The 72089-nt window shown below is 40.3% G+C and overlaps 1 protein-coding gene across 1 annotated transcript; it reads left to right on the plus strand.

Annotated features, from left to right (window-relative positions):
• The first annotated feature begins 7611 nt into the window (after window positions 1–7611).
• NOX3 (NADPH oxidase 3) lies at window positions 7612–53520 on the plus strand. Its single transcript, XM_024201600.2, has 13 exons — window positions 7612–7656; window positions 8330–8425; window positions 8620–8730; window positions 9975–10059; window positions 15742–15887; window positions 23453–23634; window positions 25494–25623; window positions 29842–29934; window positions 31400–31653; window positions 34499–34661; window positions 43223–43369; window positions 49123–49247; window positions 53394–53520. Exons 1-13 carry the CDS (start codon window positions 7612–7614, stop codon window positions 53518–53520), a joined length of 1704 nt encoding a protein of 567 aa, XP_024057368.1.
• Window positions 53521–72089: the final 18569 nt, after the last annotated feature.

The raw sequence follows: 72089 nt of genomic DNA on the forward strand, positions 1-72089 counted from the left end.
TTGCTGTGAGGGTGCAAAATGGCTTCTTGCTCCCCTCGACCTGCTATGGGACACTAATAATGACACTATGGTCACCTTCATCATCACTTGCTTCCCACCCATCCCTGTTCCTCTTTGTTTCACACCTCACAAATGGAGGTAACTTCCCCTTGCATCTGTGACTTTCTGTTTCCTGTCAAATTTTCAGCGGGCCTCCTGAAAATGCATCCACATTATTTGCAGTTACACCTGTCTGTACATTTTTCAGTTAGCTTAAAAAAAAACAGAAAATGATTGATCTGAAAAACAGCATTTTGCACACACAAATCAATAATTGGACATGCAATTACTTGGTTTTTTGCAGATGCAAATCACTTTCAATTGTATTCTCAAGTTCTCATTTGCTCACAAGCAAAGAAAAATGGGTCACTGGGCACCTCACTGCCTTATTCACTTGTGCAAAATTTCTGCTGGCATATTTTTGGAGGCCCAATGAAAATATGGCCTAAATTATTATTTCTAAATGTTTTAAATTTCATTAATTTGTTTTTAAAAACATGGGCTGAGAGGGGCGAGAGCATGGGACCATTCAGGTAGCATAAGAACCTGATCAGGCTTTACTGTTAGTGACCAATCTTGGTCAATTTTTCCAAATGACATTATCAGAACAGAAAGTCAGGTATCCTAATCATCCCTTTTTCTTCTGTCTTGTACTAGAAGCACCTCACCCTTATCTGTGCATTATCAACAAGGGCTGGGGGTCATGGCCATAGCATTTGCTTTCACATGACAAGTTCCTGCTCCTTCAAACAGCAATGAGGGTCAGTATAAATCTTCAGCCTTTGTCAAGTAAAAAATCAGTAATAATGAAGTTCTTGTGTTCTCACCCTACCCCAGGCAGCTGGCAACATATGGGGTAGGGAGAAAAGCAGCTATTCATGCACTAAGTACTGTAGTATTGCCAAATCTCATGACTCTATCATGAGTCTCTCAATAATTACATTTTTCTTGAAGCTCCAGCTCCTGGAATCAGGTAATTACCTGAGAATCTCAGCTTTCCTTTTTTTTTTTTTTTTTTTTTTTTTTTAAATTTTTATTTTTTTTTTTTTTTTTTTTTTTTTTTAAAAGTAAATTTCTAGACCTTATGGTTGCCGAGAAAGGCAGAAAACAGAACTCAAATGCACCCTAAAAGCTCAGAATCTAAACAGCAAATAAAAATAACCCCATTTTTATTAGAGATATTAAAAGGATTACTAACAAACTTTGAGGGTTTGTGTTACAGGTAGCTAACATTTTATTTGGAGGTGGGCAGTTATGTTAGAGCTCTATGGCAATATTTAGCATAACCCAACACTAATTAACTTTTTTAGACATTTGTGTGGGACAGTTCTGTGCTCTCACAGTCCCCTCTCACTGCAAGACTGCTCCTTTGAAAGGAGCTTTTCTATGGGAACATTGTGGTCCCATCAGTGATTTTTGCCCCGGATTGCCAAAGGGAAACTCCCCTTCTCTCCACATTCTACGTGCTGGTGGGAGAAGCTGCATCCCAAGATTATTGCAAAGCACCCACAAAATGAAGCAACAGCTAGCTCCGGGGTCAGTAAAGCATCTTTCAATCAGAGTTCATTCCTGATTCCTGTCTGGGTGGATCTATGTAAGAGGTGTGAGATCATTACATACGATTATAATAAACAGTTGTCATACTGAGTTTACCTAACCTGATCATTGTTTATGATAGATACAATACAATATCACAAATCATTGCTAGTATATATGAAAAATTATTGCTATTAAACAAGAAAAAATTTAGAGTGCAGTTGAGTCACATGATGGTATGGGCTCCTTTAAGAAACCTGGCATCTGGATCAGATGTACTTCAAAGCAGAATGCTGCACTGAGATGTCCTGCTTTGAAGTGCAGCTGCAGATCCAGACAAATTTTGGAGCCCAAACCATCATATGAATCTGCTGTACTTTAAAAGAAATTCTGTTTCAGATGCCAGTTTTGACTCATTTTAGAAAATTGCTGTCTGGATCAGCTGTACTTCAAAGCAGAACATCTCAGAGCAGCATTCTGCTTTGAAGTACAGCTAATCCAGGTGCTGGGTTTTCTTAAAGCACTCAAAATTGGCATCTGACCTTCCCAATATTTCTCCTCACCCTCAGCACATTTTTCTTCCCCTCTCCCTCATATTCTCTTCCTTTTGCTTCATTGAAAAACAGTGCTGTAGCCACTATCTTGTTAGTGATTGTGATAGTCCAGAAGCAATAAGGAAGGTGAATTATTGACCTTAAAAGGGTTTCTGAAGTGAACAATTAACTGTAGGTATAGTGTCTGTTGAACAGCATAATGGAACTGGTCAATCAATGTCCGTTAGGTTGTAGAGGTTTGTTAGTGAATAATCATAGTATTTTTTTATTATTTAATAAAGCTGAAAATAGACATAGCTAAATTGCAAGTATATGGGTACGTCTATACTTACCTCCGGGTCCAGCGGTAAGCAATCGATCTTCTGGGATCGATCCCGGACATGCTCGCCTTCGACGCCAGTACTCCTGCTCTGCGAGAGGAGTACGCGCAGTCGACGGGGGAGCCTGCCTGCCACATCTGGACCCGCGGTAAGTTCGAACTAAGGTACTTCGACTTCAGCTACGTTATTCACGTATCTTAGTTCGAAGTGGGGGGTTAGTGTGGACCAGCCCTATATAATAAACATTCAAAACCCACATCATAACAGTTTCATTATAATGGTTGTAGTGAGCATCAACAATAGTATAAATAGCATAACATAAACTGATAATATTAAATTGATATTAAGTACTTAAAAAGTAGTTGTTGAGCATGATAGATTCTTTTTAAACCTCACTATTGTCATCCATTGCTTCTCATGTTTTGGAAATACCAAAATGAATTGCACTCACATTTGAACAAACGGCCTCCAACATTTCATTTTTAAGAAACATGTCTATTTTGTCAGGGGCAAATTTTGCCTTTAAGGCATGAATGTGAAGAACTCTTTTGGAAACGATTCTGCTGTGGAAGACAAGAAGGGAGGAGTGGTGGGGCAGATTTTCAGAGGCTACATGGCTTCTTGCAGGGAGAGGTTGGGAGTAAGAAGGCCTATCAGGACAAGAGTGGGAATGGGGCTAGGGAATCTGTCACTATGTGAATCCTTCCCCCCTGACCTCAGAACTGTATAAGTGAGACACTCCCCCACCCCCACCCCACACACACTCTAGGACCTGCTTGTGTGTTCTACTTCTTCCCCCACCCTGTGTATGTGTTGTCTCTTTAGATTGTAAGATATGTGGGGCAGGGACCATCTATTACTCTGTGCTTCTGTAGTGCCCAGTACAATGAGGCTCCATTCTTCGTTGGCCCTTAGGCACTACTGTGATAAACATGATTAATAACAAACATGATTAAGTCATTCCTGAAGTGGGTGCTATACTGCCATTCCACAGCCTGGGTGAGAGGATTGCACTCCCTTTCCCTATGCAGATCTCTGGCCACCAGTTGAATTATTTAGATTAGGGGCAGAAGAGAGGATTTCTCCTTTGAGAAGTGCAAATAAACTTTATTGATTATTCATGCTTTGTGAAAGAAAATCAGAAAAGTGGTTCTTTCCATTGACTATAATTATGGTACTGACTAAATGTTATAATATTCAAATAAATATCCCCTAAAAGGGACCCTGAAACAGACTGGTAGTAGTCTCCTGTGAACCCACCCTTTGATTAGGCCTTGATTCTGCTCAGAGATACTGAATCCTGCTGACTCATTTTTTCTGGTGGCTTGTTAATTCCAACTTGGAATAACCCTTTGAAGATGGGTATATAGGCTGACCATTCCTCAGGAGAGAAGGCTCCACCAGGGGAGAAGACTTAGGCTGGAATTATGATAATCATACATTTCTTTGTAAATAAACCAAACCCTAAGGGTAAGCTTTGACTCTGTACAGGGTGTATGGACTGTGTTTGGAGGAGGCTGAGTAAGGGCTGGCCTACACTGGAAACATACATTGGCACAGCTCCATCTCTCAAGGGGTGAGAAAAATTCGCACCCCTGAGACATGTAGCTATGATGACCTAACCTCTGGTGTAGACAGTGCTAGGATGACAGAAAAATTATTTCTTCAACCTGGCTATTGCCTCTCAGGCAGATATATTATCTTCAGTGATGGGACAAAGTCTCCCCTCACTGTAGTGAGTGTCTACATTGAACTGTTACAGCGGCACAGCTGCAACTGTGCCACTGTACTATTTTTTAAGTGTAGACATAGCCTGAGTCACTTATTCAAATGTGTCAGTAGGAGTCATGGGATTTTTTTTGCCTCCTCTCTATACCCTCCCCCCCCAACTATAAAAGAGGTATAAAAGGAAGATATGGAAGTGGTCATAAAATGGATGATAGAGCAACAGAAAGAGCAGCAACTCATGCTACAATTTATGAAGAAGCAGCAAGAACAGCAACAAAAAACAAGAGCAGCAACAGATCCTGGAACAGCTACTTCAGAGACTTATTAATCTGTGTGGGCTGCCCAGAGTGTCAGTGAACACCATTCCTTCCTTTGCAAAGATTGGATTGGAAGATGACCAAGAGGCTTACCTGGTCATTTTTGAGATGATAATTGCTGTAGCCCATTGAAAGAAGGAGACCTGGGCTATTACACAGAGGCTGACGTACTAGAGGCCATTATGGTCATGACTGCAGACTAAAATAGAGGGGCCATCAGTGAGATAGACAGAAGAACCTTCACAGAAAAAATGTGCTGTGGAATCAAAGTGGTAGCCAAAAAACCTACTCTCCAGAACCCAGAAAGAAGCCACAAGCCCCTCCTATGATCTGTTGGGGGAGGGGGTTTGTGGGGAACGGAGAAGGAATATATATACAAAACTTTATTGATTCTGGAGTGTGATGAAGCAGAGGCATGTGGTCTTGTGGAGGCGCTCTCTCCATCCCAGATGAGTACCTTAACCACTATACTATAGCATATTCTCTTTCAGTCTCTCCTGTTGAAGCTGTTCCACAGTGTATAAATAATGCATTGTGCCAGAGAGAGTATGAAAATGACTGTACTGCGGGACTGACAAAGAACATGGGAAGACCCAGCATACAGTCCCCTGGTACCAATGGATATTTAACTCCAGGAGAGGGTTCACGGCTATGAATTCTGAGCAGACGGAGGCACCTCCCTTGAACCTGGAGTTATGCCTTTGAGTAATTGCCTTTGAGGGGCAGGTGTTCGGACACACCCCTCTCCTTGGAATTTTCTTCTGTTGGCTAGTTGACTCAGCATGCTGGATTTTGTGGATACCTAACTCTCCCCATTGCATTGCATAGGGAGCCTGCACCCCTAGCTCGGGGGGGGGTGTTCCAGTAGGTGGCAGGGCACCTAAATGCTAGGCATTGCAAGGCTGAGTCTAAGAGTTAAACCAAATTAAGGCCACTTTCATTCTGAATGAGAGTGTCCACACAGAGGTTTAATGCAGTTTAACTAATCCACTTTAAATTCACACCTTAGGGGCATGGCTACACTTGCAAGTTACAGCGCATTAAAGCAGCCCCAGGCGTCCTAACTCCCAACCCATCCACACTGGCAAGGCATTTAGAGCGCCTGGACTCTGCAGCTGAAGCACTCCTGGTAATCCACCTCTAGGAGAAGCATAACGCTTGCTGCACCTCGGCTGAAATGCCCCAGCCTCAGTGTGAATGAGGTGTTGCATTATTGAGCTTTGATCAGCCTCCAGAAACATCCCATAATCCCCTTAAGTCAAGTGGCCACTCTTGTCATTGTTTTGGAATCGGCTGTAGGAATGTGGATATGCCCTTTCAAAGCTCCGTTTCTGACAGCCGGCATGCTTATCTGGTCTGGGACAAAGCAACCATTACTGTGGAATGCTGCTTGCTGTGAGTGTGTGAGAGAGAGGCGGGGTGGGGAGGGGGGTCTGAACCTACAAGACATCATGCCGACACACTCTCAGCACCCCAAAAACCCACTCTCTCTACCCCTACATACACACAACACACTCCCTGTCACACTCCACCCCACCCCCCGCATTTGAAAAGCACGTTGCAGCCACTTGAACACTGGGATAGCTACCCCAATGCACTGCTCTTTGTGGTGTTGCAAGAGGTGCTAATGTGGCCACTCCAGTGCACTTCCAGCTGAGAGTGTAAACACTCAGCAGCATTTTCCCTGCTGCAGTTTCCAAAGGCTGGTTTAACTCCCAGCGCTCTACATGTGCAAGTGTAGCCATGCCCTTAATTAAGATTAAATTTCCTTAGTGTCCCTGTGTAGACAAGCCCTAAGTCTCCTTTATGGATCTAGCCCAGAGTCCCTGTGTGATGTTGGGCAAGTCACTTAAAGCAAACTTTACAAAAGTGGCCACTAATTATATGTTCCTAATTTTCTGGGTGCCTGACTTGAGAAACTGGAGTCTGATTTGCAGAAGTGCTGAGCACTCAGTGTTGCAACTGAAGTCATTGGGAGCTGTGATTTGAACATATAAATGCTATATAATACACCTCTATCCTGATATAACGTGACCCGATATAACACAAATTCGGATATAATGCGGTAAAGCAGTGCTCCGGGGGGGGGGGGGGGGGCTGCACACTCAGGCGGATCAAAGCAAGTTCGATATAACGCGGTTTCACCTATAACGCAGTAAGATTTTTTGGCTCCCGAGGACAGTGTTATATCGGGGTAGAGGTGTACTGAGTACACTGCAGGTCAAGCCTTAGGTATCTCAGTTTGGGCACCAAAAATTAGTGGATGCTTTTGACTTTAATCTCTCTGTGCCTCGGCTCCTCCTCATCTCACAGGGTGTTGTGAAAATAAATTTGTTAATATTTGTGAAGCAGTCAGATCCTATATTGATAAGCATCATAGAAAAGCCAATAAAGAAATTAATTTTGTATTCAGAGCAGAGTCTAAATAGGACATGGGACCGTATATTGCACAATGAGGATAAAACAAAATACTGAATAGCGTCTCACTAAATGAGCACTGTCCATCTTGTGCTCTGAATAAAGCAGGGGTCTTGTGAGAAAAAATAGTATCTGATCATGTAATTAAGGTCTGTAACATAATACATACTCACAAAGGGTCTGTATTAAGGTTGTATAGGCAACTTTTATTCTGGCATTTCCTAACTTTTGAGTGCTTGACTTTGCAACTATCAAGTTCTTTTAAGATATTTTTGTGTGTTTAAGATATATACATAATGAATACTCCCTCCTGTTTGGTATTTTAACAAGTTGCATCATGAAGAATTATGTTAATTTCTGCTGAACCTGTGGTGAAAGCCAACCCAGAATGGTAAATGAGGATAATTTAATGAAACCAGCTCTCCTTTTCTGTAAAATAACTTTTAAAAGAGGAATCGCTGGACACGGAGCAGCTTTGTATTTACACAGGTCATAAGGCATGTCAGTTTGGTGATCTGCTCTTAGCAGGAAGTCCTTAATTAGAAAATTCCTAGAGAGAACTGCAGCTCCCGGTAGGTGCTTATTAAGATCTCAAGACAAAAAGTAGTTAGTAGACAAGCTTGAGGAATGTACAGAGAACTCAGGTTATGTTATAAGGCAAGAGTGAATTGCTGTTAACATAAAAGAGTGGCAATCAAGATGGGATGCTGGATTTTCAGTGAAAGTCTGTCAGTCCTGTTATTAGTAAGTATCTCTTTAATATTAAAAAAACTAATTGGCTATATATAAGTATTTTAAGCTTGTTTAAGAGGTTTTTTTATTGTTTGCTTACAGTAAATGAACAAGTGAAATGTAAGACCTGTATAAAATATTCAACAACTTTTATAAATAGCCTTTAAAACAATTTAATGTCTTACTGTATTTTTTTAAGCATTTTACTTCTCAGATTAAGGGAACAGTAGTTTATAATTGTATTTGAAATTGTGCTCTGAATTATTTTCTGATTTTTTGGGTGAGGGTTAGGGTTAGGGTTAGGGTTAGGGTTAGGGTTAGGGTTCCCTCAACCTTCCCAACTCTTTTCACTTCTGGAAGTCTTTAGTTTTCATTGTTGTTGCCTTTTGCAAATATATACACTTCCATGCTAAATCTTATACCTAAGAACAAGTGTACTATCTGACCTTTATTATGTGATGATATGTCCTCTATTGGGGGACTGTATCCTGCATTTGCCAAAAGATAGACTCAGTCTGATAGGTATTTTCCATTTCTAACTTCTGTGATCTTCTAGAACTATGTTTCATACTGGTATTGAAATACTCCCCAGGTTCTTTTGAAAGAATACCACAAATGATTTAATATGCAGTAAAATATCCAAGGTGTCATTAATCACTTAACGGCCCCCCACTTTTTATTGTAGCTGGTGTGGCTGGGATTGAATTTATATCTGTTTATTGACACATTCCATTGGTATGAAGAAGATGATGCTTACCTTTATACACGGGTTATGCTGGGTGTAAGTATGAGTTAGACTGCTAAGCACCTTCTCAAAGGAGAATGTTGCAACATGCATATTTTATTATCAGCCTCTACTTTTGCTGATACTGAGTAGTTTTTCCAAATGAGAGACTTGCTTTTTAATATGTTTCCTTTCTTCTTTAGCCTACCCCCAAATTTGTAATATAATTTTTTATACCATTATGTGTACAGTCAACACTGGCTTGGGCGAGAGCTTCTGCGACATGCCTTAATTTTAACTGCATGTTAATCCTGCTACCAGTCAGTAGAAACCTTATTTCATTCATAAGGGGAACAAGCATTGTAAGTACAGTTTTTGAAATCCATGTATTATTTTCTCTTATTTCTATAGCTCATCAATGTTATCCAAATCAAAAATTTCAAAGGAACGTAATTGTTAGAAAAACCTGTGCATTTAGTTCTGAGTTATTATTGTTTACACTGTTATTATATGCCCATAATTAAAAGGAGACTAATCATTTGTAGCTTTAGAGGCAACACTATTTAGGGCTAGATTCTGCATAATACTGGTGATGCGAAGTGTTGTGCGTATAAGCACAAAGTAAAATGTGACGGTGTAGACAAAAAGTATAGGGGAATTCAACTTGCATTAATAGAGAACATTGCTGTGTATCCATCACGTTACTCCTGTCTAGTGGCAAGATGAAGGCCAAAGTGAGGAACATACAGGTGGAGCCTCATGATTCCAATGAAAGTTGAGATTTTCACATACTCACGTGATTCCAGGAGGCAAGGCTCTAAGGAAAAACCCAAACATTTCTAGACTTGCAATAAAATCACAGGAGTTGGCAATACTGTAATAATGTGCACACTCTTTATGCACTACATAAGAACTTACACCATCAAGACCTTACTCAATAATTGGTTTCCACTGGATTTCTGCCATTAAACCCCCAAGTGTACTCAGGGCCGGCTCCAGGCACCAGCAAAACAAGCTGGTGCTTGGGGCAGCACATTTTTAGGGGCAGCATGGCCGGCGCCAGAATGCCGCCCCTAAAAATGTGCCCCGGCTGCCCTAGCTCACCTCCGCTGCTGCTGCCGCTCACGTGCCACGGCGCGTGAAACAGCTGTTTCGCGCGCCGCTGCTCCCCCTCCCTCCCAGGCTTGAGAGCCTGGGAGGGAGGGGGAGACTCCGAGTGGCCGCGGCGCGGGCGCCGCTTCTCTCCCTCCCTCCCTCCTTCCTAGGCTTGAGAGCCTGGGGGGAGGAGGCAGGGCTGGGGATTTGGGGAAGGGGCGGAGTTGAGGCGGGGCCGGGGGTGGGGTAATTAAAAAACGGGGGGAGGGGGGGCGGCCAAAATTGTTTTTGCTTTGGGCGGCAAAAATCCTAGAGCCGGCCCTGAGTGTACTGAATCCCTGTGAGAAATACTTGAATAAATCATGTCAATATGTAGCATGCAATTGCTTGATTTAAAAAAAATTAAAAATAGCTGTTGAATTCACCATCTCCCTTTCCCTATGTGTGAGTTGGAAATAGTAAATTGAGTTAACTATGTAACTTGTAAAATAAGTTTTGCTTTTTTGCCAAGTGTTGTAGAGGAGCACTGAGGAGACAACTTGACAAAAACCTCACATTTCATAAGATAGTTGCCTATGGAATAGCTGTAAATGCAAGTAAGTTTTCTATTTTTCCTGGTTTGTCTTTCAATTGTCGCTTAGTAATGATATAGTGATTCTACCTAATATTATAATCTCTGTATGCCATCCACCTGCCTCAACAGGTGGGGGAAACTTGATAGGGTCAGACACCCACTAAGGGACACTAGGTAGCTCCTCCTGTTGGCAGTTTCTGGCACCCATTAGCCAGCTGAGGAGAAGCGGGTGCTGATTGCCCAGCATTGCCCAGTTCCCAGGATTTAACCTGGCACAGGGGCCATTAGGAGCATCCTTCAGCACTGATTTCCAGTGCAGTTAAAAGAATAAAATGAACTGGTCCCAGAGGTAAAAGACCTGGGATTTTGGTGATGGGCCTTGGTTTCATGGAATCCTCCTGAAGGCAGAGAGGGTGCTAGAACTCAGAGAGAGCTGAGTCCTGAGGACAGCCTACCCTGAGTTGTGGGTTATAGGGTAAGGAGCTCTGTAGCCCCTGCACTAGAGCCAGTTAAATGCCTGGTATAGGAGAGTATGAGTGGCTCGTCATCTGGCGCCCACCAGACGGAAAAGGTTGGGGACCACTGCTCTATAGCTATCCTTTCACTAACCATAATGCTATTAGCTTAATGAGGATTCTGGGGTGAAAGCCTGATCCCACTGAGCTTTCTGAGCACAATTTCTACCAGTATAGATACATACTCTATATTTCAGATTCAAATAAGGTAGTTTATGCAATCCTCTATCATAATAATTCTTTAGATGTAAACTTGACTGATATTTATTCTTAAGATAATGAATAGAATCTTCAGGGTGTGGGAGATGACAGTCAGAGAAGGCCGTTGGTTTTACGTTAGACTGATGGACTGACCTGAGTTAAGATGTTCTGGATATATGTTAACTATGCATCTAATAAAGACTATTGTTAAGTTACTAGCAATGAATTATCATTAAAACTAGTGGATTACTTGAATATAAAACAACACACCCACTGAAGTCAATGACAAAATTCCTATTCACTTCAATGAGGTCAGGGTTTCACTTTTTCTTTTTTTTTTTTTAATCTTTGTGGGGGGGTTTTAAAGCAGGAGAAATGAAGGGGTTAATTAACGTTGCTATAGCCACAGCAAATGTTACTATCAGAATTCTGCTCAGAATGTCATGGTTGATCTTGACTCTAATATTCTGGTCTTTCTATATGAAGGATCTGCTTTCCCATGCATGTATCTGGCATTAACCTTTCCATGGAGGGAGAGCAGAATATGGAATCAGGATCCTCCATTAAGATCCAAGAGCTGAATTTTATCTTTTGGATGTAATGTTAAAGTAGTCAGAAGGGAAGGGGGAGGAGGTGGAATATATATCTTCCAGTATATTAGGATGACTTGCTTATCTGTCATGTCCATTCACTTATCAGAGTACATTTTCAGCATAGAACACATTGCTAGAGAATGCAACATTTTTTTCTTTTAATTAACATATGAACCCAGCACTGTAAATCAACCAACTTCTATTTGGTGTATAATTTCTGTCATACTCCAAAATGTGAGTAAAATTGCACTTTTTTATTTTTGTTTTTTATATTAATGTAAAAATGTTTGCTAGTGTGTTAAACTGGACATTTTTTGAAATGCAAGGTTATCAGAAAAGTGATTACTTTATAACTTCAGTAATTCTAGAGATTTACACACAACAGCTGATGTCAAGTGCCAGAAAGCCAGTACTTAATCCTGACTATCTATAGGGAGAAACTGATGATGAAATTGAAAAAAGAAAACATCAAAACAAAAGGACATCTGAATAGTGAAACATTACAACTTATAAACTCATGTTTCCTTTTAAAAACAAGTGAGAAAAATATTTTGTTTGGGAAATACTGAGTTCATGATGATATCCTTTGTGTTAAGAAGGGCCAGAAACTCAGTTGTTTAAAATACAAAATTAAATGCTACAGAAAACTCCCAATACTAAACTTTTAGTCTACATCTGTACATTGTGTGGATAATCACATTTATCTGTTTGCACTATAAGCTGCTACCCATAAGTATATGGAGTTCCTTGTTATAATATTTAGCAATATTAACATGATATACAGAGAAAAATGTGAAATATTTCAGGCACAATTGTCAAATTCTTTTTTGTATGCTAAAAAGCATTATAGGTAGTACCTGCATAAACAATCAAGTGCCACACAAGACTGTTGGAAATTTTCTAGTTAGTTGTTCTAACAAGTAAATTTTCTCCTATGGTTTCAAATATGGCAGTAGGAAGCTAAACTAATTTGCAGATCAAATCACTGAGCTTGATATCTACACAATATAAAGTTGTAAATCACTTTTTGTTTAATAATAAAATATCACAAGTATTTGTCTCTGCTTTTTAATTATTATTTTAGCACTTTCACTTAGTAGCATGCTAAAGATAATCAGAGCAATATTATTAATCTTGTCTATTATTTTACTTCTCAAACAGTAGAATAGCTTGGTAGAGGTTTTTGTGGTCTTGGGAAAAGTTTGTAGCTAAGTTTCCATACCAATCTTTAATTTTTCATCAGTTCTTATACAAATTCAACTGTAGGCTTCAATTGGCCAGGTGTAATTAGAGCCTGGTGGAAGTAGGTACGTTGGAAGAAAAAGAGAGAGGAAACAATGTTATCTATAATCAAAGGGCATCACTGAAAATTCAATAAAGGGAATTCTGCTTAGCGTGGCTTCCTGCCTTTCTGCATACCTGTCTATGATAAGAGCTGCTTAGGAGTTACTCACCCTCTAATAAATCTTCCCTATAGACCTGTAGAATAAAATCATAGTTTCATACTCTTTCAACTTGATCCACACAGATCATTCAAGATATTCTAATTCAAATGGGATATCTCAGTCAAAAAAATAGTACCTTGAACCTAAAGATCTTTATAAAAGAGGAGCAAATAATGTTTCAGACAATTTCTCACACATTCATTTTCTTCCTCAAAAGAAAGTAAATTTATATATTTACAAATCTTACAGTCCCCCCCTCTCTTTAAAAAAAACCTAAAATCTGAAACTAGAGTGTCATAATATTAGTGCTGGTTTTAAAGGTAACCTACAAAAAAAAAAAAAAAGAAAGAAAAAAATATTTTATTTTTATTTCTTTATGACATAAAGGTAGTCTGAAAGGGTTGGCTTTTTCTGCTTGTCTTTAATATTAAAAACCTACCCCGAATTTTCTAAAATAGCTCTATCTCCAGTCCTAATTTAGTCCTCCAGCAAAAATCAGGGAAAACGAGATTCTATATTCCCAGTATTTCTGAGGACAATATCATGCAAAGCTCTCACCATCCCTCACCTTTGTTATACAGCAAAACTTTAAATTGGGAACAAAGTTAATAAAACAAACAAATAAAAAAATCCAAAATTGAGAATGTATGGAGTTTAATATCAAAATATATCAGATACTGTGCTGGGCTCGGTATGCTTATACATTGGTTGTATTACAGAGATTCATAATTTAATATATTAAAAGGTATAATTTTGATTTTTCTTGAAGTTCAAAAGGAACAATTCTGTGACAACAGAAAGTAGAGTAGGTGATGCTGCTACAAAACTTAGTGTCGGTTTGCTGAAGCATTCACAGACTTATGCAAGACCACTGACTTAGTAAGGTTACAAAGGACAAGATTTTGACCCTTTGATTTTATAATAGTGGGAATACCAAGATGGTTAATTAGTAGGAACTAACTTCAAAATGATTATTATCCTAGGCAGGCATGCAGAAAAAGAGAGATAAGCACATGCCCTCAGATAAGCACATGCAATTTCTATTTAGTTCAATGAGAGGTGTGTATGCTTCACTGACAGCAGAATTGGCTGAATAAGACTAACTAAATTGACCAGACTTACAAGAATGTAATTAAATTACATTTCTTTTTGTTCTTTTTTTTAATTATTTTTAAGATGCACTATGGACACTGCACTCTAATTGCAGCCCTCTTCCTTTTTTGTCTCCCCAATAAAAGCATGTGATTTGAACTCACTGGTGGACTAGATGAAAAATGTAAAGGCTAGCATACAAATTACTACACTTGCATACCATTTCTAAGGTTCCAGATTTTACTAATAAAAAGGGCTAAATCCTGCAGCCCTTACTCAGGCAAAACTCCCATTGATGTCAAAGGAAATTTTGCTTGAGTAAGGAATGCAGAATTTCACCCATAGTATATGTTTACTCATGAGCGGTGGGAAAATACTGGTAAAAACAAATTATAGATGATGCATTCTAAGCTCTGTACCCATAATGAATAAATTGAGAGCAATAAAAAATGCTCATAAATTTCAGGAATTTCTACAGTGGCTTTTGAAAGTACTTAGCAAATTCCACACACTGTAGATCTAAGGAAACTCCACAAAATGCACTATAGAGATATAAAAGTTTTTTAGCTAATGGCAAGGTATCTGGTGCCAGACTTTTTACTTTGCTACAACTATTGTGCATTAAAGGAACCACACTGAAAAATGGAATTACACGTTTGCATTACTCTTGCTAGCCTGCTATAATTCACTTTTAGATTGAATTATTTTTTCTTCTAGTGGCACACAAGAAACTATCAGAAGCACAAATCTAATAAAACTCAGGCCAGTACTTAAGATGATAGGAGACCCAGGGAACCCAACATTCTGAATGCATTTGTTTGAATTTTAATATTTTTTCTGTATAGGATTATATTTTGTATGTTAACATCTTGCACAAAGTAATTTCCAGGAAAGTACAGTCTGGCTCATGCTAGAAGACTTGTGCTATATCTGTCAGGTACAAGTTGGAATGATTGTCACCCATCAGAAGGAAGAAAATTATAGGTCTAAGTAGATTTCTTAGTAAGGCCCCCAAAACATAAGTCTGGTAGGATGTGTTTGCATTGGGAATAGAACTCTGATTATGGTAGAAGAAAAGAACAATGTGCTGCTGATACCAAATGATATTTTTACAATGATTAGAGCAAAATGTCTTAGATAAACTATAGTGGAAATTTGATGTTCTCTTTTTCACAGAAGAGGTACAACAGTGGGAGCTGCAATGTAGGCTTTCCCCATGCTGTCCTAACTGAACCTGACACTGAAGGACTCACTTATTGGGAGGAAGAGGTTATGACTATTCAATCCTGGGGTTCCCTTTTGACATTGCCCATTGCGTTTGTCGTAGTTTTGTGATGTGGTAGTTTCTTTGTCCAACAGGAATTAAGACCTCTGAAAACACGTCATCATGGCCACCTATTAGGGGGCACCAATTATGTGTTACTTCTGACATTAATAAAATTTGCATACGTGCCGTTGAAGTGAAAGGCTCCATAAACATTTTAGCAAGAGAACGTGCCTAATTTTGAGTGAAACCAATCAATTTTATGGTATATCATTCCTATTTTCAAGAGCACACCTTTCCATGGCACCAAAAGCTAAAGGGCAGTACATTTGGGAACACAAGAAATGACATCATCGGGACCATAAACATGGGAAGATTATGTTGAAGCTGTTATTTCATTTTATACTTGAACATAACGGGTTGCCATGTATTACACACTGACAAAAGTCTATTTTTGTTGTTGATTTCTGTGTAAAGATCTTAATCCACACAGAGACTTTTTAAATGTTTCATGTCATAGTTAATAAAATTGATGCTGGCATATGTAAATGTACAGCTTTAACTTCAGTTTGTATAACTATCTCTTTCAAACAGTCATCCATATTGTTGCACATCTGGTCAACATAGAGCGATATCATATAAGTCAATCGAAGGAAGCAGGGGGGTTGCAGAATAAACTTTCTGGCATTGGCAAAACACCAAATGAAAGCTACTTGAACCCAATTAGAAACTATGAAGTGGTAAGTTGTCATTAGGTGCTTGCTGGCTTTCCTCATCTGAAAAATTGTCCTCTGCAGGTTCTTTTGTTGATAAAACTATATTTCAATACCTTTTAAGCAGAGCTAGGAGATGCTGTCAAAGATTAACCTGAATTTCAGCTGAAAACAATAGCTAAAAAAATGCAATTTTCAGGTTTTCCAGCTCAGAGAAATGTGTTTACTATTTTAATTAGTTTAGAAAGGAGATAAGTGGGGTGTGGATGATGAGTATTATGATTAGTTGAAAATTTATTAAACCTGTACGCTATTGATATATGAAATATGGCTAACAACCTCTCACTAGAAAAAGAGAGAACAATATTTTAAATGTAAAAAAACAATAATAATACATAATGAAACTTCTTTCACAGCTGGTGTTAGGCTCTCACAGTGGTTTTGCAAGGTTTCCTTAATTTGGGGCTAGCTTCTACTCTTTGTTAATTGGTGTACATCGGGAGTAACTTCATTGACTCTGGTGGACTTACTCTTGATTTTATACCAGTGTAAACAACAGTAGATTTTTTTTCCTCAGTGAGTGCAGGCTGCAGTTAGTTGATTTTATTTTTATAGTTATTACATTATACCATAGTTAACACTGGTGTTATTTGCTTGCTTGTGTATAATGTCACATACTTCAAATATAATGAGAATTATAGGTGCTAAGTAGAGAGCCAGGAATGGGAAAATAGGCATCTGAATTGAAGTGGAAGGGCAAGCATAAATCTGTGTATTTGCATTGTTTTGCAAGTGTAAAGTTATGATATTATTGTATTAATTATTTTTCAACTGACAAAGTGACTATTTCATCTGCTAAAAAAAAAATCAAATCTCATACACATCAAGCAAATAAATAAACTACTCCACTAGCATCAAAGGCCTGAACATACATGGCCTTGACCTGAAAGTTGGCAATCTGGGCAGGTCTCTCAGACCCACGGGGAAAGCAAATTCTAGAGTTTAGAGCCCTTGCTGGGACACTCTACCCACAGTCACCAGATGCACATGTGATGTGTTCACCACTGATTGAAGAGGAAGAGTTTGTAGGTTTTAGAGGGGGCCCAACACTCTTTGGTGGTTTACTCCCATTTTTCCAAGGTAAGCCTACTCTCCCAAACACCTGGAAGTAAATTTCCTGATGTCCTTTCCAACCCTCTCAAATAATAATATACTTGCCTGGCAATTATATGGTAACTAAATGTACATAGCCTATATTTTAACCTTTTGATAATTATTTTTACATTTCTTTTATTGCCCACTTGCATCTGTCTGTACATTCTGAATAAGTCTGTCTTTCTGAATAAATTCAAACATAGGATTTCTTCCACCTTTACAGAAGAAAGTGCTGAGAGCAGTAATTCAAGTATTCTTTTCAGTTTAGTTATGCCTCTGCAGTAGCAGCGTACGAAGAGTCTTTGACATTTTTCATTGTTTCATCTCAACATTCAAACTAGCCAGTGTAGTGTAAATGGTCAAAATGTCACCTAGATCAATCCTTTTCACATGTAATAGGATCTGAACATATTCATCACAGGCACTAGTTTGAAAATATACTCTGTGCTGTCAAGTGTGAACATCTGAGAGTAATTCAACTCTAAAAATGGCACTGTGGAACTTATCACCTCTCCAGCACTTCCATATCAAATAAGTTTGCTTTAAAAGTAAAAATATATTTTTTCTCATTCTAACCCTACAAAGCCAACTCGGGATCTGGAAGTCAAGCTGGGTTCTTTCATGCTTGTGCATCATCCACAGTAATCTAGGGTCTGCAGGCCACGTTAGGCCTTCAGTTACACGGTATAAAAATAGTTACTTATCTTGCAGTATCTGTTGTTCTTTGAGATGTGTTGTGCACATACATATTCCACTGTAGGTGTGTGTGTGTGCGCGCCAGTGCACTCAAGTTGGATATGCCAGCAGTAACACTAGGTGGCACATGCACCACTGCTCTCTTCATGCTTTCAGGCAAGGGCATAAAATGGGCATCTTTGCCACTTCCCTCTCCATTTCTTCACACAGCTGTAATAAATTCCAAAGCAGAGGGAAGGTGGGAGGGTCATGAAATATATATATGCACAACACATCTCAAAGAACAACAATTACTGCAAGGTAAATAACCTTTTTTTCTCCTTTGAGAGATTATGCATATATACATTCCACTGTAGGTGACTCCCCAGCAGTTCCTTTGCAGGTAGAGAGACTTTGGATCATCTGAAGAGGGATTGTAACACCAACTTGCCAAAGCTGGCATCGTCAAGAGAGGTCTGAATGATGGCATAATGAGTAGAGAAAGTATGCACAGGCCATGCTGCTGCCTTGCATATATGACCTATTGGGACATTACTCAGAAATGCTGTGTCACGGAGGAGACCAGTGTATTGAGCAGGGCCACCCCTGTTGGCCCAATGTGGAGTTGGTCACACGATCGTTGGGATTCTCTGTTGGGTCAAACAATTGTGATGGGGGGGACTCTGGGCCCCTGGTGGGGCCAAGTAACTAAGCAGTCCATAGTCCCTGGAGTGGGGGAAAGCAAATGCTCAGTCTCTAGCCTCCTGAACCTCCTGGCTGGGGCAAACAATAGTAGTTGAGTGCTCTGATTCTCTGGACAGGGCAGACCAAGCAAACAGTCTGTAGCCCCTGGGACGGGGCAGAGCAAACACTCAGTCTCTAGCTAGGGCCCTCGGTGGCCACTCATAGTGGCAGTGCAGGGGACGGGGGGCAGAGGAACCCAGGCCCACCCTATTCCAGCGGGTTCTGACCCAGGCTCTAGGAAGCCAGAAAATTCCTTGTTAAGCATTGGCTTCTAATACATAAGGCCCATCTCAGGCATCTCCTTGGCTGGCAGCTGTTCAGCATCCCAGTCAGTCTCCAAGGTTGGCTGGTCGTTCGCAGCGTAGTCTGGGTCCACAGTCCCAACAACCTGGAGAGTCACTGGTTCCTCTACAGGAGCCCGCAGCAGATGTCCTTCTTCCTCCTCTGCCAGCCCCCACTGAGCTTGGCTGCCTCCTTTTATTTGTCTCTTCCACCTGGAGCATGCGCAGCAGGGGTGAGGTCCCCTGGGCCCACAGTGATTGGTCTGGCCCCGCTGGCCCCAGTGTGGTGTTGGTACACCCCGTCACATGCTGATGTAGTGGAGTGAGCTTTGGCAGAGGGAGCAGTTCTTCTCAATGGCGGAGAGACTTTAGTAAGGTTGTAACAGAGCTTGATATAGGGCATGGCTACACTTGCAGATGTAGAGCGCTGTGAGTTAAACCCACCTTCGTAGAGTGCAGTAGGGAAAGCGCTGCAGTCTGTCCACACTGACCGCTTCAAACGCACTGGCGTGGCCACATTTGCGGCACTTGCAGCGGCATTGGGATCGGTGCATTATGGGCAGCTATCCCAGCATGCAAGTGACTGCAACGTGCTTTTCAAATGGGGGTGAGGTGGGGTGGAGTGTGACAGGGAGTGTGTTGTGTGTATGTGGGGGGAGACAGAGTGGGTTTTTGGGGTGCTGAGAGTGTGTCAGCATGCTGTCTTGTGAGTTCAGACCCCACTTCCCCTCCGCCTCTCTCTCACTCACTCAAAGCAAACAGTAAATGTTTGCTTTTTCTTGGAGCTGATAAGCAGACGGCTTCTCCAAAACGGAGCTTTGAAAGGGCATTTCCGCATTCCTGCAGCCGATTTCACAACAATGACAAGAGTGGCCACTTGACTTAAGGGGATTATGGGACGTTTCCGGAGGCTGATCACAGTGCAGTAACGCAACACCTCATTCACACTGGTGCCACAGCGCTCCAGTGGGGGCACCACAAATGTTATTCCACTCGCCGAGGTGGAGTACCATCAGCGCTGTAGCTACGGAGTCAGAGCGCTCTAAGTGCCTTGCCAGTGTGGATGGGGAGTAAGGTAGGGCACCCGGGGCTGCTTTATTGCGCTGTAACTCGCAAGTGTAGCCAAGGCCATAGTCAGAGACCCAGTGTGAGATTCACTGAGGTGACACTGCATAGCTTACAAAGAGCTGGGATGAAGGATCTAGTGCAGTCCAAGTAAAAATCCATGGCTCAATGAACATCCAAGTTATGGAGAGCCTCCTCAGCCTTAGATACATGGGGTTTGGAGAAAAAACACCATAAGATTAATTGTTTGATATAGGTGGAAAGCTGACAGTACCTTGGGTATAAATGTAGGATGTGGCCTAGAAGGGACACCTTGTCCTTATAAAAGACAGTAAAAGGAGGGTAAGCTAAAAGAGGTTGAAGCTCTGAAACCCTACTGATAGAAATAATTGCCACCAAAAACTCAATCTTCATATACAATAAAGAGAATGAATTCATATCCATAGATTGGAGGGAGGTCCTATCAGTTTGGAAAGCACTAGATTCAAATCCCAAATAGGTACGGGATAAGACATAGGAGAATAAACCTTGACCGGGCCCTTCAGAAACTGAGAAACAAGTGGAAGTCTTTCAATCATGATTTGAGGACTTCAGTAACTCAGCCAGAGGTTAGGGGTCTATTACGGGAGTGGGTGGGTGAGACTCTGTGGCCTGAAATGTGCAAAAGGTCAGACAAGATGATCGTGATGGCCCCTACTGACTTTAAAGTCTGACTCTGAGAAAAAATGGGGAAATTGTCTATTGGCAGATGTAATGTAGGAATAGAAGCCAGGTGAACTCTCACAGAACTATTTGAAAAGCCTGATGATTTGAGATGCAAAAGATAATCCAATATATGTGACGGGGAAATAAATGATGTGAGCATGCCCAAATCGAAAATCTCTTACACCTTGCTGCGTATGTGACTTTAGTGGATTCTGTTCTGCTGTTCACTAAGACGGCCCAAACCTCTCAGGAGCACAGTTTCTCTTGAATATTTAACCAGAGATCATCCACACCATAAGATGGAGAGATTCGAGGTTCAGATGTAGAGACTTGCCCTAGTTTTGGGACAGAAGATCCCTGACCAGCAGTAGAATTATCGGCGACCTGATGGAAAGCTGATACAGATCTATGAACCAATACTGTCTTAGCCGCACTAGTGCAATGAGGATTAGTGATGCTCTATCTTGTTTTAGCTTCCTCAGGACCCTCGGAATGAAATGATCAGAAGGGAATGCATGTAGAGATGACTGAATCAGGGAAGAAGAAAAGCATCTATGATGGAACTGGGGTTGCGACCCACCTTTGGGCAAAATCTCATGCATTTGTTGTTGAGGTTTGTCGTGAATAATTCTATTAGTGGGTACCCCCAGTGGTGAAAAACCTGAAGGATAATATCCATCCTGATCAACCACTCATATTAGTCTATGAAAACCCTACTAAGAGAATTCAGGAGAGTGTTTCTCACTCCTGGAAAATGGAAGGCCTTCAAAGAAACTTAGTGTTGAATACATAGATTCCGCAGGAGGATAGCCTCCTGACACAACTGAGATGACCTTGTCCCTCCCAGCTTGTTCATGTAAAACATAGCAGTCGTATTGTCCGTGAGAACTTGAATCACCCAATTCTTGATGTGGGCATAAATATTTTGCTGGCCAAATGTATGGCCCTGAGCTCCAGCATGTTTATATGGAGGAAAATTTCCTGAGGTGAGCTTGAGCCTGAGCCTGAAGTTGACCAAGATGGGCCCCCCACCCTTTGACAGATGCATCTGTAACCAGAGACATAATCAGTTCTGGGGACAGAAATGGAACTCACTTGTATACATTCTGCTGATCCATTCACCAATCCAGAGACTGAAGCACTTGCACGGATACACAAATCTGCATGTCCAGCAGATGCCTAGAAGGTCAATAGACAAATGAAGCCAAGACTACAGTCAATAGAGGTGAAGTCTGGCATGCAGAGTTAATCATGTGCATGAGGCATGTGGCTGAGACTTGCACTGTCATTGTTGGATTGAACTTGAGAATTTTTGAAAAGAAGGCTATAGATTGGAAGACTTCCTGTGGAAGATAGCCATGTCTGTTCTGGTGTTGAGGTCTCATAAAAGTTATGTGCTGAGTTGGTTGTAGCTGTGATTTGTCCAAACTTATTTTCAGACCTTGATGGAAGAACGCATGCCTGATGACTAGGATACTGTTTTGGACATGATCCCTTGATGCTGCTTGATCCAACCAATCGTCCTTGTAAGGAAATATTTGAATGTCCAGATAATGAAGGTGGGCTTCTACCACCACCATGAACTTGGTGAAAATGCTCAGAGCTGATGACAGGCCAAAAGGAAGCACTGTGCACAGGCAGTGGTTGATGGCTATCAGAAATTGAAGGTACTTCCTGTGGGAAAGATGTATCACCACGTGGACATATACATTTGTAAATTGAGGGCAGCATTCCAGTCTTCAAGGAAGGGATAATATAAGCAAGGGTAACCATGCTGAACTTGATTTTCTCGATGAATTTGTTCAGCTTTCTTAGATCTAGAATGGGGCAGAGGCCACTAGATTTCTTTGGGACCAGAAAGGAGCACGAATAAAATCCTCCTGGATCCTCTATCATGCCCAACTCTATCATGCCCAATCCATAGCTCTTAAAGTAACATGATCTCATAAGAAGACTCTCTGAAAAGGGATGGGGAGAATGGGTTGGGGAAAGGAAGGGAGATGAACTGGATTACATATCCAGTGTACTGAGTACCTATTTGTCCAACATGATCTTCTGCCATGTACAATACAAAAGGGACTGTTGTGATCCCGAAAGGAGGAGATATAATTGTTGTGCTGTCCTGTCCTCAATTAAAGATTCAAAATGACTGCTTTGAGGTAGAAGATGTCTGGTGAGAAGGGCCCATTGTCATGGAAGATGGCGGGTAACATCAAGAAGGTCTTGATCTTCTGTCTACTGGGGCCTCTGATGGAACAATGGTCTCAGGTAGTGTTGTGGTTTAAATTGCTTCATTTTAGTAGCAGAAGTGTAGACTCCCAGTGAGCAAAGTGTTGCACGAGAGTCTTTCTAGCATCATCCATCCTGGCAGAGAACAGCTTAGAGCCCTGAAAGGGTAAGTCCTCAATTGTAGTCTGCAGCTCTTTTGGAATTCTGGAAGCCTGCAGTCAGAATGAATGTCTCATGGAGACAGCAGTGGCAACAGAACGTGAGGCTGTCAGGGGCATCTATTGCTGCCTGAAATGATGTAAGTTAAAGTGAAATAAGAACAAAGCAGATCCATGCTTCTTACAGTCCGTAGGCCACTGAACACCCCTCATTTATCTCTCTCAAAATGATTGTGGATTTTTTTCAGTGCTGTTCTGGTTATTACCTCTTTTTTTTACCTACTCTTAACTCTAATAATTTATTCTCTCTCTTTTCTGAGGCACTCTTGTACAACAAAAATACATGCAAGAACTAGCAGGATTATGTAATTTCCTCCTATCAATTGCTGAAACAGACAAATTGCAGTTAATATTTACAATCATGTCTGGAATAAACCTATATGGATAACAGAACAAATAATCTTTTTTCATGCAGCTTCTAATCTTTTTGCTTTGTCTGGTTTGTTGCTTACATTCATTCTTATACTGAAGCTCCATCTTTGATTTAGTCTCTGTACATAATAATTTATTCTTATTTTAGAACACAACAACACAGATACTAACTACCATAGCTGGAGTAACTGGTGTCATAATCACTGTGGCTTTCATTCTGATCATGACTTCATCCACAGAGATCATCAGAAGATCATTCTATGAGGTGTTCTGGTATACCCATCACCTATTCATGGTTTTCTTTATTGGTCTGGTTATCCATGGTATGGGGTGAGTATATAAACATATATATATATATATGATATGCCTGGTATGAGGTGATTATATATGATGATATCAACACTTTAGGATCACACATGATTCAAACCTACGATAGTGAGTGTGAGTGGGGGATTTGGGGTGATTTAGGCAGCAGACAAGTAGCAGTTTTGTGGATCACAGGGGTGCTTAAAAACAGGACTTTGGCACCTAAGCACCCGAGTGGATAGAACCAAGAGGCCTCCTTATTTTTGGTCCCTTAATCCATCACGGACAAAGTGTGATACCATTACTCAAACTGATGATTGCTATTATTAATATTATTACTTCATGTTATTTATTTGTATTATCATGGCGCCTAGGAGTGCTAGTCATGGACCAGGACTACGTCGTGTTAGGTGCTGTACAAACACTTTATGAAATGACTGTCCTTGCCCCAAAAGAGCTTACAACCTAAGTACAAACCAAGAAACAACAGATGGATACAGACAAACTGGTGGGGGAGCCCAAGAAAACAATGAGACAATATTGGTTAGCATGACAGGCAATGGATTAATACATTACTCCACAAGTAGTCCCACTGACTTCAATCCACTCCTATTCAAATATGCGTAGTGTAAACTGCTCTTCAGCATTCTTAAGAATGCCACACTGTGATCCCAAAAAGGACCCCTAAGAAAATAATAATAAAGTGCTGAATCATCAGTTTGTGATCTAGCTCGTAGATAGGGGCAGTTTGGGAGGGAGACTGACTCAGGGAGTTCAGTCTTCCTCCTACTCTCCTTGTTGCTTCTGGACATGAGTAACTGGGGATTGTCTGAACTGATTGAACTGTCTGGGGATTGGTCCTGCTTTGAGCAGGGGGTGAGACTAGATGACCTCCTGAGGTCCCTTCCAACCCTGATATTCTATGATTCTATGATTCTTAAACTGCATCAAATGTCACAGGTACACTTCCCGGTCTGCAGCATAGCTACTCAACTGGACACACTTGGGAGGTGTGGGGAGGCAAGAGTCAAGGCTCTGCCTACTCCCCACCCCCTCTTGCTTCTTCCTGTTCACCCGAGAGCGGGAGAGATGTAGTGGCTCTGTGGAGCCCCCTCTGTACAGGAAGTGTGGCACACTGGCACAATGGAGTAAGGAAGCACCTTTTATCCCCTCTAATCCCTTGCACTAGTGCACAGGACAGACCATGATCTGGCTTCAAATAAATCTGAAAGGGATAAAGAAGGGCAACAATATGACCTAGTCCCATTATCCCCTCTTCTTCATCCACAATCAGCACCAGCTGTAGTACATTTTTAAACTCAATAATTGAGAAGGGTATGTTCAAGGAAATTTACTTCACTGTAAATTCTCTAGGTAAAGAAGTTAGAATTTAAATATGTTAACAAAAACCACACATCTCATTAAGGCTCTTCACAATTATTTGGTGCTCTTTAAATATGTTTCTTAAAGCTGCAAAGAAAAGAAAGTGACTATTATTTTATTTTTCTGAGCAACACCAGCTGTTCACATATAGAGGAGGACAAGGTCTCTGCTCCAATGAGCTTACTGTCTGACTCAATCCACAGATGAGAGAGATATCCATGTTACATGTACTGACTCTCCAAACTGCCAGTGGTGTTGCTACATACTTATAGCATAGCATACCCACTACACTTGGTGGGTTGACAATGAAAAACCTAAAAACCTTGTGGAAGAAGTATGGTTGAAACAATCTGAAAGAACAACATTAAGACAACAAACCAGCTGCCATATTTTCAGATATTTCCATTTCTGCATTCAGTACAGTATTTGTTAACATACTAGCATATCAAAACAACAAAAGAGACGATATCAACTGTATAACTTTTTTTTTATGTGTTAAGTCAGCTCATCCGAGGTCAGACACCGCAGAGTCTGTTGCTGCACAATGTCACTTATTGTAAAGATCACTACTCAGAATGGGAGAAAGTCACTCAATGTCCTTTGCCCCTATTTTCTGGCAGTGAACCTGTGGTAAGAATGAAGCTCATGTCTTCTTTATATTTATGTCCTTTCTTGAGGAAGCAGAATGGCACTGGCTAGAGCAGTGACCTGGACTCAGGATGCTGGAGTTCTATTCCTGAGTCTGCTGCTGGCCTGTAGGGTGACCTCAGACAAGTAAGTGCACTTTTCTGTGCCTTGGTCTCCCCTCTAAAATATGAGGATAATGATGCTTACCTCCTTTGTAAAGCGCATTAGCATCTACAGATGAAAAATGCTAGGTATTATTATTCCTTAATAATTGTTTTTGGTATAGTCCTTTTTAGTCAGGCAACTCTCAGTGAAGACTGTGGATTTCAGAATCAAGCCTTCTGTATATAAATCCATTATTTACAGCATTTTTGTTATTGTTTGTTTATTATTTATTCAGTATAAAGAATGTGCTTGATGTGTACATTACACAAATATAAAGAGTACGGCTGTCGATTAATCGCAGCTGACTCACGCAATTAACTCAAAAAATTAATTGTGATTAAAAAAATCCTACTTCTTGTTCAGCCAATTGCTAAGACAAACAAGTTTGTTTATATTTACAGGAGAGAATGCTGCCCGCTTCTTATTTACAATGTCACCTGAAAGAGAGAACAGGCGTTCGCATGGCACTTTTGTAGCCGGTATTGCAAGGTATTTACGTGCCAAATATGCTAAACATTCGTATGCCCCTTCATGCTTCAGACACCATTCCAAGGACATGCTTCCATGCTGATGACGCTTGCTCCTTGGGAGAGAATTGTATGTCTCCTGCTCTCTTTTACCTGCATTCTGCCATATATTTCATGTTATAGCAGTCTTGAATGATGACTCAGCACATGTTGTTCGTTTTAAGAACACTTTCACTGCAGAGTTGACAAAACGCAAAGAATATACCAATGTGAGATTTCTAAAGATAGCTACAGCACTCAACCCAAGATTTAAGAATCTGAAGTGCCGTCCAAAATCTGAGAGGGACGGGGTGTGGAGCGTGCTTTCAGAAGTCTTAAAAGAGCAACTCTCTGATGTGGAAACTATAGAACCCAAACCACCAAAAAAGAAAATCAACCTTCTGCGGGTGGCATCTGATTGAGATGATGAAAATGAACATGCGTCGATCCACACTGCTTTGGATCATTATCGAACAGAACCCGTCACCAGCATGGATGCAAGTCATCTGGAATGGTGGTTGAAGCATGAAGGGACATATGAATCTTTAGTACATCTAGCACGTAAATATCTTGCGACGCCGGCTACAACGGTGCCATGAGAACGCCTGTTCTCACTTTCAGGTGACGTAAACAAGAAGCAGGCAGCATTATCACCTGCAAATGTCAACAAACTTGTTTGTCTGGGTGATTGGCTGAACAAGAAGTAGGACTGAGTGGACTTGTAGGCTCTAAAGTTTTACATTATTTTATTTTTGAAAGCAGTTATTTTTTTGTACATAATTCTACATTTGTAAGCTCAACTTTCATGATAAAGAGATTGCACTATGGTACTTGTATGAGCTTAATTGAAAAATACTATTTCTTTTGTTTTTTACAGTGCAAATATTTATAATAAAAAATAAACATAAAATGAGCACTGTAAACTTTGTATTCTGTGTTGTAATTGAAACCAATATATTTGAAAATGTAGAAAACATCCAAAAATATTTAAGTAAGTGGCATTCTATTATTTTTTAACAGCATGATTAATCACACGATTAATTTTTTTAATCGCACGATTAATTGCAATTAATTTTTTTAGTCACTTGACAGCCCTAATAAAGAGACCCCATCCCCTAAGAACTTACTATCTAAAGCAGTAGTTTTCAACCTGAAGTCCACAAACTATGTCTAAGATTTCCAAAGGATTCTGCACCTCCATTCAAAAAATTTTAAATAGAGGAAAAATTAACATTCAGTATCTTGTAGTGCTTTTAATGGCTGACATAGATTTTTCTTAAACTATCGTTAGCCACTATCCACTATTAATGAGGAAATAAATGCCTCTCTTAAAATTTCAGCTACAGTGTTTCCATAAAAATTAATATGCTTTTATGCTCTGTGAATACAGACAGAAGCTTGCTTCCAACAGCATGGCCTGATATTAACTATGATAAAGCTAACTAATGAACTTATCCTTTTCTCTGTTAGACCTCCTTTGCCAGACTTTCCCACATACCCAAAACCATAAACTTAAAGTCACATTATATTAAATGAATTGTGATAATACCATATGGCATATAGATTACCTGTAAGAATGTTACTTTACTGGATGTGTAATGTGCTGTGACGTAATATCTTGTAGGTACTTCTGAATTCCGTTCAAAAAAACCACTCAGAGGGTAAAAGCCATGATGACATTTCTGTAATACTTTGTATTGTATCTGTCAACCCGTATGGGCTTGATCTGGCTCCTGCTGAAGTTGGTGACACAATTCCCATTAACTTGTATCAGACTTTATATCATCAATCCCTATCTTGAGTCAGTCCAGCGCCATCTCACTTCATTCTAATTATGACGAGAAATCACCACCTGGGAAAAAATGTAACTTTCCTGATTACCAGGGAAGGACATCTGTCACCTACCAGTCCACCAGTTCTGGAGGATGCTCTGTTATTCTTAACCATCCAGAAGACATGTTAAAATGAAAGTGTTTAAAAGCTGTTTGCTGATAATCACAGTAGCTCATTTGAAAGCTTTGGCTGAGCTCTTACAAAGGACAATTCCTGTTACATGTTTTTATTTACAAGTAGTACAAACAGAAAGGAGAAAAACTGGTTTAATCATTGTTGTAACTTGATCTACGCTAACTTATTTGGGACGTATCAAACTGCAGACTGTGCAGAGACATCTCTAGTCTTTAGGGACAATGAATGAGTTGAGTTTCTGCTCTAACTCAGAATCTTCTTACTTTTGTCAGCCTCTTGCCATTATTTAAATGTGTATTTTTTAACTTATTTTTCAAGACTTATGCTAGGCAAATTGCAACTCCATCCCCTTAGCATCATCTAAAGGAATTACATAATATGAATGAAGATTTCCTTCTCATAAAAGATGCTTTATAACCTAGCATCATTCCAGCTTGTACACCAAAGTCAATGTTTTAGCAAACAAATATTGATTTAGGTGGCTTGAAAAGCCACATGTTTTTCAGGTCTTTGGTTAGCTTAAATGAGCTTTTTGTGCATTCTTCCATCTAGAAATATGATGGTGTCCTCTGTATAGACAAATGTCTGCATTTTTGTAGTCTTGCAGATATAATTATATATAATTATCTAAAGCTATTATACTCCGAGTACAATTATCAACTAATATACATGATCAGCTATGTATTTTTGATTATTATATCTATCAGTATATATGATCAGCAAAGTACAATGATCATGTATAATATCTACAGTATGACCAGTTAGGTGCCATAAATAAGCTTAGTCCAATTATTGATACAGAACAGACTAACTGATTATGTGAGAATAAATACTTAAAGCCAGGTTTCAAAGTAGCAGCTGTGTTAGTCTGTATCCGCAAAAAGAACAGAAGTACTTGTGGCACCTTAGAGACTAACAAATTTATTTGAGCATAAGGTTTCGTGGGCTAAAACCCACTTCATCGGATGCATGCAGTGGAAATAACAGTAGGAAAATACACTGCATGCATCTGATGATGCACTCCTGTTCTTTATACTTAAAGCATAAGTGAATATTTTGGATCTAATTCTGGCTAGTGCTGCACACATTTGTATACTGGAAAGCCAACAGCCAACAATGAGAGCACTGGGGAGAAGCTGGTTACCCCTCTTCTGACCATTCTGAAAAGTCTCAGTCTCTGTAACAAAAGCAAGGGAGTAAGACTCTGGATTTTGCTCCATAAATATATGCATTTATACTCTATGATCAGCAATGACATATAAATACAGCTCCTAAGTAGTTAATCCTTTTGTCTGTTAGTAGGAAAAGCTTTTAAAGGGAGGATCTTGGCCAGAATACAGAAATACATTAACACAGCTTTTGTAGTGTGCCCATTAAGGAATTCATTATATTTGTTTCGGGCGAATGCCTGAATTTGTCCCTTAGTAGACAGTACAAGAAACATGCTCTCTTGGTAGGTCAACCAAAAGCCATAGAAGAAAGGTCCAAATCATGTCATTTTATGCTAACTGCTGATTTAATCAGAAATGAAAACATTTTGTATCTTAAGTTTTGTTGTCTTTTTATGTGCAACTTTCTACAGGCTTGGAAATGGGTTTTAGGTCCTGTGGTAGTATACATCTGTGAAAAAATTGTTAGGTTCTGGAGATTTCAGCAGGAAGTTGTCATTACAAAGGTATGTAATATAGTCTAAATGTCTGAATAAAAAGCAATGAAATTGCTGTACAAATGAAATTGTTTTATCAACAGAAGTTTTTTATTTGCTAATTTTGTTGATGACCACTCTGTAGCTTCATCTTCACTGCTAGCTTCGTGAGCTCTTCCAGTATTACCATGTAGTTTTGCAAAGTATTGCTTTTTTATTTGGTTTTAGCTTTTGCTCCCACTCCAATAGTGAGTCCATAAGTTCTACACGTAAGCAAACTTGTTCCACAATGTACAGACGCCCCCCGACTTATGCAATCGTTCCATTCTGGAAAGCCTAGCGTAACTTGAATTTTGCGTAAGTCAGAAACGTATACCCGTACGTTATGCAAAAAATTCCGCAACTTGAAAATCCTATTTCTGGCTTATGGAACTTTTTCCGTAAGTGCAAATTTGCGTATGTCGGGTCTTGCATAACCCGGGGAGCATCTGTACCAGATTGATGAGGCAACCTGTGATCAGGTGATGTCTCTCCCTCTTTGGGCCCACAGCGTGAAATCCTGATCTTATTGAAGTCAGCAGCAAAACTCATACTAACTTTAATGGGGGTCCAGGATTCTACCCATAGAGCCTGGAGACCTGAAGGGGATTATGAGGCAAATCTTTAATTGGTAAAAATAGTCATAGCTCCATTGAAGTCAATTGAGTTATGACAACTTATGTCAGCTGAGGATCTGCCTTTAAGTTCAAGGCCTGTTTATCTCACTTACATTAGTAAGTAAATCAGGAATAATTCCACTGAAATCAACGAATTACACAGCTGTGAAACCAGCTTTAAGTGAGATCAGACTCAGACTCATTGTCTAGGAGGATAATTGTGGCAGATGAGCCTTGATGGTAAAGTCATTAAAAGAGAATTTCAGTGGACTGAAATTTCTGTTAAGCAACCATTCATGATATTGAAAAACTCAGTTGCTTAACTGAGATGAACTTTTAGTAAAAGTGAATTAGAATTGTATTCAATGGGCTTGGTTCTTCTTACTTACTTCGGTGTAAATCAGCAATAACATCATACATGCCAATTGAGTTACACTGGAGTCAAATTGCTGTGAAAGGAACGTTAGGCCCAATATGTTTGGGGATACGGTTGTGTGGTCTCTCTCAGACTCTCAAGGTAACAGTTGCCTAAAATGTGGTTTCTCACACAGGCTTCACTTGACTTCTCAAATCCATAATGCAAAATACCATATAATACATGCAATTGAAATTCTTAATTTGATGTTGAGTAACAGTAGCACTATGATATATTGTATAGTACATTGTCCACTGCCAACTTAAAAATTAATGTGTATCCCGCTTTTTAATTCCTTTTGGTTGAAGGCAAATAGAAGTGAACTAGAGGAAGCTTTGTAACTTACTATAAATGAACATGTATTCATAATTAACACAGCAGTACAGGACAAATCGATGTTTTATTGTGGTTTACTATGGTTTAGGTGGTGACTCATTCCTCTGGAGTCCTTGAGCTCCATATGAAGAAATGTGGCTTTAAAATGGAGCCTGGCCAGTATATATTTCTACAGTGCCCTTCTGTATCACAACTGGAGTGGCATCCTTTCACACTTACCTCAGCTCCTGAGGAGGAATTCTTCAGTGTGCACATAAGAGTAGTTGGGGATTGGACAGGAGCCCTGTTCAAGGCCTGTGGAGCAGAGGAAAAAGTCTTTAAGGAGCCCTGGAAGCTACCAAGGTTTAAATACTAATTTTTGTGTGTGTTGCCTTTTGTACAGTACTAGATGATAAACGTGGAACCATCTCAGTATGTCATTATGCTAAAGAACAATGGATATGGACATGAACTTAGAGCTCTTAGTTATCAAGAAGGTCTATCACAAATCCCTGATTCAGAATCAGCTTATACATAAATATGGCCATTTAGCTGTACCTGTATATTTATGAATCAGATTAAAATGACAGTAGCCATTTATGTATGCTAGCTTCCTATCTATTAACTTATGTATTTAGGTTCTTATAATGGCAACTATCATCATAGTATCTTACCGCTTTCTTGCTCCCTAGCCCTGTGTTGCGCTTCCCTACAACTGTGTTTCTCAACACAGGGTACACAGAAGTCTTCTAGATATTTGCCTAGTTTTACAACAGGCTACATAAAAAGCACTAGTGAAGTCAGTACAAACTAAAATTTCATACAGACAATGACTTGTGTATACTGCTTTATACACTGAAATGTAAGTACAATATTTATGTTCCAATTGATTTCTTTTATAATTATATGGTAAAAATGAGAAAGTACGCAATTTCTTCAGTTATAGTGTGTTGTGACACTTTTGTATTTTTATGTCTGATTTTGTAAGCCAGTAGTTTTTAAGTGAGGTGAAACTTGGGGTACAAAAGACAAATCAGACTCCTGAAAGGGGTACAATCATCTGGAAAGGTTGAGAGCCACTGTCCTACAACTCTCTTCCAGTACCTGGATCCCTCTTTCTACCTCTGTTCCTTATCTCAGAGAGAATTCTACTTCTCCCAGCTGTCCTGATCCCACTTTCATTGGGTCTAGGGAACTATCTGCTGCCTGCAGCTTCTTCCCTCTATTGATCTGTGAATACCTACGTGCATCTTCCTCTTTCCCAGCATTCTCCCTCCATTCTGCCCCAGCTTCACAAATCCTTTTCAGTTACCTCCCTCCCCCTTAGATCTTTGTATAGAGTTAAGTAAGGCAAAGAGGTACTAAGGATTTTTAGAAGTGAGTGAGACTTATAAGTATGGTGTGGAATGTTTAGATTAATGGCAGCAGCTTGTGTGTCCCCTAATCGTTTACTACTAGAAATGGTTCTGTGGCTTGCTAGGCATTGTATGCAACTTCTACGGGATCTGCAAAAAGTAATATGTTCAGAGAATTCGTGTTACTCGTAAGTAACCTTTGTTTAACTTCATTTTCAAAACAAAAATCGCCTGTTTCAAGTATTAATAGTAAAGGATGAATTTTCAAACAGTGCACAGAGATTTAGCCATCAACATCTACTGATATTAATGAAATCATGCTGCTAAATCATTATTTCACGATATAGAAAATTACTTCTAAATATTCCATAAATGCTATATGCAGAGAATGATACATCTTATATAATTGCAGTGTACCCACCACATGCTATCTAGACAGCTGATGACAAACCTCATCACGTATGATTTTATGCCCTAAATTCCCACTGACTTCAGTGGGAGTTTTGAGTGTTCAAGAAATGCAGGATTGGGCACAACATGCACAAATCAAGACAGATGTAGAGAGAAAAATAGATGTTTATATAACCACATATTTAGGTTTGTGGCTAAATTATCAAAGATTGTCTTTTAGAATGTGTTTAGTTGCTATTTCACATGCAATTACCCACGCAAACCATTGGAAATACTTGAATAAAAGCAAACCAAATGACTAGTGTAATTGAAAATGGGAAATAGAGTAATTGAAAATGGGGCATGTTTGCTTATGCAACAACACCCTTAAACAAGCCAGCAACATAACATTCAAAATAATAGATTTTCAAATAATTAATGTAAATGTATTTTGTGGACTGTTGCACAATGATTACCTCTTCCTTTCTTATTCGTACTTAACTCTTCCTACAACATCTGCATGTTCATTTACACTATTTAAACTTCCTTTTACTGTGATTCACACAATGACATCTGCAAGTAAACAGAAAATCTGGAACAAGGGTAACTTACGTTTCCTGAAAGTAAGATGTTAGATTGTGAAACAATCTTCCAGAGGAAGTGATGGAAGCACCATCACTTCGGTAATTTAAAACTAGGCTGGACAAAGCACTCAAAAACATACCGTAGGGTTACATCCCATGCTGCAAGAAGGATGGATTAGATGATTTAATAGTTCTTTTTCAGCTCTAATTTATATCATTCCTATCCAAATTGACTGATGCTCATTGAGAACTGTTGATTCTGGAGGAATTCAGACCTGAACGCATTTCTCTTAATTCTGATTCTAAGTAGCGTTTATAGTTTTATTAAGTATATTTTATTTCTGAAATACTTGTTCCTCTGAAAGAGTTCAGAAACGAATTCTTTGCTTACATATGATCTTTCTCTCTCTCTCTTTCATTACATAAATACATACTGAAAACTTTTCAAAAAGATTAATAAATCTGCTCCTCTGTCCTTTGATTTATACACTATGGAAAATAAAGCTCTAAAAACAGGATGCTTTGCAGTAAATCATAATTAAATATGCAAATGCCTTGGCTAAATTTGGACATGTAATTATATGACTAATCACATTTCAGAAAGCCTGAAAATTGCAATTGCATGCTTAAATAGATGGCCAGGCCCCGAACTCACATGGATGCTCTTGTGCTCTCATTTTACTCAAAATAGTTGCTTTGCTATGAAATGCCACCCACTGAAAATTAAATCCTTGTGTGATAGCAATTTGTGTGACAGTTTAGAGGTTTTTATATATGCAACAGAAGCACTATTTTGGAAAATGTAGCCCAGTATCTCTCAGATTTTGAGTCACATTGATATGTTGCTGACTTTTAACAAATGATACTTTGTTACTTCAGACTGGCTGTGGATGGACCATTTGGAGCTGCAACTACAGATGTTTTTCACTATCGAGTCAGTGTATGCATTGCAGCAGGTATAGGAGTCACTCCGTTCGCCTCGATTCTAAAATCCATATGGTTTAAGTGCTGTAATCCTAATACAGAACTGACGTTGGAGAAGGTAGGGGGGAAATTTGTTTATAATTCCTTTTAAAAGGTAGTATTTTAATAAGCTAATACTTGTCAAAGTTAGATAACCAGCTCCTTCAAGTTGAGGGTAGAAATTGCTTTAGTTCCTCCATCTCAACAGAAACTATCTCATTTGTCTGCTGTCCAGTGGGACCCAATGAGTTTTCAGAACTTTCTGAGATAAAGTACTTTTTAGCTGCTAGCTCACTCCATTAAAGGCCTAATTGAACATTTTTATTACTTCTGCCCTCAACCACTGGTGCAGTGGCATCTCCTTATAATTCACCTTGATACCCAGGTAACCTATAACAAAAAAGAAGTGAGGGTGGAGCATAGGCGCTGACTTACTCAGCTCCAGGCCCCACCCCCACTCCACACCTTCCACCAAGCCCCCACCCTGCCTCCTCCCACCTCTGGCATCTCACCCTAGGTAAGGCTCTTGTTGTTGTAACGTTCTCTTAGAGTGGGTACAGGAACCTTGACCTGCCCTCTCCACTGGGCTCCGATCCAGGGCCAAATGGTGGGCAGCTCCAATCGGTGCCTTGGTATGCTAAGCAGTTACCTTCCCAGACCACTTCCTACCCCAGCCTCCTTTAGCTTCCTGGAGACAATCACTTCTGTCTAGTCTCTGACCCACACACTGAGTCACTAGTCTCTCCTTTGTGGGTTCTCACGAGTCTGGGTTGTTGTCAGATCCCAGGCAATGAACTCCAGGGCAGTACATTTCCCTCAGAGCAGCCATCTGCTCCCTTCCACTGCCCCCCTCTGAGCTGTTCTCTCCTTTTTAAAGTCATGCTTCCAGCTTGCACAGGCTTTGCAGGTGTGACTGGGTATGGCTGCTTGAGCCCAGAGCTGTTCCTTAACCCCTTGCTCTCCCGTGTGGGGTTTGTGTACCCCATCACAGTTCCACACTGGCATTTATTATTAATGATTCCCTTCAGCAATGTACAGAGGTTTCCATCTACAGTTCTGAAGCTAAAGATTATTAGAGTATGGCTTTGGAGGCCGATTGTCCAACGCAGAATTCGTATCGTCGTTGTACTTTCTTTCATGATGTTTTTTTTAAAACCATACTGACAATGGGTTGGGATCTCAGCACTCAGATAAATATTTATAAATCCATTATATTTAATAATAGAGGAATAAAAAAAGATGGAAATATGTTTTTAAATTGTCTGCTTCCAACCCCAACATGCACTCTGTTTTCATAGTCAACTTTTAAAAATTCATAGAAGTTTGAGCTGCATGCAAAGGCAGTTAAACCTGTAACTCACTCTCCCTCCCCCCCTCCCCCAGCAACCCTTCCCTCTTCGCCTTTCCTCCTCCAGCTGTTTTTTCTCCTCTTCCCTCCTTCTGCTCAGCTGCCTGAGGAACTGAAGTGCAATGATAATTCTCATAAATCATTGTAATTTTGGGGTAGGAGGAAATTAGGTTAATTAAAGTATTTGCAGTAAAACTAAGGCATTAGATAGTGCTTCACTTCCTGGTGACTAAACAGCAAGTGTCTCTCACACACAAAAAGAGTTAAAACAACCTTTTGGTTTTGACAAAAATGGATTTCTTTCAAAAAGTAGCATTTTTCTACAAGAAAATCCCTTCTCAGTCAATCCGGGAGGGTTTTTGAGCTCCACTTCCACTTGCAGTTTTCATGAGGGCTCTTCCGGTGTGGTATTGTGATTCTGTAAGCTACATTCAGCAGCTATTGGCTCCTTTCTCTCCTTGCAACATCAAATAGATTTTAAGTAGAATAGAAGGAACACAACAGAGTCTTTAAACTCTCCAGTAGATCCACTGGTTCCAAACATGAATTATTTCTAATAATGTAATTGATCAAAGTGTGCCTGAGGCTGCAGGTCCTGGACAGCACCAATGAAGTTAACATATTCTTAATTCTCTGAACTAATTTTGTAATAATAATAATAAATAATATGGCAGTGCCTTGTGAGGATAGGGTGAAGAAGAGACAGCTGGGGTGGAAATGGAGAGAGTGAAACACTAAAAAGAAAGTGGCAAGTAAAAACTGTCCCTTCCCCTTCCAGCCATTTTAACTCACTTTCTAATGTAAAAACTCAACTGGGAGCTGTTCAGTGTTTCAGATTTAGAGCCAGAGCGTGCAACTGTGTCTGTGGGCGGACCAGTGTAAGGATCCACCCACAGGGACCTGTATGCAGGTCCAAGGCCTTGATCTTTATAAAATAAAGGGAGTTAAAACTGGTGGTTTGATGACAAATTGCTGCTGAAAGAGCAGCATGGTTTCTGGGAATGCAGGAGGTGAGAAGGGGTCCAAATAGACTAGGGAAAGTGTGGGTGAGATAGAAAGAGAGAGAGAGAGAGAGAATTAACAATACCCCATACTTTAATAGCAGCAAGTCACTTTTCAGGGCATGCACTAGAAGACTTGGTTGCCTTCTGGGATGGATAAAGGCACAAGGCTGAATGTACTTAAGGTGTGCCCGAGTGACCCAATAATTTACACCCTGCCTTGGCTTTTTGCTATAATGCATTAAGTCTCACAGGACCTCTGTGAGAAACAGGAATATGATTATTTCTACTTTACATGTAACTTTTCTGTTTCACAGTTTCTTCATTAGTGTAATGGGAATAATGATACTTATTTCTCACAGGTGTTGTGAGGCTAAAATCATTAATTTTGGAAAGATATCTTGAGATTTCAATGGAAGGTGCTGTGGAAGTCCAAAGTAGTATTAGAATTTTTTTATCAGTCATTTAAGTGAGATTGACTTAATCTCAGAGTAATTATTTTTTTTCCATTGGCTAAAAGCTTCCACTTGTGATAGAATTACAAATAATTTAATCTGACTCCAAGTATGTGGCGCTCGTCTTCTATAGTGGTGAGTACCATAGAAATGTCAATTAAGGAAATAAATAAGAGGATTTTCTTTTTCTTTTTTTAAACAATTTCATCTTGATTTGAGTACAGCTATCATTACAGTTATTAAACTAATATTTCCTAGTGTTGCCCACATATAGTTGAGATATAAATACTAATAGCTTTGCATAATGTCAGCAGCTGTATAATTTAAAAAAACACAGCAAAACAGAAGCAGTACACATTTATCTAATTGATTTGTCACAATTAAATAGCCTTAGAGTGTAGTTTTCATATTGCTTTTTTGATGGTTAGGATGGGACATTCCAGTACTCATGACTGGAGTGTTACCACTCAGTTTAGTTATGCACAGGCTGGTTTCTTCCTCACACCAGCTAGCCTCAATTTTGTAGTTGGGAATTTATGAAACTGTATTGGTTAACCCAGATTGTAACACTGGCAAACAGCTGTATCTTCTTGTTCCCTATTTAAGATTCACCCCATCCCACAAACTTTTCAGCAAAATACAGTAATTTGGAAATACTAAAAGGCTGCAGAGTTCATGTTGTCAAATGTAACGTCGTGTTAAAGCTGCTTTTGGGAAACAGTCTTTATGCCTATACGGCTGAGTGCTAAATTCTTGATCGTCTTGTTAGTGCACCCATGCAGGACCCTCACCTTTGAGTGTGGAGGATAGAGATAACTACAGCCGGACTATGCCCTGTAACCCAAAGTGGGTGTGGTTACTCAGGTTGTGGGCCCTCCACAGCCACCCAGAAGCAGCTGTGGGGTAGCCCCTACACACACACTACACATTTAAGAGCAGCAGTAAGAGCAGGTGATGAATATTTTTCCCTTGCTCCCCCATAGTCGTTCTTGCTATGTCTTCTGAGTACAAGCTGATTCTGTTGCTCCATTGCCTTCCCTAGTGCTCTCAGATGGGAGGAGGGGGAGTGAATGTTCATCAAGGAGTAGTTATTAATGGTTTGCACTGTGCTGAAAGCAGCTTTATGAAGTATATGCATGCACCTTATGTGAGAGAGCAGAGCTCTCTGCTCTTGCTTACTTTACCAAGTGTACGGTGGAGAAAAATTAATGATAAATATGTGAGGATGAAGAGGGCATGGAGTATAAGTGCATTATTTAAATAAGAGACTACTCAAAATCCTGCCTTACAAGATCTGATTAATAGTAATACTGCATCTAACTCAATTTGCAGAAAGAGCACTTGGAAAATTTAAGGCAGTTTACTTGTGCAAGCCATCAAGATGATGAATATAATAGGTGGGGTGGGTGGGGATTAGTGAAACATAAATCTAATGAGGGGTTGTTGTTTTTTTGAGGAGCCTAAATAATAGCACAGACAGTTAATACTGTGAGCTCTACAATAAAATACAAAATTCAGAATATTTGCTTACTTATAGAAATACACCATTCCTGGATGGTTTTATTCTACAATGTTAATGAGGGTGAATTTTATTGCGTTTTTATTGTATTTTAATCATATTTGTAATATGTTGTGGAATGCCCAGAGCATCTCAGTGGAAAGAAAGGGAGGATCTTTATAAATAATATTTACCATTATTACCTTTATTTTTCTAGGAGTCTGTGTGCCTCATAGTTTCATTTTTCCATAGGCCAACTTTCCTCACCAGCTTCTCTCTCCTTCCTTCTCAGGACTCTATTTGTGGCAAAAATAGTCTTTGTGAGGAAAAATTCTATTAATTAATTAATTACAAATATTTCTCATTAATAACAAATGACAATTTTAAGAAATGCAATCGGCACAGCTTTAGTGGGGATGAATTTGGCTCAATATATTGGATTTGGTAAATTGTCCCCTCCCCTCCTTTCCCCACCCATCTGCACTTGCCATACATTTTTGTAAGATGAGTTGTTGAAAAGATGTGAGTAATTAGATGGTAAAATAGAGGTTGTGGGGACAGTTCCTCAGTAAAAGTCACCAATAGCCATGATAAAATTCATAGTGATGTTTTTCAGTGGCCTGATTTTCAGAGGTATCAGGTGCTTTTAGCAACTGCTGACTTCAAAATTCCCAGACAAAAACTTTGTAAAGGGCGACATAAGCCTGTAAATATTGTACATAGCAGTTAACTTAAAACAACACTGTTGTTAGTTACCAAAATGAAATGTTTTACTGCCAATGGGCCTGATTTTCATCATATTTACACCAGGGTAAGTCAGTAGCAACTCCATGGAAAGCAATGGGATTATATTAATGTAAAAACAATGTAATAATTAAAAAAAACAGGCCTCAGATATTTAGAGTTAAGGTTCTGCAAACAGCCCTAATCCAGACCCTATATAAAACTCATCCTTTACCTATTCACCAGAAAGCTCACTATTTTCCACCACCAGAACTTGTCTGCATTTCCAGTAGAGACCCTGAGCACTCACCTACAGTACAGATCTAAGAAACCCCTCATATTAGCCCTAGACCCTCCTCTAATTCATCCAACTCTTCAGAGTGAAACACACCAACATCTTGCCATGTAATCACTTATAATACAAAACATATTCCCTTTCCACCATCTACCATTTCACTAGAAGCTACACAACTCAGTCTATTTCATCTACCTTGCATATATGTGTACTAGAAACACCACTATGTGTATCTCATTTGTCCTCTACGTGAAGCTTCAAAACCTCACCCTCCATAAGCATGCCTCAAATAAAACTTTACCCCTATTCATTCTACACACATGGGCTGTAAATGCCAAATTATCACAATAACCAAAGCACAAATTTATTACATGTAGAATGTGATTTATTCAAGGATAGGAAAAGCTTAGTTAGTAGTAACACCTAAGAAGTAGTCCAGTTAAGTGAATAAAGTGTGGGACTACAAGACTAGAATTAAGAGTTTGTTTCGCTGAATTTGAAGGTGGAATTAACCAGTTTTCGAAATGTGCTGTGTTTGAGACAAAAACACATTAGGCAGACCTGTCAGACTTCCTTTGATATTTAAAGGTCAAGGCACTGGGGCATGGTGAGGAGAAAGAGAGACGGTTTGGATTAAGAGGAGAAAGGATTTTTAAAAAGATCAAAACAGTATAAAAATCATGGACACAACAAAACAAGAGCCAAACATCACTTTTCTGACTTTATTTATAGCTTTGTATCCCTTCTAACATCCATTGTCCCCATTCTTTTTTTTGAGAGAGAGAGAGAAGGGGCTTCTTATGGGTTAGTAAAGTGTCTAGTACACTTTGGGGGACTATACAAATAATTACATTAAAAAAACATTATTAAGGTTGCAGGGCGGCCAATCCCTAGCATCTCATCCAATCTCAGGTTCCCCCAACCCTCACTGGCTCTGAATCCCACTTCCTCTTAGCTCCTCATCCAATTTCCCTATTCTACCCCCAGCCATCTGGTTTGCAATCTGCTCCCCCCCCCCAAACATTTCCCTCACTTGCTCCCAATCCAGCTTCCCCTCCAGCTCCCAGGCCCAGTCTCACTCTCTTTGCCCAACTAGTTCTAGTCTCACCAGACTTTTTGTCCCAATCAACTATTTCTCCTCCTACTGGTCTGGCTTTTGTTTCCTCTGCATTTGAATCAGACAGCTTCCTCTTCTATGCTGCCTGGGTACTATCAAGAGGGTAAGTGAGAGCACCCTGCTCTCAGCTCTAGTGTCTGGCCTAAGCCCAGCCTAGAGCTGCTGGGAGCAGCAATTACAGGGAAAGTCCAGCTTCACCCCTGTAGCCCTTGGCTGGTGCATGCTCAGTTGCTCTGTGGGAACAGTGCGTGGAAAGTCCAGTCATGTGTAGAAGCTGTGAGAGGATGGAACATGCTAAGTTTCTCTGCGAGAATAGTGCACGTGCAGTCTTGTCACGCAGAAGAGCTGTGAGGGTCTGGGGCAGTGATGGACAACCTGTGGCCTGCGGGCTGCACGAGGCCCATCAGCAGGGCCAGCTCCAGCATTTCTGCCGCCCCAAGCAAAAAAAAACCGCGATCGCAATTGCGATCGGCGGCGGCAATTGGGAAAAAAAAAAAGCAGCGATTGGCGGTGGCAGTTCAGCGGCAGGTCCTTTGCTCCTAGAGGGAGTGAGGGACCTGCCGCCCCCGAATTGCCACAGGTGCCGCCCCTCTCCCTTGGCCACCCCAAGCACCTGCTTGTTAAGCTGGTGCCTGGAGCCGGCCCTGCCCATCAGGGTAATCCGCTGGCAGGCTGCAAGACAGTTTGTTTACATTGACCGTCCACAGACACGGCCGCCCGCAGCTCCCAGTGACCGCGGTTCACCGTTCCCAGCCAATGGGAGCTGCGGGAAATGGTGCGGGCCACAGGGATGTGCTGGACACTGCTTCCCGCAGCTCCCATTGGCTGGGAACAGTGAACCGCGGCCACTGGGAGCTGCAGGCAGCCGTGCCTGTGGACAGTCAATGTAAACAAACTGTCTTGCGGCCCGCCAGCAGATTACCCTGATGGGCCGCATGTGGCCTGCGGGCCGCAGGTTGCCCATCACTGCTCCAGAGTCTGGCGCATGCTCAGTTGCCTTGTGGGGGTGGCACATGCATAGCCTGGTCATGTGTAGCTGCTGTAAGGGCTGGAACATGCACAGTCACTCTGTAGGGATGATGCCTGTGCAGTCCGTTCAGTAGTAGGAGATGTCAGAGGCTTGAGCATGCACAGTGAGGAAGGAATCTTTAGGGTTTTTAGCTGTTAAGCGATAGTAATGTTCTATTAAACATTTGCAAACTGTGATTTTTTCAAAGGCTTATAACTTGGACAAATTTAGGTGGGTTGTCACAAGATGACAAAAGGCACCTCCCTGACACAAAGGCCGCCCCCACCAAATTTCTATTCTCTGCTCTATAACTTGAAGACACTAGAGCATTACAAAGAATAGGTCTCAAGAATTTTTTAACATGGGCAAAACAACATATTTTTCCCTTAGTCTCAGTTTTGGAAACAGCTGTATCATTTTGGGTGAAATTTGCCCCCCAAAAAATCATCCTGAGGCCAACACACAGCAATGAAGATTTCAGCCCAAATGGTTAAAGTTTGGCAATGTTATAAGCAACTGAAAACAAAATCTTATAACTGGAATGTCTGGCAACCTTAATAGTAGGTGGCACTACCAGCCCCATCTATAATAAACGGAGAACCATAATGAATTTAATTAAGAGTTTTGTCTAGAAGCATAGATGTTTAATGCTGCACTCAATACGGTATTGGCAACCTTAAGACTAAAAGGACAGAGTGGGCTAGTTCACAGATATTTCACCTTTGGAACCAGAGTTCAATACCACAGTGATGGGCATGGTATAAGAATCTCAGCAAAATAGAATAACTTTCTTAGTGGATGAATGAAATTGAGTGTGGTGGTCTCATCTTACTCCCTGTTTGATCACATCTCAAAATCACTGCAGAGTTTCATAGGATATTCAGTCTCTATTCAAGAAAAATGCAGAGTTTGGTTTTGTAAGCCATGATGCATTGACAGAGTTAGATGGCTTGCATATTGCCTGTCTGCATTAATACTTTAATCACTAAATTCACTCACATTTTTTAAGAAGAAAAAGGTGTTTTAAAACATACAAAGAAACTCCACAATGTCAAAAGTAGATGGGATCATGTTTAAATTTCTACTGGAGTACAGTAGCATGCTATAAGATTAACCACTTATCTCAACATAAATAATTTAAGAGCTTTATAGAAAGCTTGTGTCTTGTTGAATTTCCTTACTTTTACCTGACAGGTTTATTTCTATTGGACTTGCCGAGATGCATCTGCCTTTGAGTGGTTTGCTGATCTCCTGTTCTTGCTGGAAACACAAATGGCTGAGAAAGGGAAAACCCATTTTCTAAGTTATCATATATTTCTTACTGGCTGGGATGAAAGTCAGGTATTAATGAAATAGGTCTGAGTTAATGTACCTTATTTTCCAGTATGGCAGCATATGAAACAGGAACAAGCAAATGGATGAATTAATGTAATTATATTAAATTATTGAAGTATTTGATAAACAGGTTTTTTTCTCCTAAAATTTCCTTTTTACATCTTTTGTGATATTTTTCCACACTTACACCATTATAACTCCACTATCAGGAAGCAAGGAGGCAAAGAACCATAAATATAGAGCCCACTTCCAATTCAGCTTTAGGAAAATAGGAACATAAGAATTGCTGTATAAGATCAAACCTGTGGTCCATCTAGTCCTATATCCTATCTCTGGAAGTCACCAGTACTATCTGCTGTAGAGTAAGGTGGAAGACAACTTGCCAGCATGGAAAATTTCTTCTGAACCCTAAATTAGATGTTGGCATGATAGTTTGTGGAATGCCTTTCACAATTATTGTTGTTTTTAATTCCTTACTATTATATGTATAAAATATATATTTTGTTATCCATTGTGATGGGCTATATAAACCCCCCACTGGAACTGAACGGGTTAAGGAGCAGCTCTGAGCCCAGGTGATTTCTCTCTATCCCTCCCCCCCCCCCCCCCAACTGCAGATCCTGCTTCGGCTGGAGGAGGAGCTTTAAAGGGAGCCAGATGGCTAAAAAAGGGGTCAGTCAGGGTAGGAGGACAGATCTATCCTGAGAGCTCCTGAACAAGGGAACTACAAAAGCCTTTGCTGCCAGGAAGGGGCTATCAGCTGGGCTGAAGGGTCAGATTTTTCTTTTTTGCTATCTTATATTGGACTTTGAGACTTTGGGGGAAGGCGAATGGTAGGAAGTGACCCAGGTAGGCAGCCTCAAGGCACTTCAGTATGCTGATATTTTTGCCTCTAATAGGGCTCTTGGTTGCAGCCCGGTACAGTAAGAGGGCCCTGGCTCCCCTATCAACCACCCTTCTTGTGGCGAGTACAAAAACCTCCCTTCCACACACCCCTCTCAGAAGTAAGGAGAGGGTAGAGATGTTGAAAGCCCCAAGGCAAAGCTGAGTCACCTAGAGGGTTCAGCAGGGGAACTTAAGGCCCTCCCTATTGTGAGGACGTGGGACTATATATATTTCTTTGGACTCTGTTACCTCAGAATGGGGCGAACTAAATTAGTGACCTGGTTGGAGGGTAGTGAGTTCTGCAAGTTAATTGTGTGTTGTGTGAAAATGTATTTCCTTTCATCAGTTTTAAATTTGCCAACTTTAAATTTCATTGATAGATCCCACTCTGAGATCTGCATACTACTTAGATTAAGGAGGCTCATTCAGCTTCTTCCCTCTTTATTTGGCCCCAAATGGGTCTGTCCTTTCTCTCTGCTTTATTAATTGGTCACTCAAGTCACATTAGATGCGGAAAGGAAAACCTCTCCTCCTGTTTCTTACTTTTTGTTCTTTCCATTTAATGAAAGGACTCTTACAGGATTAAAAAAAGAGGAAATATACCACAAGTCATTCTTTTTCTTGTAGCCTTACTCTTCTCTCATCTTAATTCCTTTCCACTTTCCCTCAGGGATTATTTAAAAGGTAATGACGAGGTGCTTTCAACATTATGGGATTGATTTTCAAAATGTATGTGTGCAGTTGTTCACACACACATAGTCCAAACAACCTCTTATATCAGTTTCTCAGCCAATGGGTCAGGACCCAAAACTGGGTTGCCAGAATGTTTCAAAGGGTCATGTGGTCCAGTCAGCGGGGTAGGGCCAAACCTGAGCAGTGCTGCAACCCCACAGGTTGCAATGCCCAGAGTTGAGAGACAAGCCCAGCCAACGCCACAGCACAGGAGCTGCAGGAGCTACCACTCTGTGGTAGCTGGCCAGCCTAACAGGTAAGCAGAGCCAGCAAGTACTTCTCGACCGGGCCACCTCCTCACCTCAGGGCCTGAGAGCTCGGCCAGGAGGGTGACAGAACCAGGCTGCAGCTCCCCACCCTGGGGAGGGGGAAAGGCCCACAGGGAGGCATTGACTGATGGGCTGGTGCTGAGTCCGAGGCCTGCGCCCGCCACCCTACCACCATGACAGGGAGCCAGAGAGAGCGACACTTCCCCCCACCGTGTGTGTGAGACCATAGGTAATCCCTCCAGCACACCCTTCCCCCCCAAATACACCCGTCCAATTTGTTTGAAACGTTGTTTCAATAAATAGATTGGGCTACTTTGGGGCTAGTTTTTAAGTCACTTTGTGCTATTAATGCAGTAGAAATCTGGGAACCCTGAAACTCCCCCAGGGGGCAGGACCTGACCGAAACCACTCCAGGATCTCTATCCCCAGACTATTTACTGGGTTGTGACAGGCCACAAACATTTACAAATGGGTTGTGAGCCCAGAAAGGTTGAGAACCTCTGTCTTATACTAGTTATCTAACAGAGACTGTGAAAACTTCTTTTGGAGAGAAAAATCTACTACCCATGCTGAAGCATGCAACAGTGTGACCAATATTAAACAAACCGTTGCTCAATGTTAGCAAACTCACAGGCTATTATCTACCATCTATTTTCTAAACAATAGAATCAAGAAGCTAACAAAACACATGGTCACCATCAACCGCCAGCTGCCAATATCCTGAATCTTCACGCCAGAACATGGTACAGAAACAAACAATTTTTGCTCTCGTGAGTGACCTCCAGCTCATAGACAGAGGTGGATATCTTGTTGGACCTTTGGACCTTTCTGTGGCATGTGATACCACTGAGTACCAACTACTGTTATCCCACCTCCAAAATTATGCAGGGGTGAAAAGAAGTACAGTGAAATGGCTTTCTTCTTCTCTGACCAAACACAGAGGGTTGTAATTGGTAACAGTTCCTCTACCTCCAGAGCTCTCACATGTGGAATTCGACAAGCCTTAAACCTCTCCCCATCTTACTTGTTATCTTTAGGAAACCACTAGTGGAGACTCTGTGACAACTTTAACTTAAATACCAGCAATACTCAGATGACACCAAGGTTTACATTTCCTTTACATAGAACAAAACCAGCATTCTCTCCAGGCTATCCCCCAGCATTTGGCCAAGAACAACATTTGGATGAAGAGCAGTTGACTGAAGCTGAAACTAGGCAAAATGAAGGTGATATTAGAAAGCAAGAATCCCTTTGGAGAATTTACTTCTTTCCCCTCTGTTGAGGACATATGCCTTCAGACTGTTAAATTTGTTCAGTCTTGACGTCCTGATAGATTCTTCTGCCACTGGATGACCAAATAGAGATATGGTGGCAAACAAGCCCTCTTCCATCTATGGCTGGTCAGGAAACTGCCTCAAGATATCAAACCCAGTCCTGGCAATGCATTTGAAACATCTAGGCTTCATTACTGTAATTCATTATACTTAGGACTGAAGTCACAAATATTGAAAAAGTTCCGTTTGCTACAGAATGCAGCCACCATCTGCTGAGCAGCGCAGCTGGCCATGAGCAAATCATCCAGTCCCTGCATTGGCTCTCCACTGAATAGACTCCAGTTCAAGTCCTCTGCCATGATATTCAAAGCCCTCCATGAGATTGGCCCAAGCTAGCAGGAAGACCGCATCTCTCTTTACCACCATGCCCTCCTGTGACTGCTACGCCTCACAAGAACACTGAAGCTGTCAAGAAATAGAGGAAACTCATGAACACAAGAGAGGGAACTTTCATAAGGGAAGGATCCAAACTATGGAATCCATTCCTGCAAAAGATAATGACCACAGGTCACATCACATTCAGAACTAAATTCCAAACAAATTTCTTGACTTAGTTTTTCTTCAATAATCCTTCACAAGGGTAATAATAATAGTCTATAATACAAACAAACACGTTACTCCTACTTACAGAGGGAGGAAAATGGAGAGAGATTGTATGTTTGATTTTTAATTACCTATGCAGTTATGGGTGCAATATAAGAACCTATAGAGAGAGTAAATCTGCATGCAAATTATGCACATAACTGCATTTCTGTGCATGTAACTTGAAAAAAAAAAAAGGCCTTATTTCTGTCTACATATAGGAATCCTGTATATTATTTAGGAGAAAAGGAACATAGGCATTGCTATGTTGTATCAGATAATAATATGTATTAATTATAATAGTATTAATTATATTACAGTATAATTATTATTATCCCTCAGTATGACATCATAGGGATTTTTTTCCCTTCACAACATACAAGATCTTTAAGCATAAAGAGGGGAAAGCTACCATCAAAAATTTATTCCCATGAGTCACCAATAAATCCTGACCACAAACTGACTCTGTGGGTTTGGGGAGTCAAAAGTTTTGTTAAACTGTCCACAGAAATTCTGCATTTTAGGGGCTCCAATGTACTGGTTCTCTTTTGACTTAATATTCTCACAAAGCCTACGAGCATTGGCTTCTGGAGATCACTAATCATGATGTTTTGCACACCTACTGTATTCCTGAGCTGCTCATTCAGACTCTGAGGGACTGCTCCAAGTGCTCTTGTAATCATCTTTGTTCTGTTTTCCATCATCATTCCACTTCATGGCAGAGTTCTTCATACTTTTCCATTTCTCTTCCTGTTTCTTTTTTGTTTCTTCTGCTGGTATGGCAATATCAATTAACATGGTCTTGTTAATTGGTTTACTATTTATGTACTGGTTTGCTATAGTGCCTACAATGTGCTAAGTACTTTCCAAGCACACAAGAAGAGATGGTCCTTATCTTGGGGAGCTTAGTCTGTGTACATAGAGCATTGGACAGATGGGTTATTATATATCAAGTTTAGAAAATACATCTATTTACTTGTTCTGGAAGTTTCTCAACTGAGGTTAAAATAGGTGTGGATAATCCTCAATATCAACTTTGGTGCTTTGCCTCCTTGCTTACAGGTGGTGCAATAATGTTTTCTGAAAGGAGAATATTGGGGGAATAAGGGGAATGAAAATGGCAAGTAGAATTACTTGCAAGTAAATTTCCTTTATCAACTTAACAAAGGAAAGTTACTGCTGCTTGTCTGATATCATAAAGTATGCTATTGGTAAAGCATTGGCCACCGCTAATGATGGTCTGTGTATGCCATATGAAAGTATGAGGTGGAATATTGTTCAGAATATTTAAGCAGGTTCTTTTCTCGGCAAATACAAAAATAAAAAGGGTGGTAGACTGTTGTGCACTATTTGTGCATACCCTCTTCGACTCCTCCTCTGTGAGCAACTGAAAATTCAAAGTACACACATCCTGGATACACAGATTTCCTATATTGCATATAATTTCTAATATTTATTTAAAAATCACCATTACTTCACTACTTATGTTTTTCCTTTCCAAAATCATTTCTTTTCAACATTAAAATGGTTATCACCTGCTTAACTACCGGGAAATGTTTAAAAGCTGCTAAGAAACTTAGGAATCTAAGTCCATGTTTGCAAAAGTGACCTGGGCCCAGATCCTCAAAGGCACCTAAATACCTTTCAGAATCAGGGCCTTAGGAACAAGTCTAACTGAAAGTCAATAGGACTTAGGTGTCCATGTACCTAAGTCACTTTTGAAAATGGAATTTAGGCTTCTAAGCCACTTAGGCACTTTTGAAAATATTGTTCTCCCCTCAGTCTGCCATCTCTTTAGGGGCAGAGTGCTGCCCTCTGATGATAATTATAAGTTGACCCCCCCCCCCCCGAGTAATATATAATTCCACCTTTTATTCAGAGACAGTATTATCGCTTTACTTTTTACTCTGCATATACGTTGTTGATTCTAAAACTATTGCTGTACATTTTGCTTTAGGCTACTCATATAGCTCTACATGATGATGAAAAGATGGATGTAATTACTGGTCTGAGACAGAAGACCTTCTATGGAAGGCCGAACTGGGACACTGAGTTCAGGCAAATAGCAGAAAATCATCCTAGGTAAGGCAGGTTGGCTTCTAACCTTATTATGTAACTCTTTCTCAACATAAACAGTGAGAGGGCAAATCTTTTAAAATGACCCTTTTAAAATAATTTAGTTTTTTGCTATGTGGAAAGAAGATTTATGTTTAATGAAGCTTTTAATGAAGAAATCTCAGAAAGAGAATGCCAATAAAATCTAATTTTTGGATAAGAAAATCTAATATTTATAAGTATTTCAATATCCTGGCCTTTGCCAGATATAATTGAAACACACAATCCAATTACTGTTCTGCACAAAGGACAAAGTAACATTAATTTCCCTTGAAGATGGTTATTAAAGAGATAAACTGTGATTTTTTTTCTTATGATGTCAAGGATATGTTTGTTCTCCCAACATATTTGGCTACCGTTGTAAGACTGTGCTGTTCTGTCATTAGTTCATCTCTGCTGGCAAAGACAGTTCATTTGAACCTGGTGGATTTGCTAGTGGTCTGAGAAAAGCTTCTTTGTTCCTGGAAGCCTTTGAAGAAAGAATTTGAAATATTTTTCTGTTCATCACCAGAAAATTCTGGAATCTTTGTGATTCTTTTCCATTTCCAAATATTTACCTGTTAATGTAAGCTAAAGGCCTGCATTCAGGAGAAAGGGTTGAGAAAGGAAAAGGAAAAGCATTTTTTTATGAATGAAAAACTAAAATGCTGGAAGGGGAAGAGAGAAAAGAGTAAGCTTCAAGAATACCATAACATTGAAAAAATAACAGTAATAGAGAAACCAATTGATAGAGGTAAAGATGAATACAAATCAGGAAATAAGAAGGAAGATTAAAAAATGGGCAAAGGGCTGACAATAGAAAATATAATTTTTTCCTTTTTATTATTTGTGAAATATTGCTACTACAAAATCATATTTTTAAAATTTAGGCTTGCAGTCAAATTTAACTTGCAGTCTAAACTTTATTATTTGACAATATCCAAAATATAGTTAATATCTTCAAGAAAGACTTTCTGTGCAGCTTTTCACGCACAGAGTAGAAGGTGATGGTGAGAAGTCCTGAATGTTATGATGCTTTCTTAAGAATCCAGCACTGAAGTTTTGGGAACGTGAGTTTGGGTCGTAATGGGCCTGTCAGTCTGACATCGATCCAAGGCAAGATAATGGAGTGGCTGATACAGGACACAATTAATAAAGAATTAAAGGAGGGTAATATAATTAATGCCAATTAACATGGATTTTTGGAAAACAGATCTGGTAAAACTAACCTGATATCTATTTTTCTGAGATTACAAGTTTGGTTGACAAAGTTAATAGTGTTGATGTAACAGACTTCTATAAGGCATTTAACTTGCTATCACACAACATTTGGATTAAAAAACTAGAATGATATAAAATTAACATGGCACACATTAAGTGGATTGAAAGCTGGCTAACTGATAGGTCTCAAAATGTAATTGTAAATGGGGAATCATCATCAAGCAGGTGTTTCTAGTGGGGTCTCGCAGGGATCATTTCTTGTCCCTGTGCTATTTAACATTTTTATCAATAATCTGGAAGAAAACATAAAATCGTTCCTGATAAGTATGCAGACGATGAAAAAATTGGGGGAGTGGTAAATAATGATGAGGACAGGTCATGGATACAGAGCGATGTGGCTTGGTAAGCTGGGAACAAACAAATAATATGGCTAACTGTAAATAAATACAGGTAGGAAAAAAGAATGTAGACTATACTTACACGATGGAGGACTCTGTCCTGGGAAGTAGCGACTCTGAAAAAGATTTCGGGGTCGTGGTGGATGGTCAGCTGAACATGAGCTTCCATTGCAATGCTGTGGCCAAAAAGGCTAATGCGATCCCTGCATGCATAAAGAGAGGAATCTTGAATAGGAATAAAGAGGTTATTTTAACTTTGCATATGGCACTGGTATGACCACCGTTGGTATACTGTGTCCAGTTCTGGTGTCCACAATTCCAGAAGGATGTTGATAAATTGGAGAAGGTTCAGATAAAAGCCATGAGAATGATTAAAGGATTAGAAAACATGCATTATAGTGATAGATTCACAGAGTTCAATCTATTTAGCTTAACAAAGAGAAGGTTAAGGGGTGACTTGATCACAGTCTGTAAGTATCTACAAGGGGAACAAATATTTGATAATGGACTCTTCAGTCTAGCAAAGTATAACATGATCCAGTAGCTGGAAGTTGGAGCTAGACAAATTCAGACTAGAAATAAGGTGTAAATTTTTAAAAGTGAATGTAAATAACTATTGGAGCAAGTTACCAAGGTGTCATAGTGGATTCTCCATCGCTGGCAATTTTAAAATCAAGGTTGGATCTCTTTGTAAAAGATATGCTGTAGTTCAAAAGGAATTATTGCGGGGAAGTTCTATGGCTTGTGCTATACAGGAGATCAAATTAGATGATTACAATGGTCCCTATGAATCTATGAATTTGCTTGTGAGCCTCAGTTTCTACATTTAAGGTCAAATGTGAACTCTTTAAAGGAAAAAGTGCATAAGAGAAACATTTTATTGGACTTGTATGGGGCAAAAACTGCCCCTCCTCCATGCTCTCTGCATGTGCAGATGGTTCAGGATGCAGAGGAATTGGCATGGTTCTGCTGTGTGTGCGTAAAGGGGTAGCTAGATTTCATGAGGTAACCAGACTCAGGGCTGATTCTAGGGGCAGACAAACAGGGCCATCGCCCTGGGCACCAGCTTCCAGGGGACACTGGACTGCTAGGCTCCCCCTCCCCAACTCATTGGCCAACTGTGTTTTAGGTTTTCTTTGCCTGACTGTTAGGGGAGGGTGGGTGCCAAAAATGTTTTCTGGCCTGGCCAGCAAAATGACTAGGGCTGTTCCTGACCAGGGTCTACATCCCTTTATACCACTGAGTCCAAGTCCACATGGGCTCCCTTCTGTGCAATGCACAGAGTCTCTTTGCAGATGGAGTAGGGTGGTGGAGTATCTACTACACCAGGGGTTCTCAAACTTCATTGCACCACGACCCCCTTCGGACAATAAAAATTACTGCATGACCACAGGACGGGGGACCGAAGCCTTCGGCCCTGGGCCCCAGCAAGTCTAAGCCAGCCTTGGCGAATGGGGTTGTGACCCACTTTGGGGTCCTGACCCACAGTTTGAGAACTGCTGTACTACACCATGAATCCACCATTCACACCTGCTACAGAGTACAGAGCTAGGACTGTCCAGCTAGAGACTGGGGCAGCAGCAGCCAATCAGATTCTTAGCCATTCCAAGATCTTATAGGTGCAATTATTCGTGCAAACATTTTGGAGCTCCAGTTCCCACTTAGGCATAGGTATGCTTTGGAAATTCAGTGGTGGGCACATGTTCTTGGTACAGTATTAACACTTCTGCAACACTGTTTTTGTGGTTAGAATTCACTTGAACCTCATTTGCACTTTCCTTTGAGAAAGCTTATTGGGAGCAAACATCAGTTGCACCTCATTGCTGCAGATTTAGCTTCCTGCTCTAATGGCACAAATTCTGAAAATTTACTCCAGTAGGTCCACAGCTAATGAGTGTGTACTCTATATGTTTAATGGATATGTGCAGTGTCTTTTTAAAAGCAAACCCTCAAACAATGATACATTCTATTGTGCAGAAAATAGCTATTTTTCTATTGTCTGTAACATCATTGCCTAGATATTTGCAAACTTGGGCATGCACTTATTCTTCTATGAGGACTACTTACATGTCAAGTTTCAAAATTCAGCCACTTTTAAATTATGTCTGTGGGCAAAAATGTGTATTTTTTTCATCTTCATAGAACTCAAAAATAACTGCAGGGATTTTGTGCATTTTTTAAAAAATACCTCCATTTAGAGACAAAGAATGGAAAATTTCAGTCCATGGAGTAGGGGTTTTTTGTTTTGTTTTTTGTAAAACTATGACAATGTGAAAACAGAGAATTATTATCAAAAACATTTTTTTGCAACCTCAGCTATAGCAATCCAGTTGAACACTGTAATAAACACTAAAGAAGAATTAAAAATAAAGATAGTTATAAAATAATACTTTGTGAAACGAACATGGGCAAAACTTTTAAAATGCATTTGTCAAAAGGCCATTTTAAAAGGTTCAAACAAAACTGAGATGTGGTTTATTTGTTTTGTTCTGTTATCTTTTTGTTATTGCTGCAGCAACAGCATTGGTGTATTCTTCTGTGGACCCAAAGCTCTCTCCAAGATCCTTCAAAAGAGGTGCAACTTGTATTCATCAGCTGATCCTAGGGGTGTTCAGTTTCACTATAACAAGGAAAGTTTCTAAACAGTATTTTTGAAATTGTATAATTGATGTCATTGTACTGTATGCTTTTTCAATGAAATCAGTGGGAGTTAGGGGTCTAAATATAGTTGAGGATCTGGGCCCAATTGTCTTTATAATTCAGGGTTTTTTAAAAAAATTAAAACTAAAAACATGAAAACCCCACAGAATTTACATAAGTTAGTAGAAGATGCAGCTCTGCTCTATTTTAAAAAAACAAAAGCAAAAATATATTAGATTTGTACTGAGGTGTAAAACACAGTTCATAAGGATCATATAATGCATTTACCCATCCATGCAATAAAACTGTGAAGCAGAAAACATCCCAAGTGTGTTAGCAGTTGAATAAGACAAATGACAATATTATATATGTACAAACACATGGAAAAATATTCACTAGAGAAGACAAAACTATATAGAAAAACAAACACATAAGGATAAAAATTACATCCCAGAGGACTATAGGAATATTTTATAAATCTCCTGTTTGGGGATGGAGTTTGTATGAACTAAGCTGGGGCTACAAGATATAGTTGTATTATTATTGAGTTGAAGACGATGCATCTTTATTTGAAAATTGTGCAAGTTTTCTGAAATGTCTGTGAAATGATTAATGTGGTGCATATAGTGTAGCGGTAAAGTGAGTGGAGAATTAGCATCTCTGCCAGTTCACCTAGAGGCATTTATCTTTTTTTTTTTCCCCTCTGGTGCCAGTGATGAGCCTCAGGGTAAGCTGACACTTATTTTTTAACTATAAATTAAGCTTCTTTTTTGTGTGTTGAAAATCTTGAAGGGAATGAGGAATGTGTGTAAGCACCAATACCAGCTGCCATTGCATGAAAGAAAGAGGTGACAATCTCCTGTAGATTCTGAATGATTGTTTTAATGGGGCTGGATCTGAGGTAACAAGCACAAAGATATTGTGCTTCCAGAAAAATAGGATCTGTTCTCCCTTACCTCATGCAACAAGATGTAACATTTAGCTTCTGGCTCAACGTGGCATCTCTTCACTGCTTTGATTTATTCCCACTTTTGCAAATCACTGTGGTATGCTACAGGAGATGCATTTAGAGCCCTTGTTATAGTTCATTGAGTAGCATCACTGTTATCACCACCAGAGGAGAATTTCACTTGTATCTGGGCTGAGTGACCTAGAATAAAAGAAAAAGAATAACAATAATAATAATAATAAAAAGTGGGGAGGTTTGTTAGACTAGAATGAAACTGCATTTACGTTGAATTAAAATCCCTTTATTATGAATATAATTTAAATCAAAATGGAAACTAGGAAGATTTGGCTTAGTGCCTTGTTTTGAGTAGCACTGAGCACACAGCAGCTATAATAATGTGAACGTATATGTAATTACTCTATTATTGTGTTTATGTATGAAAACATCTGCTGTCAGGGAAAATGAAACATGTCTTCATGGATTTGTCCATTCAGCTTCTTCAGTGGGAAGTGTTCACGACTGTAGAGAAAAATATTAGTAAATAAAATATAGTCAAAACAGCACAGCCCCTCATCTCATACTGTACTAATGTTACAGTCAACCAACTAATCAGAGGCCCATACCTACAGATAAATTATTTGGACCTTACAATAAAATTAACGTTACCAAGAGATTTACTGTAAGAATTTAAATTATGCACTTGTATTCACCAACAAGTATAATTCAGAATATATGATTTTACATGCTCTGGGATTTTTTTCCCCAAAAAATCCTCTGTGCAATGGAAACTGGGTAGTGAAAATTGCCCTGTTTTACACTAAAAGATGAAACAGGGTCTGCCAAATTTGCTGCATTCCATCATATTATATACACTGTATAATTATAAGGGATCCCCTCCATCTTTCATTCTGGTATGAGAAAGTGCTGTATTTGGGCAAAACCAAATATTGTAAATTTATCGAAGTTTATCCAAAGAGAGCTGTCCTGGAAAGGGGATAGTTTTAAATAACTGTTACCTGACATTTGTGTTGCTATTCTCAACCGTGCATTGGAGTTTTGTTAGGGGAAATTACTTGAATCTGAATGTGAATATGAAAAACAAAGTGATGAGAAGAGAAGTGAAACCATAACTGCCAAAAGCAGTATTGTAGGAGATGGACTCTAGCAGCTGCACTCTTGTGCATAGCAGATGTGTGCAGTCCACAGACTTTTATTCTCCCTTTGGAAGTGTCTCACCCAGATACAGGCCATACACAAACTTGTTTTGCTTACGAGATCTGAAGAGGTTACAGCTTGTTGTCACAAAAAAGCAACAAGCCTAGAAAGCATAGCATTCTCAGACTGTCACCCATCCAAGTACTTATTAGATCCAAACCTGCTTTGTTTTGAAAATTAGATGAGTTTAGGCCCATTCAGGCAAATAGCAGTATCCAGCTGCTTTTCTGCCATTTGTAACTTATGGTGACCCTTATCATTTCTCTGCCCCAGAAATTCTGCAATTCTGAATCTTCAAAGTAAAAATGGGGGGTTGAGCAATGTTCTCGTGGGTGAGGCTTTGTCCACATTAGGGAAAACAGTGTTTTCGAAATACGCGAACTAACATGTTAGTTAACTTACGTTAAAACTCTAATAGAGGCAGGAAATTTGTATCTTAACATGAGTTAACTGGTAAGAACCAACCAGGGCTGTATTTTGACACAAGTTAAAATGCAAATTGCCTTGTCTGTGCTATGGTTTTAATACATGATGACTAACACAGGTTAGTTGACATGTTTTGAAAATACAATTGTTTTCCTAGTGAAGGCAAGCTCTTTAAAAGGTTTATAAATATGCTATCTGATACTGTTGGGGGGTGCTGATTGGGTGTATCGGGACGACAGCGCTGCCCAGTAATGATGCTCTGGGATATAATGCCCAACAGTGGGGATTCCAGGGGCCACTTTGCCTAGTGGCAATATCACAGAGTCAGTATCACCCAGTGGCAACAGTCCAAGAGGCTGCTTCGCCTAACGGCAATATCACCCAGTGGCAAGAGTGGTGAGGGTAGAGGAACCCAGGCCCACACTATTCCACCAGGTTCCGACCCAGGGCCCTTCAAAACCAGATGCCCTGACACAGGATTCAGGTCCAAATATCCCCAAGCACGTTCCCTGGGTCGCTTCCTACCCTCATCCCAGTCCCTCCAGAGTTAGACATGGGTTCCCTCTGCTCTGTCTCCAACAGCTCCTCCACTGGTAACAGCAAGTCATCCCCTTTGGTTCCTGTAATCAACTGACTTCCTGCAGCTCAGGTAGGCCCCAGGGGCTTGGAGTCTCAGCGACTTCCTGGCAGGAGGCTTTTGCACATAGCCACTCTCCTCCTCAGTCAGCCCCAGGCTGGGCTGAGCTGCTCCCTTTTGAATGCTCCTTCCACTGGGACCCAGGTCCAACAAGGGCAAGGAGGCGTGACTAAAAATAGAGCATGCTAAAAATAGAGTGTAGCCCTGACAGCATGAGCGGTGGGAGAGGCCAGCCACCATGAGTATGTGCCTAGCACCTCACACGGGTGCATATTGTGCCGGTTAGCCCATCTTGCTGCTCACACAACTGCAGCTATACTCTTACTTTTTTAGCTTGATCAGAGCTAACACAGGTATGTCTCCCCAGGCTGGAACATACACCTCTAGCTCAAAGTTTAGACATATCCTTATAGTCATAGGGGGGTGCTGTAGAGACGGGGCTCAAGGTTGGGATCTGAACTCTGATCCAAATTATACTTTTATTGTATCACTGGACCATCGCTAGTCCTTCGTGACTGCTTATCTAGAATGTTATTCTTTAATATTAAAGGCCAAAATCTGAAAACTTGGATACCTAAAGCTACATAGCTAGGACCATATTTAGATACTTTAAGTGATCTGATTTTCAGAGGTGGTTGAGTACCTTCAACTTAGACACCTACGTTTGAAAATGTTGGCTTAAAATCTTTGTAGAGTGCGGCACAGAAAAGAATCAAGGAAATACAACTTCCAGTACTGTCGTCACATAAATAAACATCTTTTAGCCATCATTGGTGTATGTAGATGGCAGTTACAACACATGCAAAAAGCCATTTAGTTTTTGAAATGAATATCGAATATCTGTTCACAAATAATATTTATTCTTATTAAAAAAAACTTTTTACAAATTCTGGCTTTGTTGACAAGTCAAATACGAGTTTAGTGGTCTCATACTTTTTGAGCATCTCACAAAACCACCATGTGAGTTGACATGGTGGGCATTCCCAGTTCAAGGGGAACGCAAAAGAGTTGTGGGTCAAAACTGAAGTACGTTTGGCATGAATATGTGTGAGGAGTAGCACAGAACCCCTGCCTGCACTGTATCTGACTGAAGCCAATGCCCATTAGCATGAGCATAATACTCACTCATGCATCTTAAAAAAATGATTAAGATAAAAAAAGAGAAACCTCAAATTAAAAAGGCCATTGATACCTGATCAGTCCTGCAACATGGAACATTCATTAATTATACATTACTATAAGACTATGTTACATTTATGTAAAAATGTCTACATTGAACAACCGCCATTGCACATTAATTTTAATAAACTAGCCATGCAATTTTCTGAGTTCACGTAGCGGTGAAGAATTCAGAAGGCAATGTAGAATGCATACAAATGCACTGCTAGCCATTTAAGATCCTTTTTTTAAGATTTCTTACTCAGCAGAGAAGAGGATAATAGTTAAGATGCACAGTTTGACAACTCTGAACGTAATATCAAAGGATGAAACAAACAAAAATATATGCTGTGATATTATTGGTCAACACATGGAGTCTTTTGAATATAAACTATGTGCAAAATAACTAGATCTGGCTGGATTGGCCTTTGAAAGTTTAGACAATCCAGTATGCCATTTCTTCTAAAGGACTGTACTATTACTATTTTTTATAGTAGGTATGATAATAATTACAAAAGATGGCATATCCATGGTATGGCTGGTGGAGTGTAATCACATAAAAATAGGGCGTCTATATATATTACTGTAAATACATTATAATAGTATAACACATTCTACTTATGAATAACTTTTCATGCAAGGAACCCAAACCAGTTTACGAACAAATGGTCTAATTCTGAGAGGTGCTGAGCTAATGGAACATACAGGAAGTCCAAAGAAACTGAAGGTGCTCCGCATTATGCAGGATCAGTGCATAAGAACTTAGTCAATTAAAATAATTGGAGTTTTGATCAAGTGTGGACAGTAAAATTTGGTACCGTTAATCAACATCAGCACAAATGATATTTTACAAATATCAAACACTAAGCTTTTTTAAAAAGAGAAAAATTGAATTTAGTTCAAATGACTGAAATGGTCAGATTTGTCTATAATGAATATCTTAGTGCTTTGCTTCATGCCGGTTGCCTTATTGCTATACATACACATAACGATTAATAATGCAGCCCACAAGCAGTGAGATGTTTCTTTGGGGAAGGACACAAATACATATAGAATTCAAAGTTACTGCTCTAGGCCCCGATCCAGCAAAGCACTTAAGCATCTGAATAGTCCCCTTGACTTCAATGGTCAGTATGCCCTCTTGACTCCAATGGGACTAGTCACATGCTTAAAGTTAAGCATATGCCTAAATGCTATGCTAGATCACCGCCCTAAGTAGCTCACAGAAAGTGATGCACAAACAAGAGGCTCTTTTGCTGTGGTCAGAATAGGAAACTGGGAGTTAGGATTCCTGGGTAAATCAGAGCAACGTTTTTCAGATAAAACTTTTTTGGGGGGTGAAAAATGCAAATTCAGTGACACTGAAATATTTCATAAATGTACATTGATTTTGCCAAATTGTTTCTATTAGAAAACAAAACAAAATCAGAAAAAAGTTGAAATGCTTAATTTTGACATTTTTGAAATGAAACGTTTTGCCTTTGTGGTTTGAAATGATGTTACATTTCAATTTTTAAAAAACTTTTAAAAAATGATCAAAATTGAAACAAAACATTTCTATTTAGGCAAAACAAATCATTTTGCTTGGCCCCAAATGATTATTTTTGCTTTTCTAAATTGCCAAAAAAAAAAAAAAAAAATCCATCATTGGCTCAGCTCTACTTCTGGGTTCTATTTCTGACTCTGCTCTCCAGAGGTGTAAGGGTAGGCCTATGACTCTCCTCCCCTGCCTGAGCACCTTGGCAGAGTCAGCCTGAATCTGCCCCTTAAACATCTCACCAATTTTAGCCATTTTTGGAAACTATATTACCATTAACCTAATCTATTCTTAGCCCAACGGCTAAGATGTTGTTAATGGCAAATATTTTGGATTCCTAATAAACAGATATACATATATGACAAAATGCCTCCGTGCCAAGTAGATGCTGTAACATACAATAGATTTCTTCAGTAAAGTAACAGAGAAATACACAGAACTTTTAATGACATCAAACAAGCTCTATTTAATAGTTAAAAATTGGCTGAATTCTAAGTGAGATTATGAGTTAAAATAAGATATACAGAGAGACAAATAGATTTAGAATATTACAAAGTGGATTAAAAATGAACAACCAACATGGGGAGAGAAAGAAACAGGGCTTTAAAAAAAGTCTTTAATAAGCAATATTATCCAAACACCTGAGCATGAATTTTTGTCCTGGCACTCTTTACCCTAATGAGAGAACAGGAACAAGACTTGGTGCCAGCTCCTACTTCCAGCAAAGGGCATAGTAAAACATTCAGTGGCTTAAATGGTAGCAGGATCAGACCCTGTGCTTCAAAGCACAGCACTATCAGGATAGCTGAGGTTTAATTTTTATGTATGGTATATCAGAGAGTTTTCAACAGGATGAAAGACTCTTTTTAAATATTTCATGTAGAGAATATACAATGGCAAAGAATATAGTTAAGTAAATAAATAATGTTCTGCTTCAGTTTCCTGGGATGCACTTATCCCCTTTATGACTCTTGATACTTTCTGCAGTGCATTTCCTTGCTTTCAGACTTCTCTTACCTCACTCATACTTAAAGAATTTTCTAAGATTACAGACGTCGATCTGTTCATCTCTTGTCTAGTCTCCTTTAACAGTTTAAGATAAATCCTATCTGAACCAGGTTTAAAATCTTCATCCTGATTATCACCTCTGTTACTGGCTGTGTAGAAATCCAGGTTAGTGAGTATACAACTGCCATCTGATGGTATTTGGTTATTGTCCTGCCTTGAAAGTATATTTAATGCTGTATCTGTGATACTGTTATTTATATCAGTAAATTCATCCTTCCTCATTCCACTCACTATTTTCTATACAATTAATGGGGGCATTTTTAGCACATTTTACTTCTTCAAGAAGTAATCAGAAAACGGTAGTTGCAATGGGATGGGTAAACAAAAGGCACTTTACTTCACAGATGATATCTTACTTCTCTTGACTGGTGTTAGTTTACACAGAGAAAAGCGATCAATTAATTTTCAAAATTCTCTGTGTATAAAGTAAATTAACAAAAAAACTGAAGTACTTCCCTTGTCCAAATCTGCCCTCATACTTTACTACATAAATTAAATTCCATTGGCTGCCAAAGTCATGAAGCACTTGGGCAAATTGTTCAACAGAGGATTGGAAACTATGCTATGAGACATTATCAATCTGGGAATCCAGTTACTGAAAGCTTGCTTCATGAACTGGAGCTAATTGATGCTCTCATTGTAGGGTTGAACCCGAACCATGAAAATGATAGTAGTTCCACAGATAAATTAATTTTTAGTATGCTGCCACTTAAAATTCCACCCAGTCACTTTAAAAGGATTCAGCACATGATTCAAATCCTTCTATGGTAAGGGAAAAGACCAAAAATTAAAACAGAAAAATTAGCTGCTCATAAAAACAAAAGGTGACATAAGGCTTCCAGATAGAGAATTATATTATATTGCAACCTATTTTTCACAACTGCCTCTTTCTTTTACCTACTGAGCCACTTCTTACTTGGATACATGTAGAAGCTCTAGAAATGGCATCTTTGCCAGTTCAATCCTGCATAGTTGCTCCAGTGAAAAGGTTCAGTATCCTAATATTAAAGTATAATAAGGAAGTTTGGATAAGGGAGACCATTTTTTTTTAATCAAAATTATGTAACCATACTGCCATCTGGAACAATGCTAAAATAAAAAACAAGAGCATGTTCCTTTACCTGGAAGAATAGGAAAAAGATTGTTTCCATAGGAAATTTGTATCTGAAGTGTTTAAAACCATTTTGCAAAAATGTATAGGTAGTTTGCAACTTGGGAAGTGATCAACAATTGAAATTCCATGTAACTTTAGTTTATTTGCATTCCTATTAAATATATTTGACTATGAAACAAGACCTGCTAGTAACTCTTTATTGGACTGTTATCAGCTGAGTCATATTATATTTGTAATATTTATTACAGGAGTTTTCCTCAGTACATGAGAGTACAAAGGGTAAAATTTTCAAAAGTGCCCAAGGCCCAGATCCTCAAAGGTATTTTGGTCCCGAACTCCTATTAAAATCAATAGGAATTAGGCACCTAAATACATTTGAGGATATGGGCCTACATCCCATTTTCAAAAGTGCTTATTTCACTTAGAAGCCTAGGTGCCATAGACTTTCAATTGGACTTAACAAATTTGATCTTACCTCACTCATATCCATTCGGAAAGCTGCAGCAAAGATAATTTTCCTAGCTGTCGCTTTGAGCACTGTCATTTCTCTTTTTGCATCCTTCCACTGGTTCCTTCTTCTCTAGCGCATCAAATGTAAACTGCTTCTCTTCTCTTCCAAGGCCCTTCACAGTCTATCCCTACCGTACCTATCAACTCTCATCTACTAATCAAATGTTGACTCCTGCCTCCCATTAGCCAATGAAACCAGCCTCTAGCTTCCACTTGTTACATTTTCAAACAAGAGCCTCAGTGCTTTCTCTCATGCTGCTCCTCATGCTAGGTAGGAGCTCCTCATAAACATCCGAAAAGCTACCTCATTTAATCATGGATTTCTACATAAAAGTGCATTCTTGTGGGTTGTTATAACCTTAATACATATTCTTCACAACTCAGAGATAGATGTAGGTTTCATTTTTAGAAGGTACACACTATACATTTTAAAGTGATTTATTTTGAAAACTTTTCAGATTAGTTTTACAGCTAATCAGAAAATGAATGACTGTTTAGTTATTTCCTTTACCAAAGGTAATTGAAGCAGATATTTATGAAGTCACTGGGAGGTGAACTATCTCCAATTCAACAGGTTAATCATTAATATTTGGAGGATTTTCTTGCCATGCTGTATTATGAGGAGAACATCACCAGACAGACATTTAAATTGTTTTATTTAACTAAAACAACAACATTATGTATTCTGGATTTTTTTCTTCAACAGCAAACATATAATATTTTAACAAAACAAGCATATGAATTTTTGAATTTAGTTAAACATTCAAGTTTTTTAAAACCAGGTTTGTTTTTGTTAAAATTCTTTTTAACTAAAATAGTTAAATATTTAAAAAAAAATTAAATCGACTATGTCAGCCAGGTCAACATGACAAACTTAAAATATTGGCTTCTGCAGCTAACTCAGTCATCTTCACCTTCATTTTCCTGTTTGTTCATAATCTGGAAAAGGAAAACAAGCTTTCCTGCTTTTTCAGGTCCCAAATGATTTTTCAATTTGGAATGAATTAGTCCAAAGGAAGAAAATATTCTTTCTACACCGGCAGAAGAAGCTACTGCTGTTAAAAGTGAGATTATCACTTCAACAGTCTCTGAATCCAAGTGATTAAGTGACTTCCACCAGTTCACTGGTGTGACTCTCTTTAAAACATCATCAGCAAACATATATTTCTTGAATGGTTCTTATTCCCAAACTGGGTCTAGCGAGAGAATAGTATGGTAGATCTCAAATCAATGAAGGCTACACTTAGGCTAGGTCTACACTACAGCGGACTTCCGACCTAAGATACGCAACTTCAGCTACGTGAATACCGTAGCTGAAGTTGCGTATTTTAGGTCGGCTTACCTGGCGGTGAGGACGCGGGAAAGTCGACCGCTGCCGCCGACTCCGCTACCGCCTCTTGTCGAGGTGGAGTTCCGGAGTCGACGGTAGAACCATCAGGGATCGATTTTACCGCGTCCTCACGAGACGCGGTAAGTCGATCCCCGATAAACCGATTGCTACCCGCCGGATCGGCGGGTAGTGAAGACGTAGCCTTAGAAAGACCTCAAGACTTCTGGAATATGCTGCTCAAACAGTTTCACTTTTGTTTCTACTGCCTGTCCCTCCCTTCTCACATTTGTCTCCAGACTTCTCCTCCTTGTCCAGATCTATTCCGCCCCCAACATTCTTCTATTCATTGACCTTTTTAAAACTTTGCACTTTTAGAGAGAGGTAAGGGATTGACTCTGTACACAAATTTGCAGCGGGACAATAGGGTTGAGATCTGTTATTTTTCACCTCTATATATAATTTATTTATTTATTTAAAAACATTTTTGCTGTTAACAAGCATGTTATCTCTGGAGACACAAATCCACAGTTTTGAGAAGTGCAAAACTAAGCATCTCTGATGGTATCTTCTAGACTGAGCACTGAGTCCCATTGGGTAGATAGAAAGATTAACCTAAATAATCTATACAGAAGCCCCTGGAACCCCGTAAGACTGGGTCTCCTAATTCATGAACGATTGGAACTCATTTACAAAATTTTCTTAAACATTACATGAATATATTGTCTCATACTATAGAATTAGAATTTATAATCCCTATTCCATGATGAGATATCTTAGAGCTATAATGTATCTTAATTAAAACTATCTCTAGATAGGTTTTTTCCTCAAAAAGCATTTTATCAAAAAATTCGATTTAAATAAAAAAAATCCAATTTTGATTTTTTTAAAAAGATCATTGATTTTTATCCACCCTGCCTACAAGGCTGACTAGCCATCTCCGCAACCAGTTTAAGGAGAGCTGTGTGTTTTAAGTTTTCAGACAAGGCTTTGTCAGATGAAAAGTCAGAATGATATTAGTTTATCACCACCTAGCTGAATCTTTGAATGCACTGGGATCAGTCTTTAAAAGGCCAGATTGTTCACTACAAGGATTTTAGGATAAGAGTTTTTATTTAAGAGACAGTTAGACGCTGTCATGATTTTAAAAAATAAATCAGTGTAGCTGATGTGTAAATCAGCATAGGTCCATTGACTTTAATGGAACATTACACTAGCTGAGAAGCTGGTCCAATATCTTTAAATAAACCTCAAGTATTTCTGATGAAAACACCTTGGTGTATAAAAACTTGAATAATACCTTTTCATTATTTATACAGTGTGCTTATTTTTTGCACTTCACTTTCTAATTCTCATTCCTAGCACAATACTGATAAGTTTGGGGTTCCAAAATTGCAATATAATTAAAAACAAAACAAAACAACCTTTACACTGAAATTTTAAAATATCATTAAATCCTTTCTATTTATATTAGGTTTTTTAAGCACTCCTGCTCCTTTTTAGCAAAATGTAAATTTTGGCCTAACTTACTTGAAAGCTTCCAAAATCTAGAAGAGCTATGATTAACAACCTATCTATTCATGTTTCAGAGTAGCAACCGTGTTAGTCTGTATCTGCAAAAAGAACAGGAGTACTTGTGGCACTTTAGAGACTAACACATTTATTAGAGCATAAGCTTTTGTGGGCTACAGCCCACTTCTTCGGATGCATATCTATCTATTCATGTATTTAAATGTATTTAACTACATTTATTTTTCAGCTTTGTTAGTCAGGATTTATACTTTCAATTTTGCTTAGTACATTTGCCTTCATTCTTCACCGTAGGGTTGTTTCACTGACCTTCTGCTTTTATTTCCAGGTACAATATTAATATTCTGGCAGTCTGACTCCACTATCTGTAGTTATTTAAATGTTTTGTTCACTAGTGAAGACTGTAGTGTTCACTTAACATGGAACAAGAGTGGCACCCAGTGGCCAGACCAGACACCTCTGGCATGTATTCACAGTTTTTCCATTCTGCATCTTAGAATTTTTCTGGGATGCTGAAGATAGCAGCTTAAGCTCACAGAATCATTTTTCCTGTACTGCACTTGGCATTAAAAAGGCATAGAGCAATTGTAGCTAAAAAGTTCACTGTCTGTACTCTTCTACTGCCATAAAAATCTCTTTCTAGAGAGTTCTCTTAAAGTGGACCATGAGTAACTGCTAGGTTCAAACACCCCAAACTGCTTAACACTTTTATACCCTCAGGGCCAGATTGTGACTGGCTGTTGCACAGATGTGCAGAAAGAGGGGGAGTGCAAGGAGCCCCCGCCCCAACTTTTCACATCCCACTTTAAGGTCAGATATAATCTCAGTCCATACACTTAGGGGAATGCAATGACTTCTTCATCCATACACCGTATGGATACACATCACCCCAAAGCAGGTTGGGAGAATGCAGGGCCTGGATCTCGACCCTCATCCACACTGGCCCGCAGAACAGTCCTGACACACTCAAAGGAGCAGGCTACACATCCCAAAGGAACCTTGGGACACAATCCTTTCTAGAGTTTTCTCTATGGTGGTACTAGAGTTTCCAGGTGTCTGGTTTTCCACTGGAACGTCCAGTCCAAAAGGGAAACTGACAGCGACTGCTCAGCACAGCTGACTGGACGCTAAAAGTCTGGTTACCCGCAGTAACTGGCCTCGGCCACTGGAGGCGGGAAGAGCAGCAGTTGCTGCTGGAGCCTGGAGGAGCGGCTCTGCTTAGCAGCTGCTGCTCTTCCCGCCCCCAGCATGACGGAGAGAACTGGCTGGCTCCACTGGCGCCGGAACCAGGGAGGTCCTGGGGGGGCCTGGCCTGGCCTGTCTGCTTTTCCCAGGGGCAGACCCCACCCCCACCTCTCCTCTTCCCCCCGTGCCCCGGCCCCCGCCCCGGCCAGGCCAGCATGGAGCCTGGCCGGGGAGCCTAGGCAGTTGTGGGAGCGGCGCAGACCCTCCACCTGCCTGCAGTGTGGGGGGGCTGAGAGCAGCCCCCAGCCCATGTCCCTGGCCCCTGGGCTCCCTGCCTAGCCCAGGGCAGGTGGAGGGTCCGCGACTCCGCGCCAGCTCACCAGAGGTGCCCGCACAACTCTCCCCAACCCGGCTCCAGCCGGAGGGGGGACCCTCGGAGCCACAGCCTGGCCATGGTAAGAGCTGCACAGACAGGGGAGCCGCAGACCCTCCGCCTGCTCTGGGCAGGGTTCCGGGGTGGAGGTGGGGGCGGGGACATGGGCAGGGGCTGCTTTTGGTGGGGATTTTTCAAGAGCAAAGCATGCCGCCAAACCAACCTAATTTCTTTCTTTGACGGGGTTACTGGCCTAGTGGATACGTGAGAAGCAGTAGACATGCTATAACATGATTTCAGTAAGGCTTTTACACAGTCCCACATGATATTCTCATGAGTAAACTAAGGAAATGTGGTTGAGATGAAATTACTATAAGATAAGTGCACAGCTAATTGAAAGACAGTACTCATAGAATAGTTATTAATGGTTCACTGTCAAAGTGGAGGAATGTATCTAGTCAGAATCCACATGGGTCTTTCCTGGATCCGGTAGTTGATATTTTCATTAATCACTTGGATAATGGAGAGAATATGCCTATAAAATTTGCAGATGACACAAGGCTGGTTGCTAGCACTTTGGAGGACAGGATTAGAATTCAAAATGATCTTAACAAATTGGAGAATTGGTCTGAAATCAACAAGATGAAATTCAGTAAAGACAAAGTACTACAATTAGGAAGGAAAAATCAAGTGTACAAACACAAAATGAGGAATCACTAGCTAGACTATAGTACTGCTGAATAGCATTTGGGGATTATAATGAATCCAAATTGCATATGAGTCAACAATGTGATGCAGCTACAAAAAAGGCTATCATCATTCTGGGGTATATTAACCGAAATGTCCTATGTAAGACACAGGAGATAATTGTCTAATTGTCCCCCTCTACTTGGCACTGGTGAGGTTGCAGTTGGAGTACCGTGTCCAGTTCTGGGCATCCCACTTTAAGAAAACTGTGGACAAACTGGAGAGAGTCTAGAGGAGAGCAACAAAAATTATAAAAGTTTTAGAAACCTGACCTATGAGGAAGGGTTAAAAACACTGGACATGTTTAGTCCTGAGAAAAGAAGACTGAGGGGGGACCTGATAACAGTCTTCAGATATGTTAAGTGCTGTTACAAAAAGGATGGTTATCAATTGTTCTCTATGTCCACTGAAAGTACAACAAGAAGTAGTGGGCTTAATCTGCAGCAAGGGAGTGTGACGGGTTGGATCACAGAAACCTAGGGTGACCAGATGACAAAGATTAAATATCAGGATGCCGGGGGGCGGAGCCAAAAAAAAAAAAGCCGGAGCACTCCCCCAACCACCCCCCTCTCCCCGCCACCAGGCGGCAGTGGCACAACCCCATCTCCATCCAACTCTCGGCTTCGACCCCCGATACACCCCCAGATCCCCCATCCCCTCGCTCCTGGGCCCAGCCTGGGCTCCGAGCCACACTCCGGGCCCCTCCTGCAGCTCCCGGGCTTCGTCGCCCTGGCCCCGCAGCAGAGGCTGCTCCGCTCCACCCCGCCTGGGACACTCGCCCCCGCAGCTCCGGGCAGCCCCTCTCCGGCCGCGGGGAACTCGGGAACCGACCTGGGCAGGGGGCAAACCAGGCAGCTGGGCCCGGCCCCTCCCGGCAGGAGCATGTCCCTCCCATGCATGTCTCCGCCCCCCGCCCGGGCCCTGCCCACTCCGCACTGCCCCCGGACCCACCGCGCTGCCCCAGGGGCTGTAGGTCTGGAGCAGCCTCCACGCTGTGCTCCTGGCCCTGGCCGTGGCCCGTATGCAAGCCTGGGAGGGAGGAGGAATGCTGCGTGGTTGGGGAAGAGATGGGGCCAGGGCGGGGATTTGGGGAGGGATCCAATGGGGCAGTGAGGGGGTGGGGCTGGGGGCGGGGCCAGGGCGGAGATTTGGGGAGGAATCCAATGGGGGAAGGAGGGGGTGGAGTCGGGGCAGGGGGGCGAGAGCCCCTCTGGGCTCCGCCTGTGAGCCGGAGCGGAGGGCAAAATTGCTTGTTTGTCCAGTGTCCCGACCGATGTTCCCGACACGGGACAAACAAGCAAATATTGGGACAGTCCCGATAAAATCGGGATGTCTGGTCACCCTAAAGAAACCCCCTTGGGAGCTGCCAGTGCCACCTGATGTGCCAAGACTACTTCTATTCCTGTTTCCCCTGTCAGCTCAGGACTCCAGCACCCTGTCTTGCTGAGCCAGACACTCGTGTCTGCTCCAACACAGACCCAGGGTCTGAATTACTTGCCCCAAAGCTGCAGGTTTGCATGAAAACAGCTCACAGAAGTGTGCTTGTCTTTAACACTCAGATGCCCAACTCCCAATGGGGTCTAAACCCAAATAAATCTGTTTTACTCTGTATAAAGCTTATGCAGGGTAAACTCATAAATTGTTCGCCCTCTATAACACTGATAGAGAGATATGCACAGTTGCTTGCTCCCCCAGGTATTAATACATACTCTGAGTTAATTAATAAGTAAAAAGTGATTTTATTAAATACAGAAAGTAGGATTTAAGTGGTTCCAAGTAGTAACAGACAGAACAAAGTAAGTCACCAAGCAAAATAAAATAAAATGCGCAAATCTATGTCTAATCAAACTAAATACAGATAAGATCCTCACCAGTTCCAGAATGTTCCCTTTTACAGACTAATCTCCTTTTAGCCTGGGTCCAGCAATCACTCACACCTCCTGTAGTTACTGTCCTTTGTTCCAGTTTCCTTCAAGTATCCTGGAGGGTGGAGAGGCTCCTTCTTTAGCCAGCTGAAGACAAAATGGAGAGGTCTCCCAGGGGTTTAAATAGACTTTCTCTTGTGGTTGGAGACCCCCTCCTCACCCTGTGTAGAATCCAGTCACAAAATGGAGATTTGGAATCACATGGGCAAGTCACATGCCCATGCATGACTCAGGACTTGCAGGTAGCAGCCATTACCCATATGCTACCTTGAAAGTCCTCAGGTAGACTTCTTATGTGGATTGGAGTCTTCCAAGCTCTTTTGTCTGTTAAGTGCTTCCTGATTGAGCACTTAATTTGCACATTCCTTTCCCAAGATGTGACCAAATGTTCTAACTAAGGCTACTTAGAAATCAAGCAATTATACAGCCAATGTTCATAACTTTGAACACACAAATGGTGCCTGCATACAACTAGGATGAACATAACCAGTAGATCATAACCTTTACATAGATATGTTACATGGCATATGTAGCAAAACCCTATTCCAGTTATATCATATATACATTTATAAGCACCCCCCCCATAAAGCGTTATGGGGTAGACCGTCACAGGGAAATTTAGGTTAGATATTAGGAAAAACTTTATAGCTATAAGGACAGTTAAGTACAGGAATAGGCTTCTACGAGAGGTTGTGGAAGCCCCATCATTGGAGGTTTTTAAAAGGAGGCTAAATAAACACCTGTCAGAATGGTATACTTGGTCCTGCCTCAGTACAGGAGGCTGGACTACTTCCAGCCCTACATTTCTATGATTCTATTGTTTTAAAGGATAATAGAAAACAACACCTGTCAGAACAAACAATAGATTAGAGACTTTGTGGTAAGGAAACTTTCAATAGGGTGGGAAATAAATTTTCTAGTTCTAACCTCATTTGGGTGTTTTGGGGTCACTTTGCAACACAAACTAGCCAGTTATAATCTGTCTTTTTATTTACCTTAAATTGGTGTAAATTAATTGTCACATGGATCTCTCTCTACTAGGCTGCAGACCACAAAACTCTAATGAGGATGGCATTTTCTTTAAGCCCATTTTCTAGAACAAGGTGAATATATTTAAAACCTACCAATAGTAATTCCAAGCAACACATTAGTTTTAAGGTCAGTGTGATTATATTTTCATTTTGAGATAATTCTTAAGTTGTAATTAAGTGAATGTCTATAAATATAGAACCACAATGTAAATAGTAAATATGCCATTTACTGAGCTCAAGAGAAATCTGTAGAAGGAAAATGTCATTAGAATTCATAAAAAGAGGAGCAAAAGAATGAACAATCTTATATCTTCTTGAGATTATAGACTACAACATGCCATGCTAACTATTCAAAATGCCACAGAGATCTCACCCTTTCAATGGAAACTCTTCACTGGATACCAATACAGTATTGATGGAGTGGCAGCTGCTGTTCCATAGCTAAGGTTGTACTTCTGGCCCTGATCCTGAGATTGCAGGCAGACCCCTCCCATTGCCCTGAAGCCAGTGGTGGTCCTGGTGGGCAAGGAGGTCATATCATATCAGGTCTATAAAATCATGACTGGTGTAGCGAAAGTAGATAAGGAAGTGTTGTTTACTACTTCTCATAACACGAGAACTAGGAGTCACCAAATGAAATTAATAGGCAGCAGGTTTAAAACAAATAAAAGGAAGTATTTTTTCACACAATGCACAGTCAACCTGTGGAACTCCTTGCCAGAGGATGTTGTGAAGGCCAAGACCATAACAGGGTTCAAAAAAGAACTAGATAAATTCATGGAGGATAGGTCCATCAATGGCTATTAGCCAGGATGGGCAGGAATGGTGTCCCTAGCGTCTGTTTGCCAGAAGCTGGGAATGAGCAACAGGGGATGGATCACTTGATGATTACCTGTTCTGTTCATTCCCTCTGGGGAACCTGTCACTGGCCACTGTTGGAAGACAGGATACTGGGCTAGATGGACCTTTGGTCTGACCTAGTAGGGCCATTCTTATGTTCTTATGTTCAGTAAGTTAGTCCTGGGGCTAAAGTGTACTTCCTTAGGTCCTTAGAAAGAGACCCCTGCTTCTGCATGCCTCAGGTGACTGCGGGGGAAGGAAAGTGCAGGAAAGAGCAGAATGAATGGGTGGGAGATCAAGGAGTTTCACGCCTTCCTGTAAACCTAGTGAAGTCTGCAGTTGGAGAGACCCTTCAGTGACTATTAAATAGATTCTAAGGCCCAAAGGGACCACTGTGATCATCTAGTCTGACCTCCTAACACAGGCCATAGAACTTCTTCAAAATAATTGCTGTTTGAACTACAGCACATCTTCTGTACACAAAAGCATCCAGCCTTGATTTAAAAATTGCCAGTGCTAGAGAACCCACCATGACACTTGGTTAAAAAAAAAAGCCTAATTACCCTCACTGTTAAAAAATGTGTGTTATTTCCATTAACCCTATAACCCACTGAGAGGGGAAACTGGAGCACAAAGAGAGGAAATGATTTGCCAGGTCACACAGCAAGCTGGGGCAACGACAAGAGGATGGATGATACAGTAGTTCGGGTGTGGGCCTGGGACCCAGGAGATTAGGAAACTCATTGTTGCCCTCCATTTCTTTGCTTCCCCTCATCCACTGAGCCTTAGGCTAATTCATCCAGAGCCATATGAACATTGGGGCCAGAGCCTTGGGCCTGGTCTACACATCGATTGCGTACTGGTATAATTATTTCAGGTAGGGGGTGATTTTTCTACCACAATAGTTAAATAGGTACAACCTCTAGTGTGGACACAGTTATACTGGTATAAAGGTGGTTTTATATTGGTGCAGCTTATTCCTCTTCCCTGCAGGAATAG

The sequence above is a fragment of the Terrapene carolina genome, unplaced genomic scaffold, assembly GCF_002925995.2.
Source record: "Terrapene carolina triunguis isolate 2854851 unplaced genomic scaffold, T_m_triunguis-2.0 Scaffold85, whole genome shotgun sequence".
NCBI lineage: Eukaryota > Metazoa > Chordata > Testudines > Emydidae > Terrapene > Terrapene triunguis.

Bases quoted from the DNA above. Each gene is read 5' to 3' on its own strand.
- NOX3 (XM_024201600.2), top strand. From the start codon at position 7,612: ATGGGATGCTGGATTTTCAGTGAAAGTCTGTCAGTCCTGTTATTA. The intron at 23,635-25,493 runs GTGAGTATATAA...TTATGTGTTAAG, and splicing joins CTGGTTATCCATGGTATGGG to TCAGCTCATCCGAGGTCAGA. The intron at 34,662-43,222 runs GTAGGGGGGAAA...TTTACCTGACAG, and splicing joins CAGAACTGACGTTGGAGAAG to GTTTATTTCTATTGGACTTG.